The 72,089-nt window shown below is 34.7% G+C and overlaps 3 protein-coding genes and 2 long non-coding RNA genes across 6 annotated transcripts in view; 3 read left to right on the top strand and 2 right to left on the bottom strand.

The window, feature by feature from the left end:
• The window catches only part of LOC127151308 (uncharacterized), a 2,116-nt gene extending 1,586 nt beyond the window's left edge, over positions 1 to 530 (bottom strand). For both annotated transcript variants that reach the window (XR_007824179.1, XR_007824180.1), the window contains exons 1-3: positions 354 to 530; positions 163 to 247; positions 1 to 76 (exon numbers count right to left, since the gene is read on the bottom strand). The exon at positions 1 to 76 is cut by the window's left edge and continues 24 nt beyond it. This is a non-coding gene — a long non-coding RNA (uncharacterized LOC127151308). The remainder of the gene's footprint in view (positions 77 to 162; positions 248 to 353) is intronic.
• A 14,303-nt stretch (positions 531 to 14,833) lies between these two features.
• Positions 14,834 to 16,636, bottom strand: LOC103495162 (uncharacterized). Its single transcript, XM_051090594.1, has 3 exons — positions 16,203 to 16,636; positions 15,155 to 16,016; positions 14,834 to 14,995 (listed from the first exon to the last, which is right to left on the bottom strand). The coding sequence occupies exons 1-3, from the start codon at positions 16,634 to 16,636 to the stop codon at positions 14,834 to 14,836; spliced, it is 1,458 nt and encodes a 485-aa protein (XP_050946551.1).
• Positions 16,637 to 24,768: 8,132 nt separating this feature from the next.
• On the top strand, positions 24,769 to 45,930 carry LOC127151172 (formin-like protein 17). The gene is made up of 7 exons (XM_051090593.1): positions 24,769 to 24,865; positions 44,069 to 44,199; positions 44,356 to 44,397; positions 44,659 to 44,739; positions 44,832 to 44,882; positions 44,977 to 45,053; positions 45,738 to 45,930. Exons 1-6 carry the CDS (start codon positions 24,769 to 24,771, stop codon positions 45,025 to 45,027), a joined length of 453 nt encoding a protein of 150 aa, XP_050946550.1. The 3' UTR covers positions 45,028 to 45,053; positions 45,738 to 45,930.
• Positions 45,931 to 56,409: 10,479 nt separating this feature from the next.
• On the top strand, positions 56,410 to 58,059 carry LOC127151338 (uncharacterized). Its single transcript, XR_007824247.1, has 3 exons — positions 56,410 to 56,721; positions 56,948 to 57,013; positions 57,719 to 58,059. It is a non-coding gene; the product is annotated as an uncharacterized LOC127151338 (long non-coding RNA).
• Positions 58,060 to 59,867: 1,808 nt separating this feature from the next.
• Positions 59,868 to 60,632, top strand: LOC127151171 (uncharacterized). The gene has a single exon (XM_051090592.1). It carries the CDS (start codon positions 59,868 to 59,870, stop codon positions 60,630 to 60,632), a length of 765 nt encoding a protein of 254 aa, XP_050946549.1.
• The last annotated feature ends 11,457 nt before the right edge of the window (positions 60,633 to 72,089 follow it).

The raw sequence follows: 72,089 nt of genomic DNA, 5'->3' as shown, positions 1-72,089 counted from the left end.
CCGTGCATAAACACATATAACACTCAAAACAGAACCACTTCCAGAATCGCGCGCACACGACCTCTTTAACTTGTCCCTACCATTTAACTGATTTTTAGTCGTTTTTGGTTTACAATTTCATCATGAAAGTTGTATTAAATTGAATAATCTTTTCAACCATACCAAATAGAGATTCTAACTCCACCGATACACTCTGAAATACAAGAAAAACCAGAGACCTCCTGATTTCGAGTGAAAACCAACTGCCCTGTTTTCTTCATCAAACAACACCAAATGAATATCCGAATTTGCTCCAACGTTCTTCATAAAGTTTGTTTGAAAATGAGTTAACTTTCAGTAAATGTAAATCTCACCTCTTATTTCCTTTTGAAGAGTTCAAACCGAATTAAAAACCAGTGATGTGCAGAATGAACTAAAATTCAGCCATGGATACACTTTGCTTGAGTTCTCCTCCTCTTCTTCAACCTAAAAATTCTAGTAAAATTTCTATTCTTCTTCCAAACTCTCTATTAGAAGTTCTCTGCAAATTGAAGAAGGAAAAAAAAATGGAAGTTGGATGTCTTCAAAATTCTTGGTGGTGAAGGGAAGAGAAGAAGAAGAAGAAAAGAAAAAATGAAATTTTCTTCTCCTTTTCTTCTTTTTATCCTTTCTTTTCTTTCTTTTCTTTAATTTATTTAATAAAACTATTTAATATATATATATATATATATATATATATATATATATTTACACTTAATTTCCATTTTCTTTTTCTTTTTTTTCCACATTTAAAGAAATTAAACCAAGAAAATATCGGGTTTACACGTATTGAGTTAAGACTAAAACATGGTTAGAAAGAATATTAAGTTCACACTTGCAAAGCACTAAGTAGAAGCTAACAAGTATTGAAGAAACTAAGGAGTGACTAATCCGACTTAGGATTAGTATAAATAGGAGTGAAAGGTTTGAAGAAAGGAATGTTATTTTGAAATTATCAAGAGAAATACCAAGTGTTGATTTACTGAGGAAGCGTTGGGCGAAAAAAAGAAGACTTGGAATTAGGCGATTAGAGGAATAAATGAAACTAAGTATTTTATGAGTGATTTTCCTAAAAGAAAGATTAATGTTTTAAAGCATTCTTTCTAAGTCTCGTGTTGAAAATATTTAATGCATGTTTTAATGTTCTTGATGTTTCTTAAATAGCTTGTTTATTTGAAAAAGGAAGTTTCTAAGCTAAAGTTTCGATGTGATGATTGTATGTATGTGAGTAAACCATTAGCATTATTTCTATCATAAGCTAGCTATTATGTGCACATAACGAGTCAAGGCAACTATGGGTGAAAAGACCACATGATGGTAAGAAGTTGGCCAATGAGTTGAAAAGAGCGTATAGAGTTAACGGCTTGAGCAACAGGAAATGAATTGAGAAATTCTCCAAGGGATGCTGGTTATGATACGGTCGTCACAGTAATCTATGCATGGGTTGGGAAAGGAATAAGAAAAACTAATATGTATTTTATGTTTTTTAATGAGGCATTGTGAGCCTATTTACGAAAATGTATTTTATCCCGCCTTATACCAAATTACTTAACACAACTTAAATAAAACTTAACTAAAAACCATGCAACAAAAAATAAATCAGTAAACTTCTCCTATTTACTCAAACTCGAAAGTTTCCACAATAGTACAGGACATGATACAATTTCCCATAATAAGAATTAAATAAAGAAATGCCAAAAGTTTTCAAAGTCTTCAACCTTCAACGATCATTTAGGTTCCCTGTCTGATCGTGTAACTCCTTAACAGATCGCTTAGCCACGATCATTTATCCTTTCAAACATGATCGCTAAGCTACATGAACGATCACTTACCTCCGATCACTTATCTGTCTACCTAATCGCTTACCTTTCTAAATGATCACTTAGCTCATATAACATGGGGAGAGAAAACTTAAAACATAAGTTTATGACTTAGTGAGTAATATTTTTTTGAAAACATTTTGGGAATACAATTCATTAATCATTTTCTTTTCATAAAGACATGCCAAACACCTCATTTCAATAAACATAAATCATAAAAACACACATTAGTCTCATATATTTTTTTCTACCAAGTACATGAACCATTCCCTACACCAAGACTCATCATCTCGCATTTAAACTACCATGATGTCCTTTTCATCAACATCATCCTAGAATAACCTTGGTTCACTTCTCGTTGCTCAAGCTGCTAAGCTTAACACACTCATTTTATGTATTGGCCAGCTTCACTCCACCATGCAGTCCTTTTCTACCTGGTAGCCTTTACTCATTATGTGCACATAATAGCTAGCTTATTAATAGAAATATGACTAATGGTTTACTCTCAATTCAAGCATACATTACAATCAATAAAACATGAACTTTAGCTTTGAAACACAACACTAAAACTTTCTTCATAAATTATGCTTTTCATAAACATAAGTATACATAATAATACATGACACTTGAGACAAGAGATTAAGGAAAGAAAAGCTTTAGAAATATGGAATTTCTTATTAAGAAAATCACTCACTGTTTTAGGGTTCCATTTTCTTAAAGAGCTTTGCCTATCTCTTTCTTATTTATATTAGTCCTAAATTGAATTAATCATTCCTTAAACTCCTATAATTTTGCCAGCTCCTTCTTAATTAAGTCTTGAATCTTCCCATGCCCTGACACCTAAAAACTGCCCCACTGATTTAGTAATTAACACCGAGGACTTCTTCAATTTTCTACACAATTGTTTAACCCTTTACACGACCGTCTATCTTCTCATACCATCGTTCAACCTCTTATACAATCGTTCTATCTCTTTTACACAATCTTTTATCCTCGTTTCTATTTTCTTATATGATCGTCTAGCTTGTCTTGCACGATCATTTATGTTCTTATACGATTGTTTAACCAAATCACCTTTTATTGATGAAAGAGTTTCATATATTTACTTATTGACTGCTCAAAAGGATTTCTTAAATCTCACTCCCTAAGTATTTGACTTATGGTTTGAGTTCCCTTCCCAGGTTACAAGGCATTGAGGCCAAGTGAATAAGTGTAAGGCAAGCAGCCAGTCATTTAGTTTTGTATTTGAAGAAGGCAGTACCAGGCATTGGAGGCCTGATGTTTTTGTTTTAGTTTTGCTTGTGAAGAAGTTGTAATTTATATTGTTTGCATGATAAGTCAATAAAAGTGTTTTTTTTAAATTTCTTGTTTTGTGAAGTTTCCTACCTAGTAGTTAAGTATCAAGATCAAGTTAAGTGTTAAGATGGAAAGATTAAGATTTAAGTTTTATGTTGAGTGTTCTAGCATTTCGCTCAAAAGCCGTTAGGTTTGCTCAGGCCGTGTTTGTATCTCGCAACATGAGGATAAGGATGCGTTGCAGGACAGGGCGTAACACATTTATAGGAAGCCCAACAACCTTCCATCTAACCAAATGTGAACCTTTCCCCTCATCCATACTCTCCTAAAGAAAATCTCTCAAAAGCTTCTCAATAATTTGTTAGACCTCTAATCATTCACAAGTATAATTATAAGGGTAAGGCTGGTAGAGGTTGTGAAGAAGAAAACTAAGTATATTACGTGTTTTAAGGAAAAGGTAATTAAAATGACTAAGTATAAGACTGACGCATTCTAAAGAGAAAATATGTGTTTTGGCAAGGCGACGCGAGGAAGGAGGGTTATTTTAGAAATAACAAACTAAGTGCCTTGGAATGGGAATCTCGAGGCAAAGCTACTAAGACTCAGTCTTGTTCGACCGAGAGAAAAGGTAGATAAGAGACAAAAGTAAGAATCTTGGGCTAGTTTTGATCAATCTCGGGTGAGATGGAATATGCCTTCTATTTCAAGGGACAAGTGGATAACTAAGGACATAGGGTGCAAGATGGAATTCACTCCTGACCTCATTAGAGTTAGTAGATAGATTCCTTTATGTACTGAATCCGAGTCTTGAACAAGGGGCCCCACCTTCTCACTGGCCTGAGAAGGATTCAGTTTATAGGTTGGACCTTGAACTAGTTGTTCATTAGATGATTAATGGTACTTAAGGAACAAAAAAGTAATCACAAAAGTAAAATGGAAAATTGACTTAGTTGAAATTACGACCAACTTGTGATGGGTAAACTTACTAATCATGATTATATCAGGTGGACATAAATACATCTATAGTGAGAGACTTTAGTGGAATTACCCGTTAGTTAATAATTGTTGATTAGATTGGTCTAAAAGAGTTTAGTAAGTTAATATCAGATCGTTGAAGCCCATGACCTATAAGTCATTATGGTAATACAATTTAGAACATGGTGATCGAAATATTTGAAATAGTTTGAATTAATTTCGTTAAAAATATTTTATATTATTAATGAGTTTTTGAGAAATAAAAGATAGTTAAATTGAAGGGACAAGAGCCCTTGCAGCGGAATAAATTTTAAACAGAACCATTACTTATTTTAATTGGGATCTAAAAATATCAGTACATTGGCAAATTACAGAAACTAATTTCTAATTTCTATAAAGCTAAGCATGCTTTAAAAATAAAAACAAAAATTAAAGTGAAGAAAACTTACTCTCGTTGACGACTCTGTATTTGCCAAACACCAAATTAGGGCACCGCCACTCGAAAACCTTCATATTCTCTAAGCTAGAGATCGGTTTGTAGGAACCAAAAATTGAAAGGGAAAAATTGCAGAGAAAAATTGAGAGAAATCATTGAGTACGCAAATCACAAACCCTAGTAATTCCTATGTAGTATATCTATTGTAGGACCTTTACTGCGTTGGTGGTATGCGATCAGGGCCTTATAGTTTGGATAACAAAGTACTCTTGTCTCTTTTTGGGTACCAATATCTCCCTCTTCTTCAGTCATGGAGAATGTGGGAAAACCGCCTACATTCCCTATTAATTTAACAAATTTAATTAATATTAATATCAAAATTAATTAATTAATTAATAATTAATTAAATCATATTTAATTAATATTTCATTTAAATCATATTTAAATGAATATCTTTCACATAACCTATAGGTTAATTTAATTAATTTAATTAAATCAGATTTAATTAAATAAAATTAAACTAAACTATTAATTAATTCTTCAATTAATTAATTACTAAATTAAATATCTTATATTTAATTTCATCCAAATTTGAATCATATTCAAATATAAATTTCTCTCATTAAACTATAGTTTTAATGTGTATCATATACACATTAAAGTTTAATCTATAGTTTTAATATGAATCAAATTCATATTGAATTAATACTTGAACTCATTCAAATATTTTCCAAAAGGGTTATAGATTTAATATTATAAGCATTCAAGTCGGGTCATGTTTTTGGACAAAAAATTAACTATGGGTAATGTGTAGGTGTAGAGCATGACCAGACCTTCTAACATATTTTGGTGCATGTGGCAAGGTCATGGCACAGTCGACTGGTAAGGCGTCGCTCAGGCTGCGTGTATCACTACGAGAAAAAGGTTAGTGTGAGGCTTTGCTCGCAGCACAATGCACACAAGGCACTCGATGGGCACGCTAGGTGTGTAGCCATGATGCGCACGTTGCACCTCCTTGCTTGTCCCGGGATGCGGCATGCAGTCAGTTGAAACCATCCTCCTCTGAGATGATTCCAGCTGACCTTTGACCTGAAAACATGAAACATTTGATAGTGGAAGTCTGTGACCTTTGAAATAACTAAAAAGCTGTAGTGTAATCCATTCGAAATGCTTTTTATAAATATCAAGTAAGATATAGGTACAAAACATGTAAACATAACTTTCAAATAAAAACAGAAATACTTTTAACAAATCTATACCTTTCATGATTAAAAACTAAATTGTCCTGGCAGAAGCATGTTCAACACGCGAAGGTTCACAATCTGTATCGGGAAAGGGGAAAGACAGTTTGAAAGGGTAAGTCAAAAGACTTAGTGAGCAACAATTTTATAAAACAAGTTTTCATAGATAGTTTACATAAAACTGAATTTTAAATACATTTATCAGTAAACAGTCATTTCATAACATGAAACTTGAACATTTGTATAGCTTTTGTATGACAATGTTTCATAGCCACATACAATATTAAACCTCTTTGTTCGAAGACGGAACAATCAATAGGACACAGTCAATAGGAAACAATTTTCACTATAATCCTCCTCCTTTATGGCATAAACATATACCCTTCGTGATGGCCCATAAACTATATTCAAGAAGGCTAAATATCTTTTGCTGCCAAATCTTAAGCCTCTACTAACCTCTTTAGAGGTTATTTCTTTCTCTTCGGTCGCTCAATGAGTGTCATGTAGAGGTTTTCATGAGTCTTAGACCGTCATGCTAACCTCTAAATGCCTAGCTTAAGTTTTGTTGATACTTAGCAAAATTTTCCTCAATTCTTTTCCTTCTTTACATAGAAGCTAACTTTTTCCTTTGAAACTTATTTCCTTTAATTTTAGCAAATTCTAAAATGTCCCAATGACCTTGAAAAGTTTGGGGGTTTCACAATTCTTACCCCTTAAGAAATTTCATCCTCGAAATTTTAAACAATAACTCCTTATTCAACATCTTTACAAAATGTAAATTTTATTACTTACGTCCAACATAAAACATACTCACAACATAAATAAACTATGAACAATCAACAAAACAACACTTGGTTACTCCATTATTCTCTTATATTTACTATCACTAGGCTTGTCTTCTCTTGATTGAGGATTCTTTTATTCATGACTTATTTGTGACTCAATTCGTGAATCCAACCCTTCAAACTTCATTTGAGGACAATTTCTTCTAAAATGTCCATACTGTTTGCATTGATAGCAGACATCTATTCCTACCAAACATTGACCTTGGTGAAACCTTCCACATTGGCAACGTAAAGATCTTCTAACTGTACCAGTTACTGTTTTCTTTTATAACTTCTTAGTAATCACAACATGCTAAACTGAGTGAACAAGATTTCTTCAATGTTGACCTGAGTAAATATTTCCTATATTCACTTTCCGTGTCTACTGTCTTTTAGAAGAACTTACTTATCTTTGTTTTTGATCTTTCATCCTAAAGTAGTGTTTTGAGAAAATTTCTTCCACAAACATTTCCTAAAATTTTCTTTAACTTTATTTCTCTGTCTTAGTTAAACTTCTTCTAATTTTTTCCCACCAAACTCTTACTTCTTCTTCTAACATGGTTTCTACTAGTTCGACTTCTTGATCTTTAGGGCATCTGATAATCCTGAAGCAATCAATCAATCTATTGATCCATTCATCCACATTGATCGAACTATTGATCATCTGAACACACCAACTTCTAAGGCTTCTAATTCCCTGTTACTACACTTGTTTCTATAATCCATTTAATCTGCGAGTGACAAACTTTCTTTTTCTTAATAATTTATAAAAATAAAATTTTTACTTACATAGCTTTTGGCAAGATTGTACCCCGGTTGCTGCTTACATACTTTGCATGCCAATCACATTTTGTAGATTTGTTTTAAAATCTAATTTTCATTTCCCTAGGAAATAACTTATGCTTTAATACCACTTGTCACAACGCCCTCCCAAATCACCTGCTCTTGACCTGAGAGCTGGCGTGATAATAGCTGAAGTCATTCACCTTTGAAACAACTTTAGCCGACCCTTGACTTGAAAACATTTAACATTTGGAACCGGAAGTCTTCAAACTTAGAAATCAATGTAAAACCTAGTGTAGCCCATTTTAGAAATGCCTTTTATTAATTCTTGGAGAAATGTATGAAACATGAATATATAAACTATTCAGTAAACATGACGATATTTTTAACAATTGATTTCCTTTCATGACTGAAAAACTGATTAGCCTAGAAGTAGTATGTTCAACACGTGAGAGATTTACAATTTATATCTGGAAACAAGGAAAACAATTGGAAAGAGTGAGCTATATAGCCCAATGAGTATTTTGTAAAACATACTTTATATAAAGTAACTTTAATCTCGTTCATAACTTATTCATAAAGAATATCATAAGGTAATAAATATTAAAACTTCTTTATACTAAACTTTTTTCGTCTTTCAAATACTCTTTTATCTCTGTATATTCTATACCCAAGAAACTCGATCATGATAGTAACTAGCTCGACCTATCGTGCTTGATCATTATCTTGGTCAGGATGGTAGAGCGCCTTTGGTCTTACTATGTTGCCAAATCTCAGTAGTAGCTGGCTAGGTGGTAAGCAAAGTTCCATACCCCTGACTATGCACATTGACAGTCGAGAACTCGGTATATTATATACCATAGTTTTCTCTTTCTCAAAACCATTTTTATCAAATTCATACTTTTCAAACATTTTTCTAAAATGGTGAAAATTCCATTTAAGAAATTCAAGCATACTCATAAATCATGCCAAATACTTTTAAACACATGCTTTGGAACATTTTCAAAATCATCATACTAAATACTTTTCATTAACATGCTTGTAAATCAAGATATCATAATCAGTATGGCTCAGTAATCATTCAAAGCATATTTAATATAGTAGATTGTAAATTATATTTAAAAATTGTCATTTAGAAATCATGTTGTCACTCACAATACTTGAATTGGTCTTTAGTCGGATGTCTCCTTCAAAGTCTCCTTGTCCTAAAAAATCCACAATTATTTCTTTTGGTCATGCAAATATCGAAAACGTTTCGTAAACTTCCCAAAAATATCAAAACTACCCAAAAGAACCTAAAAATGTATTGGAATTTATGTCTTAAAACTAGCAGTTTACAGTTAAAATTATATTCTATTCAATAAAGTGGTTATTGAGGACTTATTAGTAAAAATAAAATACTATAATCTTGAATCCAATTAACTAAGGTTCCGAGGCTATCTAGTGTAGACTTGAACTTTATGTAGAGACATAAACGTGGATCAAATTCGAGTTTATAGCCCAAATGGTGTATGATGTATGAATAAGGTAGGATGCCTTATTTCAAGAACACTATAGATGCAGCCCGCTCTATAGTCAGTACAAACGATATAATCCTGAATCGTTCATGTAGAGACATGAGAGTGGGGGCATCCTATGTAAAGAGTTTGCATAAGAATGGAATCATGAAATCGTCGCTTTTAAGTTATAACACCGTTAACTTTATAAACTGACTATTTTGATTATGATAACCTAGGTAACTTAATCTTAATCCTTACCGTTTATAGACCGAGCCCAAACGATCTATAATATAATCTGACTATCCTAAGCTAACTATGAACTTCTGTTTAAACGATATTATCCTTAGATTTGCATAGGAGAGGGCAGCTCAATAGTGCTGGCTCAATAAGCCTCCCATTTCAGAGGTAAGATTGAGTGAATGACTAGGGGCACAGGGTGGAAGATGGAATCCGCTCCTACCCGTTTTAGAGTTAGTAGATAGGTTGTTCCTTTAAGGACTAAATCAAAGTCTTGAACAAGGGATCCTGCCCTTTCATTGACTTGAGAGGGATTTGATTTATAGGTTGGACCTTAAACCAAATGTTCAATAGTGGATCAGTGGGACATAAGGGACAAGATGTAGTCTCGGGGGTAAAATGATATTTTGACTAAGCTGAGGTTATGAACAACCTATGAAGGATTAACTTACTGATCATGGACATAGATATATCTATAGTGAGTCAAGTACAACTACTGGACTATAGTGGAATGACCCGTTAGTTAACGAATGTTGATTAACTAGGTCTAAAAGGGTTTAGCGAGTTAATCTTGGATCGTTAGAGCCCATGATCTATAGGTCCATTAGGTTCCCCCTACTAGCTTATCTGGAATTAACTTAGAACAATATGTTGGAATAATTTGAATTAGGTATAGAGAGAGAAACCGACGAATATATGTGATTAGTTAAGATGGAAAAAATGGTAAAAAGTCAAAATATTGACTTTTGACATGAAAAAAGTCAAAGTTCGACTTTGACTTGAATTGTGAAAAAGACCATATTGCCCTTGGACTAGTTAATCGAAAAATCCAACATTTTGTTGGATAATCCCACTAACACTTAGTGGGATAAGTGTTAGTGGGATAGGTGACTACATAAGATGTAAACACCTAGTCCACTAAGTTTCACTAAGTGTTAGTGGATTATTAGGCGTTGAGATTTAAGAAAGTAATTATATGCAATTTTGCATGTAATTTGTCTATTTAAAGGTTGTTTTTCAAATCGAAGAAAATTTTGCCATTTTTGTAATTTTGAATTACAAAATAAACCTAAGATTCTCTCAAATCTCAACCTATTTTTCCACCTCCAAATTCCATCTCTTTAATTTTTTTTCATTTAACGGGTCGCACAACCCGGTTCTAAGTTAGGAGAATAGCGAGTCAACACTAGTAGTGGTCCCGAGTTCATGATCATAAGAGATTTGGAGGATCGGGAGCTTCAAAGATAAGTATTTATCTTAACCTTAATTTAGTTTAAATTAGGTCTTTTTAAGCATGTTAATCACTAAAGTATTTAGTTGCATATCGAGTAAAGTTTTATCTTTGTTTCCGTTGTGCATGTTTCGTTTTCCATCAAAATGAGCCATTGATGCTCACTGACATGTGGCTGGGGTCCTGGCACGCGCGCATGGCCTAGGGGCCTCACGTGTTAACCTCACAGTGAGGGGCACATGCTGCATGCTAACCTCATGGTGAGGGCAACGCGTGCACATGGTCGCTCACCAGCGCCCATCACATGCTGACCTCTTTTTGCAAGTCATGTGCGCTGTCTGCATGCCTTGCCACTTGACTGTGCTAAGGCCTTACTGCACGCCCAAAACATGCCAAGTAAACTCTATGAACAAAATGCCACGCCCATCTCACCCACACATGCTTGTCACTCGACGACTACCTAGAGCACTATTTTTCGTCTAGAAACAAGGCTCAACTTTGAAAACCCATAACTTTAAAACCACAACTCTTTGGGAAAAACTTCTACAAAATTTCTATAAAATGACTTAACTTTCTTAACTCAAAATGTCAGAACCACATGCCAATGGACGTGCTCTATAGCCCACTGGAATTTGCACCTTGCTCAGATTTTCTTCTAAAATGACCTTCTCACCTTCTTTGAACCAAAACGCCAAGATTCTTGCCTCTAATTCTAAGAGTAGCTCTCCTCAAAGAACTAGACACAATTTAAGGACGTTTAAGACTGATTTGAGGGAAATGGCACAAGTGAGTTGAGTGAAATCCTTATGTGAAGTTGCATATTTATAGGAGAACTTTTCATGAAAATGAACTGACACCTAAACTTTTCCTAATCCACCCTTAACTCTCCTTAAGAAACCTTCTACTTCCACTCCAGCTCCTCCTTGGCCGTAAAAATGCATGTGACAAGCTTAAGACACTTGGATTAGCCTTAAATAGAATGCCTTTTAACTTGCCACATTACTTGCTTAAAACGCCTAGCATTGTCAAAGATAACCTTTAAAGCCTTCTTCCAAATCCCTTCTTACGCCTAGCCTTTTTCTTGCCTTCCCTCTCACCCGCTACCCGTAAACCTCCATGACTCTTCTCACGTGGCCTTACTGTTTGAATTTATGTCCTAAAACTTGTAGTTTGTGGTTTAAAACTATAGTCTACTCAATAAAGTGGTTATTGAGGACTTATTAGTGAAAATATGATATTATAATCTTGAAACCAATAAACTAAGGTCTAGAGGCTATCTAGTGTAGACTTGAACTTTATGTAGAGACATAAACATGGATCAAGTTTGGGTATATAACCCAAACGGTCTATAGTGAATGAAGAAGGTTGGGCGCCTTATTCTGGAATTACTATGGATGCAGCTCGCTTTGTAGTTAGTACGAATGATATGATCCTAAATTGTTCATGTAATGACATAGAAGTGGGGGCATCCTATGTAAAGAGTTTGCATAAGACTGGAACCATGAAATAGTCACTTTTAAGTTATAACACCGTTGACTATATAAACTGACTATTTCGATTATGATGACCTAGGTAACTTAATCTTAATCCTGAGCTAACTATGAACTTCTGTTCAACTGGTATTATCCTTAGATCTGCATAGGTGAGGGCAGCTTAATGGTGCTGGCCCAATAAACCTTCCATTTCAGGGGTAAGATCGGGTGGATGGCTAGGAACATAAGGTGCAAGATGAAATTCACACCTACCCACTTTAGGGTTAGTAGATGAGTTGTTCTTTTAAGGACTGAATCCAAGTCTTGAACAATGGATCCCGCCCTCTCATTGGCTCGAGAGGTACTCAGTTTACAGGTTGGACCTTAAACCAAATGTTCAATAATGGATCAGTGGGACTTAAGAAATAAGATGTAGTCTCGAGGGTAAAACAATATTTTGACCCAGCCGAGGTTACGAACAACCTATGAAGGATTAACTTACTAATCATTGTTATATCAAATTGATAGAAATATATCTATAGTGAGGGGAGAGCTACGAGACTTTAGTGAAATGACTTGTTAGTTAACGAATGATGATTAGCTTGGTCTAAAAAGTATTTAACCAGTTAATCTTAGATCGTTGGAGCTCATGATCTAGGTCCATTAGGTTCCTCTGCTAGCTCATATGGAATTAACTAAGAACAACTTGTTGGAATAATTCGCATTGTTAGAATTAGGTAGAGAGAGAAATCAACGAATATATATGTGATATAGTCGTCGGTTATAGAGCTTTATAGTTTAAATGTGATTTAAATATTAAAAATATGAATATGAATTCATATTTGGAAGCTTGGAATTGATGGAAAAGGTCAAAGTTGCAAAAAGTCAAAGTGTTGACTTTTGACTTTGAAAGTCAAACTTTGACCAGCTTTATATTCAAATATGATTTCAATTTTCTAAAAAATGAATGCGGATTCATGCTCGGAAGGTCGAATTTAGTCAAGACGGATAAAATGGTAAAAAGTTAAAAGTTGACTTTTGACTTGAAAAGTTAAAGTTTGACTTTGACAATTAATGGTCAAATGACCATTTTGCCCATGAACCAAAGATTATTGGATAATCCCACCATCTATTAGTGGCTATGTGGAAGCATATGGTGATGACACCAAGTTCACTAAGAGATAATGAAATGGTGATTAATTCCACTAAATGTTAGTGGAATGCTAGTTGTTGAATTTTAGTAAACTAAATTACATGCAATTTTGCATTTAATTAGTCTATTTAAGGGGCTGTTTTTCAACTTGAAAAAAGGTTTTTGCAATTTTGTAATTCTGAATTACAAAAACAAACCTTTGCTTTTAAATTCTCAAATTGGATTCATCCTTCAGCTCCAATTTCCATCTCTTTCTCTAATTCCTTCAATTAACGGGTCCCACAACCCGATTCTTAGTTCGGAGTATAGCGGGTCAACTCTAGTGGTGGTCTCGGGTCCGTGATTGTGAAAAGATTTAGAGCATCGGGAGATTCAAAAGTAAAGATTCTCTTTTAACCCTAATTAGTGTAATTAGGGTAGTTCAAAGCATGTTAATCCTTAAAATGTTTAGTTGCATATAGAGTAATTTTTGATCCTATTTCCGCTACGTTTGTATGCTTTGCAACACTTGCCGCCTAACACATAACCTCAAAATGCCTTCTCACCAAGCACTCATCCAAGCCAAATTAACCTCTTATGCCTTCTCACCTAGTAAAATAACCATCAAGACCAACCCTTTCTAACCTCTCTATCCTTCATCTCGCCTAGCATGTCACTCAAAACACCTTGCACATGCCTTGAACGCCTCATGACACTCCTTTAGAGGTTCTTAATGTCTAATGCACCAGCCTTGGCCGCGAAATTTTAAACCTCTACCAACCTCTTTAGAGGTTATTTCTTTCTCTTTGGCTGGCCAGTGAGTGTCATTTAGAGGATTTCATGTGTCTTTGATCTCCATGCTAACCTCTAAATGCCTATCTTAAGCTTCTTTGATACTTAGTAAATTTTTCCTCAATTCTTTTCCTTCTTTACATAGAATCTAAACTTTTCCTTTGAAACTTGTTTCCTCTAACTTTAGAAAATCCTAAAATGTTCCAATGGACTCGAAAAGTTTGGGGGTTTCAAAATTCGGTTAACTTCACGCCACCTCTCAGGTCTAGAGTAGGTGATTGGGGGTGGGGTGTGACAGTTTGGTATCAGAGCAAAAGTTATTTCCTAGGGAAATGAAAAATAGATTTTTAAAACGAATTTACAAAATGAGATTGGTAGGCAAAGTATGTAAGCAGCGATCGGGGCACAATCTTGCCAAAAGCTATGTAAGTAAAAAGTTTGTCTTTGAAAAAGCAGTGAGATAATCAATTAGGACTCCAGTTAATACTAAAGCTAATAACAGTTGTAATAGCTAGAGGGACAGTAGAGGAGAATAACACATGAAACTTTGTTAACCCAGTTTGGCTAATATTGCCTACGTCTGGAGAGCTGCGTACAGCCTTGATGAGTAATCTTTATTAATATTCACTTGAGTTAATATATATCGATACAACATATGGTACTCCGTTCAATAATATAACTTAATAACATGCGTCTTGACATCAGACTCCAGGCTTCCCATGAATTACTTATCTTCACAATGTCTAGCTTCAGGCTCCCCCTGAACACATGAGTGAATATCTTTGACGACGTCTTTAGATCCCTCTAAAGATCCTCATGATCATACCAATCACTTGTTTTGTCTGTTACTCATCAATATTTGTTACTACGATCAACATGACGACCTCATTGACATAATATCATCGTAGCTTTTTAACTCCATAGCTTCTGCGAACGACCTTGATGCAAAAGATCGTCTTTAACCTGTATTTTTTGCTTTTTCGCCGCAAAACCTCACCGCTGCGTAATGTCACATATATAATATCTGCTTGCACCAAGCACCACCAACACTCCCCCTTTGAACTAGAAAAAAGTACATCAATCAGTATTGGGGTTCCCTTGGCTTGAAGAAGGAGCAAAAGTCTTCAGATGCCGAATAAGAGAGTCAATTTTCAAACGCCGTTCAGACATCAGACTAATGGCAGTAGCTAGTGAACGAGACTCAGCTGTAAGAGAATTTAGAAATCTTGAAGCCAATTCCTTATCAACAAAGAACCCATCAGTAACTTCATCCCAGTCTGTCGTATCAAACAGTCAAGGCGCGCGAGTCGGATGCATGTCATGATCTATGTCAGGCACATGACTGGCCTAAAATAGTTTGTAGCTCAGTGACAAAGTCTTAGGATCAGGGCCAGGTACGTCCAAAGTGGTCAATATAGCAGCATTTAAATGTAGCAGTAACCCCGAAAAGAACCTTGGTAGAGCAATCAGAAGCTTGACTCCAAAGTATCCTACATGCCTTAATAGCTGATTGTAGATAAATGCACCAGCGTCTACCCTGTCATCATTGCAGATGCGATACAAGAAGGTGCCCAACGCAGCAGAAACACTAGAGGCATGAGATAAAGAAAACCAATTGGCAATACCAATTTTATGCAGTATTGCATACTTAACACTTAACACAGCAACAGGTATACCATTCAAAGGCCACGAGGATAATGTCCCTCCAGACAATTCAGAAGCCAAAACATCGGTTGACGGGGATGATGGAGCAAAGTTAATGGAGACAGCATTACCCAGAAAACCATTTATAACAGCCGGAGTAATTGAAAATTTAAAGCCCCTAATATGGACCGTTTGATAATCCGGGCTACTTGAGTCATTGAAATCAGTTGGCAAATTAACTACAAATTCTCTAATAAGTTGAGGATAGAACGGGCCCACATCAGAAATAGTTTTAGATAGTCCAGCCTTGGCAATAAGATTTATAATGCTCACACATGAATGATATTTATCTGAAACATTTACCTCGTCTGCTATCCGCCGTTGCATAATAAACTTCCAACACTGTACATTTTCTTCAAGATGAAAAAATATACCATCAATTAGGACAGATGGAATATTGAGAGGAATTTTCTTTCGACCAGCTTTAGTGGTAATGTTTCGTTGAAGTTGTTGACCTTTCTTCCTAGATGGCTTTGGTTCTGTAGGAACTAAAGTAGTTTCTTGTTGAGCACTTGAATCGACAGAATCAGCAACATGAACTTCTTCATTATGATCCCTAGGGGCAATAGGTTCAACATCGTCAACATTATCAAGAGGGGTGTCATTTTATTCATTTGGAGCTTTAGTTCCTCCTTCAAAAGCAGCAGGCAGAACATCCTATGAATCAGTCAGAGCAGTAATGTCTGGAACAAGAGGCTGAATTGGAGAAGTGTAAAGCAATGGGCCTGGTTCTACAGAAGACATTTGACGAAGACCAGGGGTAGGGACGAACACACCCTCAGACGATGAGCTCTCTTGGGATTGATCAGACAAGACATTATCATTAACATTTTTAGGAACAACATTAGGTGCAGTAACCTTCTTCACTAATCGGGCCAGAGGTACATCATCTAGGTCATCAGAGTCCACGTCAGAGAGACGAGCCTCAGATGCAGCTGGTGCAGTTTCGACATCCTTCATAACATTCCCATAAACTATTTCTTCGTGTATCAATTCAGACAAACCACTAGAAATGTCTGCATGTGCTTTTTCAGACGGAAGTTTATACGGTCTCCGTGGCAGAGTGCTTTTGAATCGCTGCCCATGAACTCGTATGCCATGCACAACTGCTCTTGGACTCGGAGGTTCAGGCACTTCCTTAGTGGACTTGTAGGTTCCCTTTCGAGTGTTCACCATTGTTGAATCTTCTTAAGAGTAGTGAACTTCGACTAGGATCATAGTTGAATATACGAAGGTGAAGAAATTTGTCGATTCGAGAATGAAACGCGTAGTTTAAAAAGCCCTGAAGCCTTCGTAATTACTCTCTCTTACCAAGGAGGTTCTCCACAGATGCCGAAGAGATAGGCTTTAATCTCTATTTCGACGCAGACAAGTCTATCATTACGGAGCGTGCAATAGTGCTCCGTTATTTTAGCTAATTAAGGAGCTATATTTTAAAAACTCCTAAACACGTACGTAAATGCTCAAACGTGGTTGCATCAAGGGCTCACTACAAGAAAATGGAGCATTCCCGACGTCGAAAAAGACGTCGGCATAACGGACGTCGGGAAAAAGGATATTCCGAACGTAGTCGAGACAGCGCCGGGAGAAGCGTCGGGGAAAACCTTTTTCCCGACGCATACAGCAGGCGTCGGCCACGAGACGTCGGGAAAAGGTCCAATTAATTTTAAAAAACACATTATTCCCGATGTCGTACACAGTGCGTCAGGAACGACATCGGGAATAGGGGGTTTTCCCCGACGCACTTTGAGGCGTCGGGAAAACCATTTAATGAGCATCGGGAATGACCTTTTTCTCGACGCGTCGACATGGCGTCGGGAAATCCCTTTTTTATTCGAATCAGTATGTAATTTACAGAACTGAAAGACGAGAGGAAAAAAAGAGAGGAAGAGAGGGAAAAAGAGAGGTCGAAGCCGAGAGGAAGAAACCGTTCCGTCGCCGTCCCTCGCCGCCGTTCCACTGCCGTCTACCATTTTAGGTAAGTGGAAAATTAAAATTTGTTTAATTTAAAGTTATGTTTTAGGGTTTTTTTAGGAAAATTGTTTTAGAATGTGTGTATCTTTGTACCTATTGAATACATTTTGAAATGATGTACCTATTAAATACATTTTGAAAGTAATTAAACTTTATGCACAAATGGTGAAAGTCATGTAAATTGTAAGGATTGTATAAGATTGTTTAGAGGGAGAGAGTACTTAATATGCTTTTCACTTTTGGGGTGTGTGTTGAGGGAGGGAATTGTAAGGATTGTAAGGATTGTAAGGGTGAAAGTCATGTAAATTGTAAGGATTGCCTTCCACTTTTGTGGAATGATGAAGAAAGCATCAAGATATTGAAGAAATGTAAAGAAGCAATTCCAAGTAGAGGTGAGGGAGGGAAAAGTAATAATAATAGAGATGGTGTTGTAAAAAGAGTTGGAACAAATGAAGAAATCATCAATTGAAACTCAACTTTCTTGTGATGTGTTAATGATGACAACTTTCAGTGGTAGAGAAAGGAATGAGAAAGAATGGAGCACTCTTTTCTTATCCAATATGTATAATGTCAAATCTCTATATTGTAACAAAAGATTGTGAAACAATGAGACAACTTTTTGTTTTGTTTTGTTGTTTTTTAATACTCTTTCCCCACTCCTTCAACAATCATGTGAAATTAATATAACAATAGTTGTGGATATGTGTGTTGTTGTTAAAGAAGAAAGAGAATAACCCTTTTTTTATATATAGATATAATAAGTGACTTCACCATCATCTAATCTAAAACTATAACATGCCTTTATTCATTTGAAACTAATTTTAATCGTATAAAAATTGTACTATCCTATATATAAAACATAATGTAACACTCAAATTGTACTAGTCATTATGTCATATCGATGATCAAATTTTATGGAGACGGACGATATGTTCCTCTAGTTTGAGGACGATTTAGATAACATCGCGGGAGGGTCGTCATCTGTGGGTGAATATACGGGTGAGTCTTCTTCTCAACAAGCGACTTCGACTCCTAGGAGACGTGCGCAGTCTCGATTCTTAGAGTTAGAGCGTCACGTTGCAATAAATGGGCACATTCCGATGACAATCGCCCATGGAGCGGAGAAGCCTATTTCTCCACACGCCGTTCGCTTTAGTCAGACGATAGGCGTGTGCGTGCGAAAGACATTTCTCGTCCGCTGTCTTAAGTGGGCGGACGTTGGGAGAGAATATATTGAGGTCGTCAAGGGCGATCTCCAGGTAATTAAATGCACTACACATTTATATATGATTTCATTTGAAACATATCTAACTTTAACCAATCTAATGTGTTATGTTTGTAATGTGTAGCGATTCTTTGTGCTTGATTTCAATGATCAAGCAATGAACAGGTTTGTTGAGCATTAGATGGTCACGACCTTTAAAGAGTTCCGGGCCGACTGTCATAGACATTTCAAAAAGTACAGCGACCCGGAATAGGCTCGTGCCAACCCACCAAACGCATTGGTTGGACGTAATGAGGATTGACACTTCCTCTACGACCATTATATCAGTCGTGCATTCCAGGTATTTGTCATGATTAATTATGATAAAAAGTTTTAATATAAGAAATAAATAATATAAATAAACAATATAATTGTTTTAATGCAGGAGCAATCACGGACGAACAAGGCTGCTAGACAGAAGCAGCCTTACAATCATAGTAGCGGGTCCAAGTCGTTTCTACAACGACAGTATGAACTCGCTAAGAGAAAAAAGGAGCTGGCCGATCGTGTGGAATTGTTTCGGGAAACACACGTTCGAGCTGGGACATTCATGTCGCAGGCCGCCGAGGATGCGCATGTAAATTTAGCCCTCATTAATTATCCACTTTCAATATATATTTTGCGCGTTACCTAACATAGTTTTTAAATTTGTTGCAGAATCAAATGTTGGAACTCCAATCCCAGCCTACCCTAGAGGGTAGTCAGCCACTCTCTGAGGATGAGATATGCGATCAGCTGTTGGGTAGACGACCAGGCTACTCAAAAGGCCTTGGTTGGGGACCCAAGCCTAAGGCCTGCAGAACGGCGAGTGCAAGCAGTTCATCGACATCTTGTTCGCAGTCTACAGAAAAAGAGATTGAATTATAAGCTAAACTTCAAGAAGCTTTGGAACGGATTGAAGTACAAGATAGAAATCACCAAGCATTAGCTTCACAAGTGGAAAGTATGAAAAAGATGATAGAAGAATTTACTCGTGAACAACAGGGACTACCACATGATCCCTAGCTCTGCGGTACATATATGTCTCTATTATTCTTAAGTTTTTGCAAATATATGATTATATACTAAATTTAGTTATTTTTATATCATTTTTAGGACCGAAGGTGTAGAATGACGCGCATACGCACCTCGTTGGAAGACTTTTTCTTATGTTTATGTTTTTTTATTTTGAGAACTATATTTATTGTAGTGAACTTATTCGTATTATTAATTTTAATTCTATTTTTTAATTTGTGTTTGTATATTTCTTAATTTATTTTAATTTATATTCAATTTGTTTTAATTTAATCCAAAACGTCAGAAATGTTTTTTGAGCAATCTGAACATCATTGTGAATGTTTGAGCAAAATATTATAAGGAAAAAAGTAGAAATAAAATATTAAAAAAATATATAAAAAGGAATTCCCGACGTAACGAAACGTCGAGAAAAAACATCGAGAAAGAGGATTTCCCCACGCCGGAAAGTGCGCCGGCATAGTCTGCGTCGGGAAAGAGGCATTCCCGACGCATTTCTCCCGACGTTCTTCCCGATGCTGTTTTGTACGTCGGGAAAGGTTATCCCGACGTACTTTTCATTTTCACCGACATTTTGTGGCGTCGGGTGTACCCCCGTCTCTTGTAGTGGCTTTAGTGAAAATGTCAGTCAATTATGAGTTCGAGCGAATGTGTTGTAATGTGATGACTTTATTTTCAATGAGATCCTTAATAAAATGATGCCTTATATCAATAGGTTTAGTGCGACTTTGCTGGACTGGATTTTTGGAAATATCCATGGCACTCATATTATCACAATACAGGGTCATAACTCCTTGTATAATCCCATATTCATTTAATATATTTTTCATCCATATCATTTGAGTACACCTACTCCCTGCATCTATATATTTCGTTTTAGCTGTTGACAGAGATACAAAATTTTGTTTCTTACTGAACCATGAGACAAGATTATTCCCTAGAAAGAAACATCCACCAGAAGTGATTTTCCAATCATCAACAGAACCTGCTCGTCGGCATCACAATATGCCACCAGTTCAGAGGATGTATCGTAGGAGTACAGAATCCAGAAATTAGTTGTTCCATGAACATACTTTATTATTCGTTTAACTGCATTTAATTGAGAGGTACGTGGATTTGTTTGATACTGAACACATATTCCCATAACATAGGCAATATCAGGTCTGCTTGCTGTCAAATATAAAAGGCTTCAAATCATGCTTCTGTATAATTTCTGATCGACAGCAGTACCTACTGTATCCTTCATAATTTTAGCATGAGTCGCAGCAGGAGTCCTTTTGTGTTGTGACTGATCCAGACCAAACTTCTTGACTAAGTTCTTGGCATACTTCTCATGTGATATAAACATTCCCTCACTTCTCTGTTTGATCTGCAACACCAGAAAGCAGGAAAGTTCACCTACTAGGCTCATTTTGAATTCTGATTTCATTATGTTAATGAAATTATTAACAAAGTGTTTTAGGAAATCCACCAAAGATGATGTCAACAACATAAATTTGAGCTACAATGAGATCAGTGCTGGTTCTATTTATGAATAGTGTCTTGTCAGTCTCACCCCTGAAATATCCTCTTTCACCAAGATACATTGTTAGTCGTTCATACCAAGCCCAAAGAGCTTGCTTTAACCCATCTAGAGCTTTATTCATCTTGTAGACATACTGAGGAAATTTAGAATCAACAAACCCTTTAGGTTGTGCTACATAAACTTCCTCATTTAAGTATCCATTCCGGAAGGCACTTTTAACATCCATTTCAAACAATTTAAATTTTCAGAAACATGATATACTAAGCAAGAGGGAATAGCTTCAAGTCTAGCCACAGGTGCAAAAGTTTCATCAAAATCAACACCTTCTACCCGTGCATAACCTTGAGCTATCAAACGGGCCTTGTTCCTTAGTACACTTCCAAATTCATCAATTTTATTTTTAAAGATCCACTTAGTTCCTACAACGTTCCCCCCATCAGGTTTAGGAACCAAAGTCCAAACATTGTTACGCTTGAACTGTAATAACTCTTCTTGCATGACATTTATCCAGTATTCATCCTTGAGAGCATTCTCAACAGATGTAGGTTGCATTGTTGATACATAGCATAAATCAGCAATCATTTTCGTGTAATCTACCTTTTCTTTTCTTCTGGTAGTAATTCCAGCTGACGGATCGCCTATTATGGAACTTGATGGATGATTCTTTTTCACATGTGTAGAAGGGACAAGCACAGTTTCATTGTTTATGACCTCATCAGTTATGTTTGAATCGGTCTTAGCACTGTCTAGCTGCGAATCACCTTTAGGGATTTCATCAAGGGGAGTAGAAGTAACTTCGGGTGTCACATGGGTCTCATCATCCTCAATATTCAACTGATTGACATTAGATTCAAAATCATTAACCACAGCATTGATTGTATCAATGACTGTTTCGGATTTAATATTGAAGACTCTGTACGCTCGATTATTCTGAGAATAACCAAGAAAGATCCCTTGATCAGATTTCACATCCCACTTACGATGATACTTTCTATCGGCCAAAATGTAACAAGTACTTCCAAAAATATGAAAATACTTAACATTTGGTTTCCTTCCCTTCCATAATTCATATAAAGTAACTGTCGTACCAGATCGTGTAGTGACCGTGTTGTGAATATGACATGTTGTGTTTACAGCTTCTGCCTAAAAATTCAAAGGCAAATTTTTGGCATGTATCATAACTCGAGCCATTTCTTGTAACGTTTTGTTCTTCCGTTAAACTACTCCATTTTGCTGAGGAGTTATGGAAGCTGCAAATTCATGATGAATTCCTTCAGTCTGACAGAAGTTATTCAGATCTTCATTATCAAATTCCTTCCCATGATCACTACGAATCCTGATTATCTTTTGCCCCTTCTCACGTTGTAAGTTCAAACATAGACTGATACATAGTTTAACAGTATCTAATTTTCCTTTTAAGAACTAAACCCAGGTGAATTTGAAGTAGTCATCCACAACAACTAACACATACTTCTTTCCTCCCAAACTTCTAATTTGCATGGGACCCATGAGGTCAAGATGTAGAAGTTCAAGTACTCTGATTGTATAACATTCCTTTAGCCTTCTGTAGGAGGTTTTGGTTTGCTTTCCAACTTGACAGTAACCACAAAAGAATTTGCCATTTATGTCTAACGAAGGAATGCCTACAACCGCCTCGTTTTTTATAATTTTATCTAAACTTCTCAAGCTGATGTGCCCCAATTTCGTATGCCACAACCAGGTTTGATCAACTTTAGTTAAGTGACATATGTTTGAACCATTGGAACTCCAATGATAATAGTTATCTGCTTCCCGTCTGCGACTCATGAACACTTGATTATTCTTGTCTGTAACTACACAACCAGTATTGTTAAAGTTTACACTATATCCTTGGTCACATAGTTGACTTACACTAATCAAGTTTGCCTTCAGTCCATCCACATATCTAACTTTATTAAGACAGGGTAGATTACTTTTGTTAATGTTTCCTTTTGCAATAATTTTTCCTTTGGCCCCATCTCCAAAAGTGACATGATCTGAGGCACATTCTTCTAACTCAGTAAAGAAAGATCGATTGCCAGTCATATGTCTTGAGCTTCCACTGTCAAAGTACCAAGCATCAACATGGGTTTGAACTGTTGTAAATGCTACATTGCACTTCTCAGAAGTCTTCACCCTCCAGATCAAGTGAAGTTCCCCTTACATCATTGTTCCTTTTGATGATCCTATACTGATTTTACTGGTTTACAAGTTTTGGTCTCTGCTGATGTCTCCCATCTGGAGAATTTGGCACTTGTATTGGTACTTAGCTTTTTACAACTAGGGTCTGTTGTTTCTTTTACTGAAGCTGGAACAAATTTTACTTCTAGAATAATCTTGACACCCCTAGTTGAAGTATCAAATCCGAGGCCATATTTACTTGAACCATTTTGTCTTGAACTCAGGATTGAGTCTAAGCTGTCAGTTCCAGAATTCAACATTTTCACAGACTTAATTGTTTGATCATATACATTCTGAACTTCTTTCAACTTTACTTTTAGAGATGATATAATCTCCATCAATCGTTCATTTTCATCCATTAAATCTTAAATTCTTTCTTTTTGAATAGTTGTGGCTTCTGAATCTTCCTTCCTCAGCATTTTGAGTTCTTCAAGCGTTAGCTGTTCATCCTCATCAATATCGAAACACTCACTATCAGCTTCTGAATTGATTTTTGTCATACACGTGGTGAAAGCATTCATACCATGATCATCGTCATCATCATCTGAATCCTTATCAGACAAGGTAGCACAATAATTTTTTTTTTGTCTTCTGAGATAAGTGTGTAATTCGGCCTGATAATGACCAAACCCCTTACATTCTCTACATCTAAACGACATCCCTACATCCTCCATTTTCTTACCATGGTCGTTATTTCTTCTGTTAGAGAAGTCATTAACCTTTCTTATAGAGTTCTCACTATCATGTCTTCTAGTTTTATTAGTTTTTCCAGCAGAATCCAAACTTTTGAACTTTCTGGCCATCTTAGAGAATTGCTTCGTTAAGAGAGCTATTGACTCATCTTGATTAGCTTCATTACCAAACGGATTTACAGTGTTCTCCTGATCATAAACTGATTTGAATTCTATCCCCTTACCTTTCTTACTTTCTCTATCTGACATAGCCATTTCAAATGTAAGTAGCGACCCAAATAGCCCGTCAAGTTTTAACGTCGTTATATCTTGGGCTTCTTCTATGGCAGTGACCTTCATGTTAAACTTTTTGGGTAAGGAGCGCAACACTTTGCGAACAATTTTAGACTCATACATCTTTTCACCAAGTAGTAACGAATTATTAGCTATCTTCAGGACCCTCTCATTGTATTCAGAGACTGTCTTATCTTCAGTCATTTTCAAGGCTTTGAATTTTGAAGTTATCAATTGCAGTTTGGATATCTTCACTTTAAAAGTTCCTTCATATGCAACTTCCAGTACTTTCCATGCCTCTTTAGTAGTAATGCAGGAATAAATAAGTTTGAACATGTTTAAATCGACACCATTGAAGATAGCATTTATGGCTCTTGCATTTCCAACTGAAGCTTATTCTTCAGCATCTATCCAGTCAATTTCTGGTTTTGGCACTGATACTCCATTCACAGTAATCATTGGAGGTTCATAACCACCAACAAGTGCTCTCCATGCTTTTCCATCCAAGGTTTTAATGAAAAATATCATGCGAGGCTTCCAATAAGAGTAATTTTTATCGTCCAATACATGAGGACGTGAAGCTAATGGTCCTTCTCTGATTATCTCCATTATCTAATAACCCGCTCTGACACCAATTGAAAAAACAGTGAGATAATCAATTAGGACTCCAGTTAATATTAAAGCTAATAACAGTTGTAATAGCTAGACGGACAACAAAGGAGAATAACATATGAAACTTTGTTAACCTAGTTCAGCTAATATTGCCTACGTCTGGGGAGCTGCATACAACCCTGATGAGTAATCTTTATTAATATTCACTTGAGTTAATATATATCGATACAACATATGGTACTCTGTTACTTATCTTCACGATGTCTAGCTTCAGGCTCCCCCTAAACACATGAGTGAATATCTTTGGTGACGTCTTTAGATCCCTCTAAAGATCCTCGTGATCATACCAATCACTTGTTTTGTTTGTTACTCATTAATAATTGTTACTACGATCAACATGACGACCTCATTGACGTAAGATCATCGTACCTTTTTAACTCCATAGCTTCTGCGGACGACCTTGATGCAAAAGACCAACCTGTACTTTTTGCTTTTTCACCGCAAAACCTCACCGCTGTGTAACATCACATACTTAATATATGTATAGATCTTCCTATCTTAACAAGATTCCTAGAATAGTGGGAAATCTTTTTATCTCTTAAATATATCATCTTTTAATTCATTAATCAAAGATAATTAGTCAAAGATATTCCATAAAATATTTTAGACAAAAACTTCAACAGTCTTTATAAATTGATGAAGAAAAGAAATCTCGCCACTCGCAAATCAAATGGATTATAGAAACAAGTGTACTGGCAGGAAATTAGAAGCTTTAGGAGTTGGTGTGTTTAAGGAATTAACTAGTTCGATCAATGTAGATGAATGGATCAATAGATTGATTGATTGCTTTAGGATTATCAGATGCCTTGAAGATCAAGAAGTCGAACTAGCAAAAACTATGTTAGGAGAAGAAGCAAGAGTTTGGTGGGAAGAAATCAGAAGAAGTTTGACTAGGATAGAGAAATCAAATTGGAGAAAATTTTAGGAAATGTTTGAAGAAGAATATTTCTCAAAACACTATTTTAGGATGAAAGAACAAAAACAAAGTCAAATAAGTTCTAAAAGATAGCATACAAGGAATGTGAATATAAGAAATATTTACTCAAATCAACAACAAAGAAGTTTTGTTCGATTAGTTAAGTCAGCTGCAATTACTAAGAAGTCAAGAAAAAACTCAGTAGCTGGCAATATTACAAGATCTCATGAAAGAGTATATGAAACTGCAACCGAAAGAGCTAATTTATGTCACAACTGTGTGAAATTTCACCGAGGTCAATATTTGGTTGGAGTAGAAGTTTGTTATCAATGCAAACAGTAGGGCATTTTAAAAGAGAATGTCTTCAATTGAGATTGGAAAAACAAAGGGAATCGCGAGTCGAGTCACAGATAATTCACGAATCAAGAAATTTTCTAACAAGGGAAGAAGAGTCTAGTGATAGTAAGTAAAATCGAATAATGGATTAACCAAGTGTTGTTTAGATAGTTGTTCATAGGTTTGTTTACGTTGTAAGTATGTATTATGTTGGACCTAAATAATAAAAAGTGTTTTTGTAAAATTGATGGTTGATGTTTAAAATTTGAAGGATGAAATTTTCTTAAGGAGGTAAGAAATGTGAAACCCCAAGCTTTTCTAAGACCATTGGAAAACTTAAGTTCTTTGAAGTAATTGGAATTTTAAGTGCTAAAGGAAGTTAAAAGTGTTATAAAAAAAGTGTGTCATGGTTTTTGGAAAAGAGGAAAATTTTGGCTAAGTATAAAAGAAGTGAGTTCTAGGCGTTTAGAGTTTAGAATAGGGGTAAAAAATATATAAATAACCTCTAAATGATACCTATTAGGTGGCAAAAGAAGGTTGAGAACCTCTAAACCTAGGTGTTTTAGTGTAGGTAGTACGCGACTAAAACCATGGAAAATTACCTCTAAGGACATGTCTAGGCATTTTGGGACAGCTTGGCAAGCTTGGACATGCAAGGCGAGAAGAAGGATTAAGAGGTTCGCTTGACAAGTGTAAGTGCTAGGCGAGATGATGGATTAAGAGGTTAGCATGACATGTATAAGTGTAGGCGAGAAGGTATTGTGAGGTTAGCAAGCTCATGTGTTAGATGACAAGGCTATGTAAGAAGAGTTGTGGAGGTTAGTTAGTAAGAAGCAAGGCAAAAGGAAGGCTAGGCTTTTAGGAAAGGCTATGCAAGAAGGACCATGGAGGTTATCTAGTTGTTTTGGACAAGCAACGTGGTAAGTTAAGCGCATTCAATTTAAGGCTAATTCAGGTGTCTTAAGCATGTTACATGCATTTTTACAGCCAAGTTGGAGCCGGATTGGAAGTAGGAGATGTCTTATGGAAAATTAAGGGTGAATTAAGCAAGGTTTATGTGTCAAATAATTTTCATGCAAAGATTCCTATAAATAGGCAACTTCACATAAGGATTTCTCAAACGTCACTTGTGAAATTTCTCTTAACCCACTTTTAAAAGTGCAGTAATTAAGTCTAGTTTATAGAAGAGAGCTACTGTGAAAATTAGAGGCGAGAAGATAGGCGGTTTGATCAAGAAAAGGCGAAAATGTCATTTTAGAAGAGAATATGAGCAAGATGCACTTCTAGAGAGCTACAGAAAACGTCCCTTGGAATTTGGTTCTAAACGTTTGAGGTAAGAACGTTAAGACATGTTAAAGTAAATTTGTAGACGGAAGTTTTATCAAAAGGGTTTATATATTTAAAGTTATAAACGCTCAAAGTCAGGTTATGTTTCTGGACAAAAAAGTAACTATGACAGTGGGTAAGTGTCAAGCATGACTAGGCATTATGGCATTGATTTTATTGTATAGAGTTTATATTGACATGTTTTGGCGCATTCGACAAGGTCATGGCACAGTCGAGCGACAAGGCATGTGCTTAGGTTGCGTACATGACTTGCGAGAAAAAGTTAGCGTGAAGCTGTGTGCACAACACAACTTGGACGTGATGGGTACACAGGGTATGCGGCCATGGTGTGCGCGTTGGCCCTCATTGTGACGTTAGTAGGCAGCACGTGGCCTACCTTAGCCAGGTTAGCATGCGGTAAGGCCCGCAGGCCATGTGCATGCGGCCAGCCCCACACACCATTTCATTAGCACCGAAGAGCTGTTTTGGGTTAATTTAATAATTTGGAAATTTTTCAAGGGAGTTTTGGATATTATCATGATCAAGGGATTAATTGAAGATTATATATGGATATTTTTTTTATCAAGAAGGCTATAAAGAAATTTTCCGACGAAGGATTCGTTCAAGTATTGTGAGTAACACATTGATTTCAAAATTAAACAAGGTTTCAAGCTACATAAACAATAGCTTGTGAGAAGATTTATAAAGCATGATTTCCATGTTATTGTTCGAAGATATGATTTATGATAAATTTTACTGAACTAATGTTTCAAGCTATACTATGTTTAAATGATGTATTGATGAAAGCAAAGGAAATATTTCCATGATTTCAATTGTTTTCTCTTAGCCTGAATATTCCATGAGACCTATTGTATACATATGGTTAAGTCCATACTGATGGTAAGGTTGGCAAGCCTATAGTTTATGGGCATCAGAAAGGGTATACTTTTTATGTCTTAAATGAGGAGGATTACAGCGAAAGCTGTTTCCTATCGACTATTCCGTCGTTGGACGAAGAGGCTTAATACTGTCTATGGAACATTGTCTTACAAAAACTATGCAGATGTTCAAGTATCATGTTATGAAATGACTGTTTATTGATAAATGTATTTAAGCTTCAGTTTTATGTAAACTGTTTATGAAAACTTGTTTTATAAAACCATTGCTCACTAAGTCTTTCGACTTACCTTTTTAAAATGTTTTCCATCTTTAGAGGTACATATTGTGAACCTCCGCGTACTGATCATACTACTGCCAAGCCAATTTAGTTTTTAACCATGAAAGGAATAGATTTGTTAAAAGTCTTTCTGTATTTGTTTGAAAGTTTATATTTTCATGTTTTGTACCTATATTTTACGTGGTATTTGTAAAAGGCATTTCAAATGGGCTATACTACGGTTTTTAAGTGATTTCAAGGATTAAAGTCTTCCGCTAGCAAATGTTTTATGTTTCACATGTTAAGGGTCAACTAGAATCATCTCAATGGTGGATGGTTTTGGTTGAATTCATGCTACCTCTCGGATCCACGACAGGTGATCTGAGGTAAGGTGTGACAGAAGGAAGCCCAAAACCACTAATCTCCCTTCACCTGATAAATCCAAAGCCACCAGCTCTCAAACTCCCTCCAAGTCCAAAACGACTCCTCCACCTTTCGAAAAATCCAAATCACCAACCATATCCTAAGAAATCCAAAATACCTTTTTCTCTATCGAGCAAGAATCTAATAAAAACCTTGCCATTGTTGTATAGGCCAAGGAAGGAACCTTAACCCTACGACAAGAGAAAAATCTTCTATCCCTTGTCGTCGACCCAACCAGCCAAAATAAACCCCTGAGTTTTAAACAATCCAATCAGGATATTTTTCAAGATTTCCTTTCAAACCCTGTTGTGTTTATTGATGACGTGTTTAAAGAGCAAGAAGAAGGGACAAGAAGCTCAGTTTTGTCCCAAAAAAGAAAAGAAGTTTCAAAGGAGGAAGTTAATGACCCACTCTAAGGGAAAAAAAAAAAGAAATAAACCCTAAGGTAGATGAAAAGACACCTTCCTTCACCACCCAAATCAACTTCATAAGGCCTCAACGCGAATAGATAAGTTTTAAGAGGTGGTGAGAGAAAAAGAAGAGGAAGAAGTTGATGAGGATTATATCTTCAAGTTCATGGATCACTACATCTGTAAACCGATGGAGAAAGGAATTAACGATGTAATCTAGTGTTAGAGCAACTTGCAAGAACGTATCTGCGGAGTCAAAGACAAATGAGTGATTTAGAACTGAAAATGGACAACAAATGCAAACAGTAAGGCAGAATAAAGTCAACTCAAGGGGAAATGACAGAGCATAAAACGTAGAATCAAGAGTTCCAAACACAACTTCTTGTAGTGAGGGAACAAAATGAGGTGGTGAGGAAACAAAATGAAACACTAACTGGTTTGGTAGAAGAGTTGGCCAGGCGGTGCGACACACAATTCTCCACATTATTAAGATATCAACATTTGTTAGTGTGTAGCACTATTCTAGTGCCTTAGGTTCCACATAACATAGTAAGACCCCTGATGCATTTTGATTCGGTGGTTAGAGCTAAGGAAGAATCAACAACCTCCACCATCGCCACAACATCCACCACCACCGCCACAACATCCACAACCACTACCTCTAGCGCCGCTACTTTAAAAGAGGATTGTTCTGTATTTTTGTATATGTCTTCTTTTTGTAAATCTTTAATTTTTACTTATGTAAAGTATATTCCTTGTATTTATGCTATTTTCAATACAAGTACATACTTTGATAATGCATTTAGTTTAAACTGTCGTAAGCTTGACTCCTCGCATTTTAGTACTCTTAATTTTTTCTTGCATCTCAATGATAACTTCAGTGAAATAAACCATGTGAAATAAAGTTTCATTTGTTGTTTAGGCATTTAACTTGTTAAGAAAACTTACTTTGGAAACAATTCTAAAGTTTATTAGGCGAGCAAGCTTTACCTCAAACCTCTTTGTAAGATTTTTCTCCGAATAATCTTGTCATTCATTTTTACCAACGAGGACATTGTTATCCTCTAAATTTGGAGGTGTGTGAGGTCCGAGCTAAAACTTTTGAAACTTTTTGAAGATCCTATCAAGGCATTTAAAAATAATGCCAAAAAGTGTAAAAAAAATTAAATTTTTTTGCATTCTTTTATGCAATTAAAAATAACAAGTCCAATGTTGCCTCTCGCCAAAAATAAGAAGCAAAGCTTCACAAATAAAAAGTAGAGAGTTGAATAGTAAGAGGAAATAAGTGTTATAGTTGAGGTGTAAACTTGAGATTCTCTTTGAATTCTTTGCTATTGTCATATAATATAGGAAGTTGAATTTAAGTTGTTGAAGAAAATGACAATGTTTTGTGTTAACCATTTTGGATTTTTTTAAAAAAAAAAAAGAAGGAAAGGAAAGAAAAAAATGGAAACAAAAATTATTGATATTATTTTTTATATATTTTTTGTTTTTCTTAAAAGATAATTAAACAAAAGAAAGTGGAAAGGAAGGAAATTAAATAAAAGGGTCATTTGGTTATTTTTTTCTCAATCATCTTCTCCACCATCAAGCCTTTCTTCTCCCATTTCTCATCTTTTTTGGGTTCTTCATCTTCAGAGCTGTGTTTAGGGAGGATTTGAGAAGATTGGAAGCAAATATTTTGTAGTTTGGAGGTTGAAGAAGATAAGAAACAACAAGCTTAAGTCATTTCTTGACTGATTGAATTGACACAAACATCCTCTTGTTTTTTAGTTGGTTTGAACTGCTTAAGAGAAATTAAAAGGTGAGGTTTATTTTTTTGGAATGTTTATTCAATTTATAACAAGTTTTGTGAAGGATGTTTGAGCAAATTCTGATGTTCGATTGGTGTTTTTCGAAGAGGCATTCAGGCCACAAGTTTGGTGTGCGAATTCATCAAGCCTCTGATTTTTAACATTTTCCAGATTGTACAGAGGAAGTTGGAAGCTTTATTAGTTATGGTTGAAAATTTTATGAAATTTCCTACAACTTTTATGAAGAAATCATAAGCCAAAAATGACTGGAAGTAAGCTTATATTTAGGAGCAATTCAGGGGTTAGTAGAAGACTCGATTTTGGACTCTCTGTTTTGGGCCATTTCTGTAGTAATCTGTTGAGAATCTTGTTTTCTTTCATTGAATTAATTTGTAGAGGAGTTCAAAACAAACAATTTGATATAAAGTACACTAATTTTGGTGAAGTACTGAGAAAATTATCAATGTTTGAAGTTAAGTTATTGAATCTAGAAAATTTTGGGAAATAGGTGAAATATTATTTTGTGTCTAAGTTTGGAATTGTTGAATGTCATCTTTTGTACGTCATCTTAAGTTAGTATAAAGATACAAGACTATTAAGGTTTTAACGCTCGATTTTGGTTTGTTTGACAAGCTAAGAGAAAATAAGTCGAGTCTACACACCAGTAAACTAGCCTAAGATTGTGAATGACAAACGAATTTGAAAAATGATTTCTAAACTGTTATTGATGATTGTGTTTTCATGTCTGAAATATGTTTTTATGAATAACACATGATTTTTATGAATGGTTTCAAGCAAAAATTTCAAACGTAGATTTTATGATGAAATTTATATATGAGCACGTTATCGTTTTTTGGAACAGTAGTTAAAACAATATCATTTTCAGCAAGTATTATTTTTAGATTTTTCAGTTTTCCATGAACAAACATGTTTTAATGTCTGAGGCCCGCTCTGTAGTTAGTACAAATGATGTAATCCTAAATCATTCATGTAGAGACATGAGAGTGGAGGGCATCCTATGTAAAGAGTTTGCATAAGGCTGGAACCATGAAATAGTCACTTTTAAGTTATAACATCGTTAACTCGATTATGATGGCCTGGGTAACTTAATATTAATCCTGAGATAACTTTGAACTTCTGTTCAAACGGTATTATCCTTAGATCTGCATAGGTGAGGGCAGCTCAACGGTGTTGGCCCAATAAGCCTCCAATTTCAGGGGTAAGACCGAGTGGATGGCTAGGGACATAGGGTACAAGATGGAATTCACTCTTACCCGCTTTAGGTTGTTGGAATTTGTGTCCTAAAACTCATACTTTGTTATTTGATTAAATATAATTTATTACCCGTTGAATCATATTCAAATATAAATTTCTCTCGTAATTGTTATGTTGAAGTTATTCGAATTATTCGAATTAAGAAAAAAGAGAGAAACCAACAAATATATATTAGATATAAGTAGGAAGATATAAACTTTAAGCTTTGTGTTTAAATATGATTTAAATAAATACGAATATAGATTCATATTTAGAAGCTTAGAAAGTTTTGAACCGGTCAAAGTTATAAAAGTCAACACGTTGACTTTTGATTTTGAAAAGAAAACTTTGACCGGATTTATGTTCAAATATGATTTGAATTTTAGAAAAATGAATGCGGATTCATACTCAGGATGTTAGAATTAGTCAAGACGAGTCAAAGTTTGACTTTGACTTAAGATTGGTCAAATGACCAAAATACCCCTTTAACTAATTTCTTAAATACTAAATGTTAGTGGGCGATATGGCAGCCTATTATGAATTAAAAGGCCACTAATTTCATTAAGAGTTAATTATTTGATTAAGTGTTGATTATATATGAAATAATTTACATGCAATTTGCATGTAAATTTCATATAAAAACTTCTCATTACCGAATGAGAAAGGGATGATGTTTTATCTAAAAATGAACACCTAAACGATACGCTCCCATCTCTCTCTAAATATCTCTTCACATAACCGAGTCCCACAGCTCCATTCTTGGTCCTGAGTATAGTAGGCTAGCTTGGTGGTTGTCCTTGTTCGTTATATTCAGGCAAAGAAGCGTTGGATTAAAGAAGAAGTTCAGAACTACAAAGGTAAGAACATCGTTTACCTTTTGGCTTTTCGTTTAAGTCCATCGCATAGTAGATGCATGTTAACTTCTAAATCATTTAGATGCATATAGAGTAAAGCATGATCCTTTAAATTCCGCTGCTGCATGTCTCTAGTGTTTTTTCCATCATAGGGTTAATAAATAGGTTGTTCCCTTAAGGACTAAATCCAAGTCTTGAACAAGGGGCCCCACCCTCTCATTGGCCCGAGAGGGATTCGGTTTGTAGGTTGGACCTTATACCAATTGTTCAATAGTGGATCAGTGGGACTTAAGGAACAAGAAGTAGTCTCGAATATAAAACGGTATTTTAACCCAGTCGAGGTTACGAACAACCTATGAAGAATTAACTTACTAATCATGGTTATATCAAATGGATACAAATATATCTATAGTGAGGGGAATGCAATTATGGGACTTTAGTGGAATGACCCATTAGTTAACGAATGTTGATTAACTAGGTCTAAAAGAGTTTAGCTAGTTAATCTCAGATCGTTGAAGCCCATGATCTATAAGTCCATTAGATTCCCCTTCTAGCTTATATGGAATTAACTTAGAACAATATGTTGGAATAAATCAAATTGTTCGAATTAAGTAGAGAGAGAAACCGACGAATATATGTGATATAGCCGTCGGTTATGGAGCTTTATAGTTTAAATCTGATTTAAATATTAAAATATAAATATGGATTCATATTTGGAAGCTCGAAATTGATGGAAAAGGTCAAAGTTATAAAAAAGTCAAAGCGTTGACTTTTGACTTTAAAAAGTCAAACTCTGATCGACTTTATATTCCAATGTGATTTGAATTTCAGAAAAATGAATGTGGATTCATGCTCGGGAGGTCAAAATTAGTCAAGACGAACAAAATGATAAAAAGTCAAAATGTTGACTTTTGACTTGAAAAAGTCAAAGTTTAACTTTTCTTTTTAATGATCAAATGACCAAAATGCCTTCGGACTATGTCAGTTAGATTTTCCCACTAGCACTTAGTGAGATAGGTGGCTACATGAGATGTAAACACCTAGCCCACTAAGTTTCACTAATTATTAGTGGATTATTAGGTGTTAAGATTTAATAAACTAATTACATGCAATTTTGCATGTTGCATGTAATTAATCTATAAATAGGGTATTTTTCATATTGAAGAAATTTTTTACCAATTTTGTAATTTTGAATTACACAATAAACCATTTTTCTCTAAAATCTCAACCTAATCTCCCCCCAATTTCCATCTCTTTCTCAAATTCCTTCACTTAACAAGTCCCACAACCTGGTTCTAAGTTTGGAGAATAGCGGGTCAACACTAGTGGCGGTCTCGGTTCGTTATCATGAGAAGTTTTGGAGAAGTTAGGAAAAACTTCAAAGGTAAGAATTTATTTTAACCCTAATTAGTGTAAGTAGGTTACTCTTAATCATGTTAATCACTAAAGTGTTTAATTACAAATAGAGTAATTTTTCGATACTGTTTTCCACTACGTTCGTATGCTTTCGATCATGACCACGTCGGGAAAAACATTAACTTTAAATAATTATTTTAACTTTTACTCGATGTTGTCAGAGAAACATTGGGATTGGTCCACCTTTGATCGACGTAAAGTTGACCACGTCAAGATAACTGTAACGTTTGATTTTTTTTTTTTGAAATTTTCCTTACTCCATAAGTGAAACGTTGGGATTGATCACAAGTAAAAGTTGACATTTTCACTTATGGTGTCGGGATTAGGTGGTTCTCACGATGTTCTTAGGCTGCCTCACAAGAACCCATGTTATTAAGAATTCTGTGTTCACACCCAAATTTGAAAGAGAAAGAGAAAAGAGAAAGATAGAACAAGAGAGATAGAGAAAGTCTGCTTGCTACAGTCAGTCGTCGACGTTGTCGTCTGTCTCCTTGCTCATTGCGATCGTGTGCTCTGCCGACCACCTTCCTCCTTTCATCGTCGTCCTACGCCACCGTCCCTACATTTCGATAAACATAAGTTTTTGTTTTTATCTTTTTGCTTCTAAATAGATGTATGATTATTCTATGTATATATTATTGTATATTATATATTGATTATTGAATATAGCTTGTATATTGATTATTGTATGTATAGATTGATATTGAATTTGTATGATTGATATTAAATTGTATGTATAGATTTTTGAAAGTTTATGAATTAAAATGTATATGAAATTGTTGGAAGGTTATGAATTAAAATGTATATGAATCGCTTATGAATTAAATTGTATGTATAAATGGAATAATGAAATTTGTAATAGGTTAGAGTTTAAATTATTGAAATTGTGATTGTTATAGAGGGGGCCCAGTTGAAATTATATTTAAATGTATTGAAATTGAAGATTTTTAAATTGTTGAATTATATTTAAACTAAAAGCTCTCCTTGACAAAGTGACAGGGCTGCATGAGCAAGCAATGAAAGAAAGTAACCAAAAACACGAAGAAAATGTTTGTCAGATGGAAGAAATAAGGAAGATGATTCAAGAGCTAACTTGGGCACATAGAGAACTTGATTCTATTACAGTATGTATTTTTCAACTTTTTAAGTTCTTTAATTTGTACTTGTGATATATATCGAAATTTCATTTCTTGTCATAGTAGGTTGGGAGACATGGGAAAACCGACATCTGCGGCCATTAGTAGATTTAGTTTTTAGTTTTTAGTTTTTATTTATTCTGTAATTATCGAACCTACTGTACCTTTTTAACATTTGAATTAATCTTAATATAAATTCGATTTGATATTTTAATTATTTTTTAGTAACTTTACTTTAATCATTTTTAGAATTTGATTGAATATAAATTGAATTAGAATCCAATAGAAAAAATTAAATAATAAAAAATAAAAAATATTTTACAAAAGTTTTCCCGACGCACAACGGGGATTGACTTTGGTGCCTATACCGACCAGCGTCAGTCCAAGTTCCCTCAACGCAGTGTCAAAGATCACTTTTGCCGAAGCCATCTTGTACGTCAGCAATACTCTATTACCGACGCGTTGATCGAACGTCGGGTTAAATGTTTTTGTCAATGTGTCACTCTAGTCGACGAAGCTAACGTCAGGAAAAACTAATGGCCGATGTTGTCTGGTTCCAAAATAAACTTTGCCTATCACGACGTACTACTGTTGACATTTCCCTCGACACGGCTATTTGAGTCGGAGTAGCCATTATTGACACTTTTTGTGGGCTCTACCGACGCCTGTTTGCGTCGGCATAACTACTACTTCTTGTAGTGACAACCAGATAATGGCTACGTTTGGATTAAATGACAAACAATAGCCAAGAATGGGAAGATCAAGCTTTGGCTCTCGCAAAGGACGAAGAATCGACGGTGGAATGGATGGAAATTCAATGTTGGCATTGGAAGGACAATTTACCGAGATGGACAAGTTTCTCTAATATATGGAATTACGCAAGTAAATGCCACAGGCATCTCTTGAGTGGTAAATCAAGTAAATGGGATGGGATGTGTGGGATACGGTGGTCCCCAAACCATCGATGCATGCCAACTTAATATAGAAAATGTTGCATACGTAAAGAATGACCTATACCCCAATACCTACAATCCTAGTTGGAGAGATCATGTCACACCCCCTCCAGGATCACCTGCTCTGGATCCAAAAGGTGGCATGATGTCAACTGAAACTTTTCTCCTTTGAAATAATTCTAGCTGACCCTTGACATGAAAACATAACAAATTTGCCAGCAAAAGTTTTTAACTTGATAAAAACTTTAAAACGGTAGTGTAACCCATATGAAAATAAATTTTATAAATAAAATGTTCAGTAAGAATAATTTTGACAAAACATGACAACACTTCCAACAAAACATTTCCTTTAACAATAAAAAATCATTTCACAATATGATACTTGAAATATTGAACTTTTGCATAGTTTTTGGAAGACAATGATCCATAGCCACATATAGTATTAAACCTTTTCATCCTAAGACGGAACAGTCGATAGGAAACAACTTTCATTGTAATCCTCCTCCTTTAAGGCATAAAGATATACCCTTCTTGATGGACCATAAACTATAGGCTTATCGGTCCTACCATCGGTATGGAGTTAACCACATGTATATAATACGTCTCATGGAATATTATAGCCAAGATAAAACATATTGGAAACATTTATCATGAAACATGGCTTTAAATTAATGTGTTACTCACAACACTGGAACTGATACTTAGCCTGAAAATCCTTTGAAGTCTTCTCATCCTTAAAAGAATTCACATTTAATCCTTAACTAATCATTTGGTCATGAAAATATCTAAACCTTTCCTTAAAATTCCAAAAGATATCAAAACAACCCAAAAATGGACCTTCGGTGCTCACTGACATGGTGCATGGGGTTTGGCGCACGCTCATGGCTTGGGGCCTTGTTGCATGCTAACATCGCTAAGATGGGCTGCGCACCATGTGTTAACTTCACAATGAGGTGTCGCGTGCGTTCTAGCCACCTACCCAGAGCGCCCATCGTGTGCCTTGCGTGCGTTGTGCTGTGCACACATCCCTGTTTGATAACCTCTTCATGCAAAGTCATACGTGCAGCCTGAGCGCATTCCCTACCGCTCGGCTGTTCCATGGCCTTGTCATGTGCCTCAAAAGAAGCCCAAAAATATCCTTTATGAAATAAAATCACACCCATGTCGCCTAGTCATGCTTGACACTTACCCACTACCCATAATTTCTTTTTCTTTCAGAAACATGACTCGACTTTGAAAAATCATAACTTTAAATCTATAACACTTTTGGTAAACCTTCCTTCCTCAAAGTTTCTCTAAAATATCTTAACTTTCTTAACTCAAAATGTTAGAACCAAATTCCAAAATACTGCTGTTGATCCTTCTGGAAGTACACCTTTCTCAAATTCTCTTCTAAAATGACCTTCTCACCTTCTTTTAATGAAAGCACCAATCTTCTCACCTCCAATTTTAATAGAAGCCCTCCCAATGAACTAGACACAATCTATGAATTTTTTAGACTTATTAGAGAGAAATGACATTGGTGGGTTGTGAGAATTCCTTAAGTGAAGTTGCATATTTATAGTGGAGCCTTGCATGAAAAGTTTATGAATCTCCTTAATCCACCTCTTACTTCTAATCCACCTCCTACTTGGCTGCAAAAAATGCATGTGATTAGCTTAAGACACCTGAATTAACTTTTAATCCATTGCCATAAATTTTCCATGTAGCTTGCCCAAAACGCCTACATAACCTTTATGGTCCTTCTCGCATAGCCTTGGCTGCCAACCAAAAGCCGAATGTCCCTTGACAAGCCCAAATGCCTAGAGTCAACGTATTGTTAACCTTCAAGCCTTTCTTACGTGACATGCTTCTCGCCTAACACCAAGCCACCACGCCTTCTCACCTAACCTCCCAAGACCCAAAATAACCTCTAAATGATAGCCTTTTTCGCTCAATGACACTCATTTAGAGGTTCTTCAAGCCTAATGCACAAGCAACGGGCCTTGGCTACTTACCAAGCATAAATGCTTACTAACCTCTTTAGAGGTTTTCTTCCTTCTTTTGGTCACTCAATACATAAGCAAGATAACCTCCAAAACGCCTAATGACACTTATTTAAAGGTTATTCCAATTCTTTTATCCACCTACACACCACCAAAATAACCTTTAAACGCCTTCCTCTTGAGCCTCAAAACTTAGCAAAATTTTCCTCTTCTTCCAACAACCATGACACACTTTCTATGACACTTTTATCCTTAATTTCCTTTAACACTTAAACTTCCAACCACTTCAAAGATAAGTTTTCCAATGGTCTTAGAAAATTTTAGGGTTTTACGGATCATCCTAACTTCAGTTGCGGAGGAAATAGTCAGACAATCAAAGGCGACAGGGTAGTCAAGGAAACCACAGTGAAGCATCTAGCTATCGCCAAAGACATCACAATGGCAGACCACACCACTCAACACCTGAACATCAACAAGCCACCACCGCTACTCCATTATCCTCATCATCTATAGAGGCCCTTCTATGCGAGTACATGTTGAGGAATGATACCTTTTTGCAAAGTCAAGCCACTTCAATTAGAAATCTAGAGTTATAATTACGACAACTAGCCAGCGATTTCTCTGGAAGACAGTAGGGATCCCTCCCAAGCAACACAGAAACATCAAATCAGGTAGGGGGATTCTTCTAAAAAGAAAAGTGTCAATCTGTGACACTCAGAATAAAAAAGAATCTGACCATCCATGACGCAAAATCTAAACATAAAGACCCCACTTTTAATTAGAATGCTAAGAATGGCACTTCAAGTAATGATTTTAACCCTTTCGATATCTCTTTAACTAATAAAACTTCATCCTTGCAGAATAATGACGTCTAGAAAAACAAGGAAGTGGATAGAACTAGGCGAGATGAACAATATAATGAAGCATCTAACCAGGCAATAAGCTTTCATCTGGTATTGCCTCCTCCATTTCTTGGTCACCTTTAGAAGAAAGGCGATGAACAACAATTCCAAAAGTTTCTAGACATCCTAAAGCAGCTTCACATCAAAATTTTGTTTGTTGCTGCATTAGAGCAAATGCCTTCTTACGTAAAATTCCTGAAAGATATCTTGGTAAAGAGGAGAAGGTTGAATGACTTTAAAACAGTAGCTTTAAAGCAGGTAATAAGTGACCTCTTCAAGAATGGGGTATTGGAGAAGATGACAGACCCTAAAAGCTTCACAGTACCATGCTCTATAGAGAGGATGGAGCTTGGTCGCGCACTATGCGACGTAGGGGTAAGCATAAATCTAATGCCTCTCTCTATCTTCAAAAACATAAGGATAGGGGAGGTTCAATCTACTCAAATGGTGCTCCAGTTCGCTGATAGATCCATCGTGTGACCTGAGGGCAGGATTGAAGATGTTTTATTTAAAGGGTGTCAAGTTCTTATTTCCTGAAGACTTCGTCATCCCAGACTACAAAGCTGATCAAGATATACCTATCATTAAGGGGAATTTACTATGCGGCTTAATGGTGAAGAAATCAAGTTCGACGTTGTTACTACGATGAAGTTCTCTTCCAATGCTGAAAATTGCAACGCGATAGAATCCCTCGGGTGGGTTATTTTGAAGAAGAAGTATTTACCGACTTATTTAGCCCTGAAGAATTCTTTGAAGAAGAGGACCCTGATTACGCCCTAGAAAAAGTAAACGCCGTGTCTAGCATAAGTATGTTTGAACCTTTGGATATGCAAACCAAAGATTAAAGAAAGAATAAGAAATCAATTGAAGAGCCACCAAAATTAAAGCTCAAGCCATTGCCCAACCACCTGAAATATGCATATTGGGGAAAAATGACACTGCCCGTCATCATCTCCGCCCAACTTAATGCCGCTGAAGAAAATGGGTTATTAAATATGCTAAAGCACTGCAAAAAGGTGACAGGATGGACCTTGATGAACATTCAAGGAATAAGCTCATCCTATTGCATGCATAAGATCAGGCATGAAGAAAGGCAAGAGGCACCATTCAGTTTTAGAGATGATTGAACCTCATGATGAAAAAAGTGGTAAAGAAAGAAATCATCAAATGGCTTAACTCGAGGATCATATATCCAATCACAAATAGTGAATGGATCAGCCCATTTCAATGTGTCCCAAAGAAGGGGAGATGATTGTCATGAATAATGAAAATAATGAGTTGATCTCAATGTGAATAGTCATCGGGTGAAGGATTTGTATAGATTACCGCAAGATGAGTGCGGCAACGAAGAAGGACCACTTTTCCCTACCTTTCATTGATCAATGTTGGACAAGCTAGCAGAAAAGAAATTCTACTGCTTTCTATATTGCTACTCTGATTACAACCAGATTACAATTGTTGAAAAGGGGTTCTTACCTTGTTTCACTTTGACAAAAAAAAAATATTTATAGTTTACCCTTAGTCTTACTGTCAATAGGTTCATGGATTACGTTAGGAAACTAAAATTGTTGAAAAGGGGTGCTTACCTTGATTTGATTTGACAAAAAAAATTTTTATAGTTTACCCTTAGTCTTACTATCGATAGGTTCACAGATGTCGAACCCAAGAGAGTAAGGCTAAGTAAAAATTTCTTGAATAAAAGATTTATAGAGATGAGATTAGTAACAAAAAGAAAAGAAAAGCATTGAAAACAATTTGGGGGAAATCAATAAGGACCAAGAATTAAAGGAAACTTTAAATTGCAAGTCAATTCACAAGAAAAAGAAATTAAAGATTGAAACTGAATAAGAAAAGTGAGGAATGAGCTTAGGCTATTAATCTATTCTTATCATTGAATCAAAGATGATTAAGAATTGAATCATGCTTAATTAAGAGGGGTTCTTGATTCAAGATTCTTCATAAGATCAACTTCCTTGATCTTGGAAGAATTTTGATCCAGACAAGAAAAAAAGATGATTTTCATAAGAATTAGTTTAATTCTAGCAATATTAACTAAAGCCCTTAACTTGTTCTTTCAAAGAAAGTGAAATTTTCCTCACAATTTTGGTAAATCAAGAATTAATTGGGAATTAATTGTGCACTAAAAAATGCAATTAATTTCAAAGAAAAATGCCAAGAACAAACGAAATTCATCAAGCATCATTCAATTTCAAGAATTGCTGAGAAACAATCAAGAATCAAGTAAACTTTTGTGTAGAGAAAAGTAATCTAATTAGTCTTACATTAATTATCATACCTAATTATCTTGCATACAAAGATTAAATCAAAATTGAAATCAAGAATGAATTTGACAATGATTATTGAAATTGAGGATTCCAACAAAAAAAAAGGATTTCAACAAAAATTTACGTTAAGATCAGGATTGAATCAAACCCTAATTACATGAAAAATTAAAGAAGAGAAATCCTCAAAGAAATGATTAAACCTAAGCCCACTTACCTCAAGAATTTACCTCTCCATCATCAAGAAATCTAGAATTTAATTTGAGGAGAGAGAAAAAATAAGGGCTTCCAACAAAAATTTACGTCAAGATCAAGATTGAATCAAACCCTAATTACTTGAAAAATTAAAGAAGAGAAATCCTCAAAGAAATGATTAAATCTAAGCTCATTTACCTCAAGAATTCTCCTTTCCATCATCAAGAAATCTAGAATTTAATTTAAGGAGACGAAAAAATGGTAGAATGATGGATAGGATTTTGGAAATTACACTAGAAGAAATATGACCTTTGGTGTCGGTTGAAAAAAATGAAAATGAATGTTTAATGTCGGTTTTTAAAATGCGGATGTTTAATGTCGGTTTAAAACCGACATCAAAGAGAAAGGATTAATGTCGGTTTAAAACCGACATTAAAGCTACTTTTTATTATTATTATTTTTATTTAATTAATATTTCCCTTTTACACTAGGGTTTTAATGCTTTTTCCTTTCACCCATTAGCAGCCGCCTTCATCCCTTCCCTCTATCCCTCTCGTCTCCCCTTCTTGCATCTAATCCTCGTCCATCTTTCATCTCCTCTTCTTCCCTTTCTTCAATCTCCACCGTCGCAAAGTTCCAACTCCCTTCTCTCCGCCTTTGATACCTCTCTCACATAATTCCATCAGACGATGACGGCTATAACCTCAGGTGCAACTTGTTTGTTCGTCCAATTCCTAAGCTTACATAGAAAAATTGGATGGGATTGAACAGTGCGAAAGATGGGATTGAACATTCCAGATTCCACAGTTGCGTTGAGTGAGAGAAGACGAAACAGAGAGAGAATCTGAGGAGAGAAGAATTTCAGAACCAAAAAACCCAAATGAAATTGGATTAAGAATTAAGAAGGGAAGATTAGATAGAGAGAGAAAAAGGATGAAGTGATGAAGTAGGATCTGCTCACGCGGCGAAGATTATGTCCTTTTGCTTTGATCTCTATCTCTCGCATCTTAGAACAGGGGGCTTGCTGGAAAACGCGTTTTTAACCTTTTTGGGGGGTTTAGGTGTAAATGTCGTAAATCTAGAATGTCTTTTCATTACAAAATTTACAAATTCTTGTTTGGATTAGAGAATGTAATTAGGGTTTGGGTTAGGGTTAAAAAGGAAGGGAGCGTTACGAAGAAGATGGAGTTGACCATTAAATAATAGCTTTTGACTATACGCTTCACTTCTTCTTCTTACCTTGCAAGTTTCCTTTTAGCTCTTCCTTCCATGTTCTCATCGCCCCGTTTTTCTTTTTTCTTTTTTTTACTTTTACTTCTTTATTACATTCTTTATGGCTTGCAATATCCCGATCGGTTCTACGCCGCGACTTCTTATGCCGGTTTTGATGGATCAACGAAATTGTCTTCAAAGGCCCTCAGGTCTAAGTTCTCTGATGAGGCCGCTTTGTTACTCTATGGCTTGTATCAGCAGGTACTACCACGTGCTCTTACACCTGTGACTTACCGGTGCTGTTTCAGTTTGGTTGAGGTTTGAGATTGGTGCATTTTTTGTGTGACTTTGGTCGCGTTTTCCCTTTCGATTTGTGTAATGGTGGAGGCATAATGTGTTTTCTGAGGGTGTTATTTGCTTCAAGCGTATTTTCATTTTTGATTTAGTCTTTTGTACGAATTGCGGTGACCATTCTCAGTGTTCGGTCCTTGCACTGGATGAATCGGCATTAGATGTGGATCAGGTTGACAACCTAATCAAGTTTTGTCCAACAAAGGAAGAAATGGAATTACTAAAGGTGCTTCTTTCCTTCTGTGCAACTGCTTACATTCAGTGGCCTGAATCATATTGCATTTCCTTTAGTTTGCACTACTTCTTTGTGGTCGGCTTTAACGTCTGCCTTAATTTTGTTTGAAACCTTCTCTGACATTGAATTTTTTGCTTTTACATTCAGGGTTACAATGGGGATAAGGACAACTTGGGAAAATGTGAACAAGTGTGTTAATACATTTCTCTTTCATTCAATCTCCTTCCAGCTTGCTCCTTTCTTATTTATTTTGTATGAAGATTATAGGCCAACTTATCATGCAATTCAATCCTCAATCCCATGTTCTCGTTTGAACCATGGCTTGGGAAAAATCCTATTTTAGCATCTGAGTCCCTTCTTTTATATAATTATATGCTTTGGTTTTCTTGTTATTTAGAGAATCTGTTTGCTACAAAAAATTTAACCTGCTTCTGTCTTCTTCCCCAACAGTTCTTTTTAGAATTAATGAAAGTCCCACGAGTAGAGTCCAAGCTAAGGGTATTTTCTTTCAAGATACAATTCCGATTGCAGGTGAGGGGACAACCTATTTAATTCTTCCATTCCTTTTTCCTCTTTCCTTTTTTATACTACCTGTCACCAATTTCACTATTTTCACTTTCTAGGCCTCTGACCTTAGAAATAGTCTGAATACTATTAATGCGGCATCTGAAGAGGTAAATGATATTCTTTTAAATTCCCTTAATTTAGGTGCACTGTTTGAACATTTTCACATTTTAAACCCTTTTCTCCATGTGCTAGTCAAATCAGAAGTTCGGTAAAGTTGAAAAGGGTAATGCAAACTATCCTTTCATTGGGTAATGCTTTGAACCATGGAACGGCTAGAGGTGAAAGTCTTTTCCCTTAACGCGTTTATGTCTGTACATTATTTTCATAGCTCTAGTTTAATTGCAACTTTTGAATCCTAAGTCATTTAACTTGTACTAATCTTTATATCATCATCATCATCATTATTAGTTTCATTTGCATACCCAAAAAAAGAAAAAAAAAAACCCAGAAGGGAGTCCTTCTAAAGAAAGGAGCTTCAACTATACGAATTAGAATCTATAAAATAGTTACAAAAGGTCTACGAAATCAAAGCCCATAGGGAAATGTAATATTGAACAAGCAACCAAGCATCATTAGCATCCTTCTTCAGCCCTCTAAACACACAATCATTCCGCTCCCTCCAAAGAATCCAAAGAATAATTCACATCCCGAGAAGCCCAATAAAAGCATTATTGATTATACACACACATATATACATACAAATGGTTCTAGATCCAGATAGAACTCTACTTATAAACCAACTTTTTTAGTGATGCCATGCATAAGGCACTAGATACGTTAAATTGAAAAACTTATAACTTTAAAGTAGTACAAGTGTTTACTGGTTCTTACTCTTTTCTCCTTTATAATTGTCCACTGACAATTTTTATTCATGCTATGACATGTGTTTTGTTTCTGTTTTACTATTAGAACTTCTGAATGGTGTCACCAAGACTTATGAGTTCTTTCTATTGTTCATATAGGTTCCGCTATTGGATTTCGGCTTGATAGTCTCCTTAAACTCACTGATACGCGAGCCAGAAACAATAAGATGACCCTCATGCACTATCTATGTAAGGTAGACTTCTCTTATTTTGCTTGTCAAATAATTTTACTGGCTTGCACTCGGTGTATTTCGGTATTTTTTGTATTATATTTGAGTAAAAACATCCTTCTATTGAAGTAAACTCTCGTCCCACCTGCATTTAGTAAGGATGATTTTATTCATAATTACAAGAATCTTAGAATGGATTCTTGGTTGTTGATTGTGTATTTTGTGTTGATATATTTGTTATGAAATGCAATTGTAGGAAAGGGGAAGGCCTTTAATAACACTAGAGTGAAGCATAGAGTGAAGCGGTCGATTAAGGTGCCCACGATTAGTAACAAGCTAGCAGATATGATGATTATTCATGGAGGAAATATGGCCAAAAGCCAATCAAAGGTTCTCCACACCCAAGGTATAAAAATATGATTGCTTTACTTTTCAACTTATTGTGTTGATGTTGCTTATTTCTTTATAGATTGATATTGGTTTTCATAATAATGTTATGTAAAAAAATGTTGATTATTCATTTGGCGGGCAATATTATGAGCTAATCAATTACAAGAGTTCATAGGTTGCCACATAAAATGTTTTTTTTTTATTTGGGAAAAGGATTGTATATGATTGCATCTATGGAATATTTCTAATAATAGATTGAAGACATTTAGGAAAGCCTAATGGCTGAGGTAGACTAAAGAGAGTTATGTGTATTGGGGTGTGGATATAAAATCTTAAAAACTTTTCATCCTTCTCTGCAATTTTAGTACTTCAAACAGCTTTGTTATTCTATATAAATGGTTTATTTGGATATTGTTTATAGATAATTGAAGTCATATCGGGTTGAAAGCTAAGCGATTGTGCAGAGATTGCCAAGCGACCGTTGAAAATTGAAGACTGAGGAGGCATTTAGGATTTTTAATTATTTAATTCTTGTATTAGAATTTTTTTTCATATACTATTGTAGAATGTATATAATATTAAGATTTTATTTTGTGTATTCAAATGTAAAAGACAAATATTATAGTTTCTAACATAATATGAATTTCATTGATTTGTTGGCGTGTGAAAAACATATTTATCTACATTGATCCAATGTCGGTCTATAGGACAATAATGTGACAATTAAATAAAAATAAATTTGTAAAAATGAATCCAAAAACTAGGCTTTAATGTCGGTTTTAAACCGACATCAAAGTTCAACCGACATTAAAGGGCTTCAATAACACTATCAAAGATGTCGGTTGAAAACTGACAAACCGACATTAAAGAGGCCTTTAATGTCGTTTTTAAACCGACATTAAAGCCCAACCGACATTAAAGGGCATCAATAACACCATCAAAGATGTCGGTTGAAAACTGACATTAAAGGCCTTTAATGTCGTTTTTAACCCGACATTAAAGAGGCCTTTAATGTCGTTTTTAAACCGACATTAAAGCCCAACCGACATTAAAGGCCTTTAATAACGCTCACAAAGATGTCGGTTGCCAAGTGACATTAAAGGCCTTTAATGTCGCTTTTAAACCGACATTAAAGGCCAAAATTCTTCTAGTGTTAGGAGAATTTTGAGAGAATTTGGGAGAAAAATGGTGGATAATGGAATTATGAGAAATTAGGGGTTAATAGAGCCTTATATAGAAAATAATAGAAGTAACCGTCAAGTGGGCTTGGACTCATCACCTCTAGGCCCAGGCGTGCATAATGTTTATGGAAAAATGGCAAAATTTCAAAAAGTTGGCAAATAATTACAATAATGCCACTCAAAAATGCGAAAAAAATTGTTTATGTCGGTTGGATTTTGAACTGCGGATGAGGGAGAGGCGTGTGCAACCGAAAGGCTACACATGGTGTAAGGGGAGATTTGGAGGTAGATAGAGAACACACGTGAAGGAATTTGAATCATTTCAAATTAAATTTTGCATCTGGTGAGTTTCGAACCGATGATGTCTAAGGCGTGTAAGAGGATCAAAACAACGACGTTTTGGCTTGAAAAATCCAGAAAATAATGCAGCACTCGAGATTCAAACTCGTGATGTTTGGGTTGTTCGCGCGTGTGGATGGTTGACGTGTGTCATGACTTTTGAATATTTACCAATTTGCCTCTAAATTCCAAATTGACGTTCTCTTTCGTTTGAACTCCGTTTTAAGTGTTTTTGTTGCATTGGGTTTATATCGGAGTCTTCTTTCATGTTCATGATAAAAATATCAAAATAATGAACATATGCATGATCTGGATTGAGAATAAGCTATCTTTAAACGAGTCAATATTTGCCCCACCACAATCACATCTGAAGATCAGCGTAAGACAATGTTCACATGTCCTTATGGAACGTTTGCATTTCGTCAAATACCATTCAACTTGTACAATGCACAAGGGACATGCCAGAGGTGCATGATAGCTATATTTTCAAACTTCCTTGAGAGATTGGTTGATATTTTTATGGATGACTTCTTTGTTTTTTAGGAATCATTCAAAGAATGTCTTGGCAGTTTGGAAAATCTATTAAAGAGATGCGAAGCATGACTTATAATAAATTGGGAGAAGTGTCACTTCATGGTAACAGAGAAAATTATGCTTAGGCATAAGATCACCCACGCGGGATTAGAAGTGGATCTCGCAAAGATTGATATGGTAAGTAAGTTGTCATCGCCTTCAGACTTAAATCCACTGAGAAGCTTTTTCGGGCATGCCAAATTTTATAAAAGATTCATCACAAGATTCTCCTGAATTGCTAAATCCTTGAGTAAACTTTTATGCGCCGATCAACCCTTCATTTTTTATAAAAAATGTCAACATACATTCCAGACTTAATTTAAAAGACGCGCTGACCTTAGCATTCATTCTCATCACTCCTGATTGGTCGCAACCATTTGAACTCATGTACGACGAAAGTGATGTAGCGGTAGGAGCTATGCTAGGTCAAAAGGAGGATAAAATGATTCATCTTAGATCCTACACAAGCAAGACTCTGAATGAAGGTCAAGAGAACTACACAACCACAAAAAAGGAATTGCTCTCGGTAGTATTCGAGATAGAGAAACATAGGAGCTACATTATTGGTTCCAAAGTCACGATACACTCTAAATCATTCTGTGATCAGATATTTGATGGCAAAGGACACCAAGCTGCGAATCAAATGGATATTATTGCTCCAAGAATTTGATTGGAAAGAAATTGTGGACCACAAGGATACTGAAAACTAGGTGGCAGATCACTTATCGCGTCTAAATAATGAACCATTCCAACGTGAAAAGAAATAGATTGAAGATTGTTTTCCCGATGAGCAACTCTTCCGTGTTGAGGAAAAGGAACCTTGGTACACCAACATAGCCAACTGCTTAGTATGCAAGACATCATCGCAAGACTTTAACAGCGAGCAAAGAAATAAGTTGTTTCATGAATGCAGATTGTATAAATGGGATGAGCTCTTCCCTTACAAATTGGGGTCGGACTAGATATTAAGAAGATGTGTTTCAGAGAATAAAGCAAAAGATATAATCGCCAAATGTCATGAAGCACCCTATGGAAGGAACTTTGGTGGATAGACAATTGTAAAGGTCTTGTAGAGTGGATATTTCTAGTCCACTCTATTTCAAGATTCAAGGAATTATGTGGTCCATTATGAACGGTGCCAAAGGATAGGAAATATGTCTTATCATGATGAATTGCCTCAACATCCAATCTTGGAAATTGAGCTTTTTGACATCTGGGGAATTGATTTCATGCAGCCATTTCTTCAATCTAGTGCCATTTATACATCTTTTGGCCATGGATTATGTCTTAAAGTGGGTTTAGCCATCTCTTGCACAAAGAACGATGCGATGACAATTAGCAAATTTCTGAAAAAAAACATCTTCTTGATATTTGGGACATATAAAGCGCTTCTTAGCGATGGAGGTTCTCAATTTGTCAATCGCATCGTTGCCAAACTGCTTTCGAAGTACAACATCAACCATAAAGTTGTCACTGCCTACCATCCTCAAACTAATGGTCAGGCAAAAGTCTCCAATAGGAAAATCAAGAAAATTTTGGAAAAAGAGGTAAATTCATCCCGAAAGGAATGGGCTGATTACCTAGACTCGGCATTCTAGGCTTATTGTACCGCGTTTAAGACACCTATTGGAATATCCTCCTACGCATTAGTCTTTTGGAAGACTTGCCATTTGCTACTGAAGTTGCACAATAAGGCTTTATGGGGGTGCAAAAAATTAAACTTCGATAATCACGCCATAGGAGAGGCTAGGTTACTTCAGCTGCATGAGCTTCAAGAATGGCATTCTCAAGCCTATGAGAATGCCAAAATTTATAAAGAGAAGACAAGAGCATGGCACAACTAGCGAATCTGTAAATGCGAGTTGTACGTTGGACAAAAAGTACTACTCTTTAACTCGCGTTTACATCTATTTTCGATAAAGCTTCATTTGCGATGGTCTGGGCCATTTGTGGTCAAAGAGATCTTCCCATATCTATCAAGATCGCATCGCTAGACAAGAAGAATGTGTTCCAGGTAAACAGGCAAAGACTCAAGGCTTATTATGAAGACGAAGATCGCATCAAAGTCTCCATGGACTTAATGTAAGGAAGCCTTCTTGTAGACTGCCTTAAAACGCATTGATATGTTGTACACTTTAGCGTGTAAACATCTATAATACAAATGTATCCCTTTTTGTGCATCACCTTTTACTGCTTTATATTTTTTTCTTTCTTTTCACTTTATTATTTCTTGTACTTCTTTTGCTTTTCTTTATTTTACATCTTTCTTGATCGCTTTCCTTATCGCTTTTTAGTTAGAATTAGTTAGCTATTTTTGTGCCTGTGAGGAAAACAAAGGAAGTTCTATGTGATCGGTTAAAACGTACATGGCACATAATTAGGCGATAATTTAAATAATTTCGTATCACCTATGGAGTTGTGCACCACATGGCGAAATTCGAAGCGTTGCATTTAATGCAACAATCTCCCTTCGAATGCAGTGTCAGATCTCAATTAATGCCTTAAATCCTAATGATGACACGACTGTCACCCTTTGCTTATAAGTAGCGAAGGGTAGCCCTACCCAAACATTCATTTGATCTCTCTATAACCTTTCAAGCCTCGCTTGAAAACTCATACCCTCTCAGTAACTTCATCAGAAACCTCAAACCTTCAACAAAATCCAATGGCGAATAAACAAAAGAAAGAGACCGAAACCTCTCTTGTGTCCCAATTCCTCAAAAGGAAGGGGCACCTTGACATGTGTAAGAGAATATGTATGACGAAAATGTATTGATAAGGTCGTTTATGCAATAATATGCTTCAAATGATCAAGAAAATGAATGAAAGTTGCTACTGGAAAACAATTTGTATTAGTTTCCAATTCAAAGTCATGAATGTATAAAGATCCACTCAAATGATTAAATAGAAGTAAGAGAGATTGAGAATTTAGGGATTTCTTTATCATAAGGAAAAATAAATGAAAATTGCAAAGCAAAGATTGATCAATATTCAAGCAAGGATCAAGAAAATTTAAATGTTCTTGATCTATTTAATTTTGAGGTTTAAATTGCTTAATCAACAAAATTAAATTGATCAAGATGCATGGCTTTTTACAAATCTAAGAATATAAAAAAAAATACATGGGAGAAATTACTTCAATTATGCATTAATTGTTCATCAAAAAGGGATTTGGGCATCAACTTCTATCCAAGAATTTTGACAAAATAATAGATTGACTAATTATAATGCCAATGAATTAATGCTTAGAATTGGAATGAAGGATCAATTAGCAAGATTTCTTTAATTTTACAAAAGAAAGACATATTGCATGCTTAAGTATGAGATTACAAATTGCATTTAAAAGAATTAATTTGGTCAAAGAAGAAAATGTAATCGAATACAAATGGTAGAGAAATCAAAGTGGATCAAGCAATCTCAATCAAGACTTGAATCAAGAATTAAAATAGTTCAAGAGTTATGAAGAAAAACTCAATTCTTTATTTCTTAAGATTTGTATATTGCATAGAGATCAAGTTACAAATTCTGGAAAAAAAAAACAAGATTACATGTAATTGTTGTAAAAAAAATTCATCCCTCAACAGAAATTTCCATCCAAAAACTCTTGCCTCAATTAGTGATTACTCACCCATGAAATTTCAAAAACAATTCTGAATTAATCTGGGAGAAAATATGACAGAAAAAAGAGGAAAATTTGTGAAAAAAAAACGATTTGGAGAGAGTTTTCAAAATTGAGTTGAATTGGAGAATTGATGAATAGAGGAAAAATGGGTATATATAGAGAAAAATAATAGAAATCGCCCATGGGATTCCAATGCCGACTTCTTGAAGGCGCGGGCGCTCCGTTCGACAGACGAAAAAAGATTTTTCGGATTTTTTGCTATTTAATTACAAGTTTGCCACTAAAAATATCTTCAAAAAATAAATTGCAGAGGTCGAGGTTCGTACACGGGATGTGTGAGGCGTGCGTATCATTGGAAGGGGACACGTGGCAAGACGGGAATGGGGCAGACGGGCTCATGCGGATTGTAGACCAAAACTTTTGAATTATTTCTACGTCTGGTGAGTTTTGAACCGTTGACGTGGGGCTAAAAAATGCTGAAAAATAATACGTAGCCGGGATTCAATGTTGTGACATGGGAGTGGATTACGTGGAAAGATTAATTTGAATCTTTTCCAATATTCACCAAATTGTCCTTAAATTTCATATTGCTCATTCTTCTTCGTTCCGACTCCATTTCAGGTAATTTTCGTTACGTTGGGTTTGTAACAGAGTATACTTTCATATTCTGATAAATTATCAAAATAATGAATATATGTATGCTATAGGTTGAAAATACGATTATTATAAAGGGGTAAGAATTACCCCAACATACCTTCAAACCCCCAATCATCTAAACAACCTATCATTGGAAAATCCACCAAACATCAAAAAGCTTCTTCGCAGAAACCCAGGTCTGATGGCTCGATAAGGAAGATCGCCATCCAATCTAGAACTACCAAAAACCCCTCAAAAGTTCACTTTGATAGACATGATTTAGAGCAACCCCAAAGACCATGGGGGAAAGCCATGGATTCCATCGCATCTGCAAGCAAATGGATGAGGAAAGAGGAGGATATTTTCAAAGGATTGACTGATCTGAACCTGATGATAGAAAACATGGATGTCCTAGAAGACACCCAATTGCATTATAAGCATATGCAGCATAGTATGGGAAAAGTAATAGTGAGAGTTCGAGATCAAGAGCAAACACTTGAAATTGTTGTAGGCGTGGAGGATACTGAGAAAATTATTAAGTTCACCCGAGGGTTAGAGATAGAATGCCTAGAGAAGGAGAAGAAGCTAGAAGAAGAAGAAAGGATGGAAAGGGTAAGGACAAACAAATAAAGAAGGAGGAGAGAATGTGCAAACAAAGCACATATGATAGAAAAAAGAAGGAAGAGGGGAGAGCTTGAGGCACGAAAGGCCTTAGAGAATGATGAAGCTAAGCGTCTTTGCCAAACTTTTAAGAAAAATAGGAAAGAATGTAAAGTCTCTGGGGGGGGGGGGGACAAAAGAGAAATTAGCAAAAATCCAAGCCGTCAAATAGAAGAAAGAGGAGAAGAAACATGAGGCGCTCGTGAAGTTAGGCGAGCAAGTGGAGAACTTGGCTGCAAGGTGTTAGATTTATTCTTAAATATAATATTATCATTAATGTGGCCCAATTGCATTATTTATTATTTATTCTTTTTGGGCTTATTATTTTATTAGGCCCATTAGCTTAAAAGATAATGCCCTAATTTAACACCATGGGTGGTGTCTATAAATAGAACCTTAGAGATTGAACCTCTCACTGCCTCATTAACTAGTCTATTCTTCCCATCAAGAAACTTAAATTAAGTCTAAAGGAAGGCAAGCGAGAGAAACACAATTCCTCAAGAAGATTATTCATGGATCAAGGTATGTTGTTCTTTAACTAATTTTAATTTGTAAAATTATCTAGTTCAAAGATTTTGGCATTTATCGTTATATACAATGTTAGGGTTTATTGTATAATCATGAAACTAAAGTTTATATGTGGTATCAGAGCCTTGATTGAGAACTTGTAATTTTACATGGATGATTAATGATTTGTTTTAATATTTTCGCTGCATGTTTTTCTTTTAAATTTAAATCAAGATTCTTCTATCATTGATTATCATTTGAATTAAAGATTCTTTGATTAAAGATTATGAATTTGAAAATTTGTTTTTATGGAAAGCCGGAAGAAGAAAAGAAAATTATAAAAGTTTTTTAAATTCACTGTTTTTTCTTCAAGGGATTAATTCATCCACCGCCGGCAACCTTCTTTTCCTTTGATAAAATTCATTGAGCCACTTATTAATGATTAAAGTGTTACGAAGATTTGATATTTTTAAAGAATTAAGATATTGATTTTGATATAAATTTCAATTATCTATTTGAAAGGCCACAAATTAAGTTAATATTCTAATCCTTGATTAAAGGAATTAAAATCTAATAAAGATTACGATATTGTCCAAAATCTAATTCATCATAAATCTAATTAAATTTTAGATTTTAATGATTTTCGAAATATTGCATATATTTAGTTTATGTTGAAATTGATCATCATGTGTTAATTATATTTTATGTGTTATGTTTAAAGTATCCATTTATCTCTAAAATTTAAATTACACAATTAAATTTTTGGAGGATAATGTATAAATGTATGAATTTTTGATGAAATTCTTGTATCCAACCGTCAATTATGAGGTAAATCACTTGGAATTATGTTGTTCAATATCTATATATTAGGAATAATTTGTTAGTCACCAAAATGACCAAATTAGTAAGTTTTATAGATATTCTATTAATAGTGTTTTGCAAATTAAGAAAATAATTATTTGTGATTATTTTAATATGATATCTATATTATGAATAATTTGTTAGTCATCAAAGTGACCAAATTAGTAAGTTCAATAGATATCAAATTGAGGTTAAACTCAATTACTCATATTTATGTGATGATGATGAATTATTTTATAATATGAAAAATAAAGATTTTATTATGAGTATATTGATTTTCATTATTATAAAACTTTTAAATTGCCCAAAGGTAATTAGTAGTTTTATAATTTGGAATCTTATTATGGTTAATTGGAATTGTTTTATCATGATGCCTATGTTATGAACAATTTGTTAGTCACCAAAGTGGCCAAATTGGTAGAACTTTAGACATCAAATTAAGATTGATTCAATTACTCATATCTATTTGATGCTAATGAATGAGATAATATTATGAAACATTAATGATTTGTCATGAGTATATTCATTTTCATTATTATAGAACATTTAATTTGCCCAAAGATAATTAGCAGTTTTATAATTTTGAATCTTATTATGGTTAATTGAGGTGTTTTGTAACGCCCCAAAAATTAAGATAAGTTTGGAGTTAATTATCTTAATTTTATTTAATTAGATTTAATTTATTGGGCGTTATTTTTTATTCATTTAATGTGAATTATTGGATTTATGTGAGAATTGAAACTAATTAAATATTTGTTGGATGAATATTTAATTAATTAGAAGTTTTGGCATGTCGTGTTTGTTGAGTTTTTTGATTAAATGGTAGGTTAAGAGGATTAAGTAAAGTTGTAGATTTTTAGTGTTGTTGAAGTTGAATTTAATTAAATAATTATAGATGTTATTTAATTAAATTGTGGGGTGGAAAGTTTGTTGGAGATTTAATAGTTATATGTATATGGGGAATATATATATATATATATATATATATATATATATATATATATATATATATATATAATTATTATGTTAAAGGAAAAGATAATTATATTTGTTGAAGTATAATTATTTAAGGAAAAGATAATTGTATTTTGGAGAAAATATATTTAGCAAGGGAGAAAAAGTAAAATAATTATATTTTGGGAAAATATAATTATTTGTAAGGATAATTACTTCGGAGAAAGATAAACAATAATTAATAATTGTGGAAGATAATTAATTATTTTGGAGACAGATAAACAATAATTAATTATTGTGGAAGATAATTAATTATTTTAGAAAAAGATAAATAATAATTAATTATTGTAGAAGATAATTAATTATTTTGGAGAAAGATAAATAATAATTAATTATTGTAAAAAATAATTAATTATTCTGTAGAAAGATAAATATTGATTATGGAGTGAAGTTGTTATGGTTGGGTTAAAATAATTCATGTTAAAAGTTATAAGTGATTTATTGGAAAAGATTTGATTGATTAAATTAATTGAGGATTTAAGTTAATTTGAGTTTTTGGAGGGAAAAATTAGTTTCGATGGAATTGGAATTATTTGAGTATATATATGGATAATTAAATATATATATATATATATATATATATATTTAATTAATAATTTGAAAAAGTGAAGTTAATTATATGATGGAATATAATTATATTTGTTTGGAAAAGAAGATAATCCATGAGAAAAGAGATGGTTGATTTGATTGGACAATAAAAAATCTATATTTATGATGGTTTAAATAAATATATATGTTTATTGTAGATTTTGGTGAAAGAAAAATAATAATAATAAAGAAGTATTATTATTATTATTAATGGTTATAAATGTCTAAGATTTTGTGCATTTAAGGAATTTATTTAAGAAAGATAATGGGAATACGGATATATGTATATTTTTTGGTATTATTTATATATCTGAAAAGGAAAAGGAAATAATAATAATAAATATTATTGTTATTATTTGGGTCTATAAATAGCATTGAAATGCTTAAGTTAGAAAGAAAAGAAAAAAAAAAAGTTCCTCATCTTCTTCTCTAAGATAACCCCTCTGTTGTTGCCGTCTCATCAGTTGAAGTTAAGAAGATTTAAAGTGATGAATTTTTCCATCAAGGATTAGGGGATTTTTCAGTAACCTTGGTAAGCTAAGGTAATTAAATTAATAATTTATTAATTTAATTTTATACCTTTTTGAAGTTTCTTTAAACGTTCAATTGGCTAATTCTTGAAGATTTAAAACTTGAATTTTTCCCAATCAAGGTTGAATTGGTTTCAACCACAATTTTTAGAAAGTTAATTAATTTGGGAGGATTTTTTGATGTTAGCCAATTGCTAATTTCATTAATTAAGATACTGAGATTTTCTTTTATGATTAGGATCAAGTTAATTGGAGAATTTTTACTGTCAGCTAGGGAGTACCTTTGTTTGGCTAAAATCTACAGGTAAGAGATTCTCCGACTAGACCTTCGAACTGAATTTAAGAGATCGCGTGTAATTATGATTATGCATTGATGGTAGCTAAAATGCATAATTTGATATTGTTTTGATAATGATTGTCATTATACTGATATTATGTTGATGACTGATGTCATGTTATGACTGGTAGTATGTTGATGATGATGACTGAGATTATTATGTTGATGATTGTTGATGCTGATGTTGATGCATGATATATTAATCACATGATTAAGGACGTTAAGATTAATATTCATGCCATGTTATGATGTTATGTTATGCTACATGCTATGGATAGGGTGTTCTATTAACTTTGTCTATTAGAGTCGTACCTGCATAGGTGTCCTTTGGGACCACCACCTTTTTAGGACTGCGTAGTCCGATGGGACCGCCAGTCTGGCATTGACATAGACATGATTCGAGTGATTCGACGGGATCACTCGCAGCCCGATTGTCTTAGTTTTCCTTCGGGTACACTAAATACCAGATTGTCTTAGGTGTTCGTTTGTGTTCACCGAAGACCAGATATGTTCCTATGGGATCACAGATTGCACGTGTTCGAGAACGTGCCAGTTCTTGGGTACCACTTTTCAGGACTCTAATGGGAAGTTAACAGACACCAAGCGGGACTAGTAGTAGGTCGCTTACTGAGTATATGTTTATACTCACTCTTTCTATGTTTAATATTTCAGGCGAAGGTAAAGGTAGAGGAAAACTGGCGAGCGACAGAGAAGGATTCTTGGCACGCCATATGGGGACTCAGTTTTGCTTCCGCGTCTATGTTTTAGTGTTTCAGCATTATGTTTTTAATGAAAATTTAGTCTTCCCTCGTTTCAAAAAGTGTCTACTGTTATTGTTTCTTTTTAGTAATGTCCTCAGCTTAGTATAAAGAGTTGGGTCGTTACAGTTGATTTCAGAGCGTCAGCTTTTAGGTTATGTAGACTAACTTACGATGTGAGTTTTTGATTTTGTCCCTTTGGCTATTACGGTCCTTCGTTACTCGCCGGGTATGTATTTTATGATACATGATTATGAATATGCATGTGACCTTGCCTGTATTAAACTAGAATCGCATGAATGTTATGATTTAATGTTGATGGTTTTTGTGGTGAAATTTAAGGAAAAATGTGGCCATGTAGAGGTGCTCAACGGGGCAGTTGAGTAGGCAAAAGAGTAGGACGTGTTCAGCCTGATGAACTGTTTTGTGACTGAAAATCTAAGAAATAAGTTATGTTAGTGGTTTTAAAGGGAACTAAAGGCATGGTTAAGTTCAAGTATATCAAGCACATTTGATAGTGTTTAGAATTGAGATACTGGAGAAGGAACAAAGCAAACTTTAGTGCATAGTTATTTTGATGAGACTTCGAGAAATTGTTTTGAGTTTACCATGGAGGATAAGTTATCGCTAGTTTAAAGTACAAGTGATGAAATAACGAACTTTTTTAGAATAACTAGCTAAGTTGATGTCATTAAAGAAAGCCAATAGTTGGACATGAGTTTGAACTTTATCAAATAAGAAAAGAGAAATTAGTGAGTTCTAAAGATTGCTAAATGGTGGAGAATGCCTTATTAAGGGTGGAAGTTTGGAGTTGGAAAATAAAACGTAGTTTTGAAGGTTTTTGAATTAAGTTTCACTTGGTTAAGTGTAAAGGAAAGAAAAGTATTTGAAAAAAGTAATATTTTGTCAAGTGAAGTGAAGCGTTACGCAACATGAGAGTTGCACTTAGGAAAATTTTATGGCAGAGTTACCAAGTTGAGAAGGCTACTTAGGAACAAAAGTATGACAAGAGAGCTCGATACTCGAATTTGTCCAAGGACAAACTTTCGAGGACGAAAGTTTCTTAGCGAGGGAAGATTGCAACAGCCCATAAATTTAGGGAACTTATTATCGGTATTACATTAAGTGGACTTCAAAGTTAAGGAATGTATTTGGTGTTTTGGATTGGATTAATTAAATATATATACATGGGTGTGTATATTTAATTAAAGATTATGGAGTTTGATAGAAATTGTTATTAATTAAGACATGAGAGCCAAGTATCCCAAGTTGTTCAAAGATTAGAACTTTCGAGGACGAAAGTTTCATAAAGGAGGGAAGATTGTAACGCCCCAAAAATTAAGATAAGTTTGGAGTTAATTATCTTAATTTTATTTAATTAGATTTAGTTTATTGGGCGTTATTTTTGAATTCATTTAATGTATTGGATTTATGTGGGAATTGAAATTAATTAAATATTTGTTGGATGAATATTTCATTAATTAGAAGCTTTGACATGTGGTGTTTGTTGAGTTTTTTGATTAAATGGTAGGTTAAGAGGATTAAGTAAAGTTGTAGATTTTTAGTGTTGTTGAAGTTGAATTTAATTAAATAATTATGGATGTTATTTAATTAAATTGTGGGATGGAAAGTTTGTTGGAGATTTAATAATTATATGTATATGTGGAAATATATATATATATATAATTATTATCTTAAAGGAAAAGATAATTATATTTGTTGAAGTATAATTATTTAAGGAAAAGATAATTGTATTTTGGAGAAAGGATATTTAGTAAGGGAGAAAAAGTAAAAAGAAATAATAACAGTAGACACTTTTTGAAACAAGATTTATGGGGTGTTACATGTTTGGTTAGATATTGTTAGTATATCCAAAGATAACTAATGTATCTAATTTGAACATTTAAATTACCAATTATATGAAACTAAATCTAGCATCAGTTAAGTGTAAATGTTGTACATTGTTGTGCCTTCCAAAGAAGAACTTCAATGTATAAATTAATGGTTATTTAATATTATCTGAACATATGTCAATATCTTTAAGTTTATTTCTCAAAGCAATAATGTATAAGCATATTTATTTTGTAATTGCAGCATCTGCTCCTGTTTCTCTTTATTCGCATGCTACATCTATAATAAAATTTAATGAACTCAATTTCTCTGATTGGTGCGAACAAATCCGATTCCATCTTGGAGTTTTGGATCTTGATTTAGCACTTTTAAATGAGAAACCTGCTGCAATTACTCCTGCTAGCAGTAATAAGGATAGATCTTTCTATAAAGCTTGGGAAAGATCAAATAGATTGAGCTTAATGTTTATGCGAATGACTGTAGCAAACAATATTAAGTCCACAATTAAGAACACTGAAGATGCTAAGGAATTTATGAAATTTGTGGAAAAATGTTCTCAGTCAGAGTCGGCTGACAAGTCACTTGCTGGAACACTTATGAGTACTTTAACCAACATCAAGTTTGATGGTTCTCGTACTATACATGAGCATATCCTTGAAATGACGAACTTGGCAGCAAGGTTAAAGACTATGGGAATGGAAGTTAATGAGAATTTTTTGGTAACGTTTATCCTTAATTCCTTACCTTCAGAGTATGGTCCATTTCACATGAACTATAACACTCTGAAAGATAAATGGAATGTGCATGAATTACAAAGTATGCTCATTCAAGAGGAAGCGAGACTTAAGAAACCAATAATTCACTTTGCCAATCTTATGGGTCATAAAGGAGCTGGAAAAAAACCTGGAAAAAAGAATGGCAAGGGCAATCATGGACAATTAAAGGTAAAACAGTCATCTACCCCAATCCACAAATAGGGACAAATTAAGGATAAGTGTCGTTTTTGCAACAAACCTGGACACTATCAGAAAGATTGTCTAAAATGTAAGGCATGGTTCGAGAATAAAGGTAAGCATAATGCTTTAGTATGTTTCGAATCAAACTTAACTGAAGTTCCTTATAATACATGGTGGATTGATTCTAGTTGTACCATTCATGTTTCGAATACGATGCAGGGATTCCTTACGACCCGAACCACAAACCCAAATGAGAGATTCAATTTTATGGGAAACAGAGTCAAAGTTTCAGTTGAAGCTGTGGGAACCTATCGTTTAACTTTAGATACTGGACATCATTTAGACCTTTTTGATACCTTTTATATTCCTTCTATTTCTCGTAATTTGATTTCCTTGTCAAAACTTGATACTTCAGGTTACTACTTTAAATTTGGGAATGAGTGTTTTAGTTTATTCAAACAAAACATTTTTATTGGTTCTGGTATTCTTTGTGATGGCTTATATAAATTAAAGCTTGATAATGTTTTTGCTGAGAGTTTGTTAACCTTGCATCATAATGTTGGTACTAAACGTGGTCAAACTAATGAATCGTCAGCTTGCTTGTGGCATAAAAGTTTAGATCACATATCCAAAGAAAGAATTAAAAGATTGATAAAGAATGAAATTCTTCCATATTTGGATTTTACTGACCTTGGAATTTGTGTGGATTGTATTAAAGGAAAACAAACAAAACACACAGTTAATAAAGAAGCCACAAGAAGCTCACAGCTCCTTGAAATTATACACACTGATATTTGTGGGCCTTTTGATGTTCAATCTTTTGTGGAGAAAAGTATTTTATCACCTTTTTTGATGATTTCTCACGTTATGGTTATATCTATTTATTGCATGAGAAATCTCAAGCAATAGATGCCTTAAAAGTATTTATAAATGAAGTTGAAAGGCAATTAGATAGAAAGGTGAAAATCTTAAGATCTGATAGAGGTGGTGAGTATTATGGAAAATATGACGAGAATGGACAATGGCCCGGTCCATTCGCTAAATTCCTAAAAGGTCATGGCATATGTTCTCAATACACAATGCCAGGAACACCACAACAAAATGGTGTTGCAGAAAGGCGAAATCGTACATTAATGAATATGGTTAGAAGCATGTTAATTAATTCATCTTTACCTGTGTCCTTATGGATGTATGCATTAAGAACCGCTCAATATTTATTAAACAGGATTCCTAGTAAGTGAGTTCCAAAGACACCTTTTGAACTGTGGATAGGAAGGGAACCTAGTTTAAGACACCTACATGTTTGGGGTTGTCAAGCGGAAGTAAGAATTTATAATCCACATGAAAAGAAACTGGATTCAAGAACAACCAGTGGTTTCTTCATTGATTATCCAGAAAAAACAAAAGAGTATAGATTTTATTGTCCTAACCACAGTACGAGAATAGTTGAAACTGGAAATGTAAGGTTCATTGAGAATGGCATAATTAGTGGGAGTTTGGAACCGCGAAAAGTGGAAATTCAAGAAGTTAGGGTGGAAATTCCTTCATCTATAACTTCTTCTCAAGTAGTTGTTCCTGTAATTATTAACTTTGTTAACAATCCACAAGAACAACAAATTAATGGTCAAACACCATATCATGATATTGTAACAAATGAACCTGTAACTGAGGGACCACAAGAAATAGAATTAAGAAGATCTGTAAGATCAAGAAGATCAGATATTTTTTATGACTATTTGGTTTATTTGCATGAGTCAGAATTTGACTTAAGCATTGATAATGATCCGATTTCGTTTTCACAAGCCATTAAAGGAGATAATTCTACCAAATGGTTAGATGCCATGAAAGAAGAGTTAAAATCTATGAATGATAATGAAGTCTGGGATCTTGTAGAATTGCCTAAAGAAAGTAAAAGAGTTGGGTGTAAATGGGTCTTTAAGACCAAACATGACTCAAATGGCAATATTGAATAATACAAGGCTAGACTTGTTGCCAAAGGTTATACTCAGAATGATGACATTGACTACAAAGAGACATTTTCTCCTGTCTCGAAAAAGGACTCATTAAGAATTATTATGGCTTTGGTAACTCGTTATGATTTAGAGCTTCATCAAATAGATGTGAAAACTGCCTTTCTAAATGGAAATTTAGATGAAGAAGTGTTCATGGATCAACCAGAAGGTTTTATGGTTGAAGGAAAGGAACATATGGTGTGTAAATTAAAGAGGTCAATATATGGACTCAAACAAGCTTCTAGACAGTGGTATCTTAAGTTTAATGATACCATCACATCTTTTGGTTTTAAAGAAAACATCGTTGATCGATGTATATACCTAAAGATCAGTGGGAGTAAGTTTATAATTCTTGTTCTATATGTTGATGACATCTTGCTTGCTACAAATGACTTTGGTTTATTATGTCAAACCAAAGAATTTCTTTCTAAAAACTTTGAAATGAAAGATATGGGTGAGGCATCCTATGTGATTGGAATTGAAATATTCCGTGACCGAACACATGGATTGTTAGGATTGTCTCAAAAGGCCTATATTAATAAAGTTTTAGAGAAATTTAAGATGGACAAATGCTCTTCAAGTGTAGTTCCAATTCAGAAGGGAGATAAATTTAGTCTCATGCAATGTCCAAAAAATGAATTGGAACGAAATAAGATGGAAACTATTCCTTATGCATCTATTGTTGGAAGCTTATTGTATGCACAAACTTGCACTAGATCAGACATCAGTTTTGCTGTGGGTATGCTAAGCAGGTATCAAAGTAATCCAGGAATGGATCATTGGAGAACTGCAAAGAAAGTTTTAAGGTATCTACAGGGAACAAAAGATTATATGCTTACTTACAAGAGATCTGATCATCTTGAGGTGATTGGATATTCAGATTCAGATTTTACCGAATGTGTGGATACAAGAAAATCCACTTTTGACTATTTGTTTCTGTTAGCTGAAGGAGCAATTTCATGAAAAAGTGCAAAGCAGTCTATTATCGTTGCATCCACTATGGAAGCTGAATTTGTAGCATGCTTTGAGGCTACAGTTCACGATTTATGGCTGCGGAACTTTATCTCAAGACTTGGAATTGTCGACAGTATTGCCAAGCCGCTGAGAATTTATTATGATAATTCTGCAACAGTTTTCTTCTCAGAAAACGACAAGTATTCTAAAGGTGCTAAACATATGGAATTAATACTTTGCCGTTAAAGAAGAAGTTCAGAAACAGAGGGTGTCAATTGAACACATTAACACTAAACTTATGATTGCGAATCGACTGACTAAAGGATTGCCACCAAAGACGTTCAATGATCACGTTGAACGTATGAGCATCAGTAGATATCATCATTGAGATCAAGATTATGTTATTTGACACTTTGAGCTCATTTATTTATTGTTTCTAATTTTATCTTATGGTTCTATTCTTATGATTAGTATATACATAAAAGAATTATGTAAACCAAACAGGACATCGTCTTTGATAAAGACACTTATTGTTGGACCATTATTGATTATCTTTATTATAGATCATGTTAATAGAAGAACTATTTCAGTGATACATGGAAGGGAGTATGTTAATACAATGATGTATGACTGCCATGATCCTTTAGTAGTTTCTTTGACTTGACACGATATGTTATGAAGTTTAATTTTTTGCATTATGTCTATGAATGTATATGGTAAATAATGTCAATGGGCCAAGTGGGAGAATGTTAGATTTATTCTTAAATATAATATTATCATTAATGTGGCCAAATTGCATTATTTATTATTTATTCTTTTTGGGCTTATTATTTTATTAGGCCCATTAGGTTAAAAGATAATGCCCTAATTTAACACCATGATGGGTGGTGTCTATAAATAGAACCTTAGGGATTGGTCCTCTCACTGCCTCATTAACTAGTTTATTCTTCCCATCAAGAAACTTAAATTAAGTCTAAAGGAAGGCAAGTGAGAGAAACAAAATTCCTCAAGAAGATTATTCATGGATCAAGGTATGTTGTTCTTTAACTAATTTTAATTTGTAAAGTTATCTAGTTCAAAGATCTTGGCATTTATCGTTATATACAATGTTAGGGTTTATTGTATAATCATGAAACTAAAGTTTACACAAGGAACAAGGTCGTAGAGGACCAGAAGGTGGATCACCTAGAGGTAGTCGTAGCTAAGTTTGAAGAACAAATGGAAAATATGAGCCCATGGGAACTCAGACTCTCGCCTGAAAACCTTGGGCATTAAGTTGCTGCAACCAAAAAGGCAAGAGAAAATAAAGGCTGGGACATCTAGACCTAAGGATGCCCAACAAGGCAGGGAGATAAGCACCTAAGACTTAGAGAAAATATTGAAAATTGAGAAAGGATTATTACCATTCAAGGACGCCTTACCATACTTTCTCCATAGACCTATTAAAGCATTTGAGTGGAGAAAGCTTTTCGAGGGAGACACAAAAGTCAGATTGTATGTGGTGGATATGTTCTATAGGACCAAATTTCATCCAACTGACCTCTACGCGATGGTGGATGGGGAGAGGATTTCCTTCAGAGCGGAGGTTATTAATGAGTTATATGGATTCCTTAACGAGGCAGAGTTGTACCTTGGATGTAAGTTGATAAACCATCCAACAAAGGGTATCGTTAAGGAAGTCTTGAAAACCATCGCATAGTCAGGCGTAGATTAGAAAGAGATGCCAACAAGGAGGCTTCAGTTATACCCACACAGTTAACCACTGAAACTAATGCGTAACTATTTTTTGTGAAAAAGAAGATCCTGCCTACACAACATGATAGCACTATGCCTTTCAAATATGCCATGCTCCTCCATTACATCCTCACTAAGCAGTTATTTGACTTAGGGACAATCATCCAACGGACCCTACTCGCCTGGATGGAGAACCCCAAGGATGCCAAATCATTTCTATTTACAATGGAGAAGTTGTGTAGTTTTGTCCCTTCCCTCGCTCGATTTCTACAAACTAACATATCGGGTGGCAAAGTAGCCAAGTGGCGCTCAACAAAGTCATAACTTTCCATCTAAATAAGGAAGAACTATAAGACCCATACCTAAGTTAAGAGGTTAAACTTTGGTTAAGTATGAAAAGTAGATGTTTTGAGTGAAAGGTTTGATAAAAGTTAAGGATAGTTGATGAAGCAAGACTTTGCAATAAGAAGCTGACGATTGAGTTAGTCCACGAGAAGGGTTAAACGACAAGACTTTTGAAGGTTAAGTTTTAGTATGTGATTAAGGTTCTTCATGAGTTGAAAGACTATGTGGAAGGAGTAAGGAAATTTCCCAGATGTTTAATGGAACACGTGTAGAATATTAAGCTAAGCATGATTAAGTTAAACATGAAGTTTACACGTGTACCACTGTGTATGGGAGCTAGCATGATAACAAGAATTTAAGGGTGACTAATCTATTTTAAGGCTAGTATAAACAGGGGTTGAAGTCTGATGGTTCATAAGTTTGTTGCTGAAATTCTGAAAGAATTTAGCCAAGAACTGAAGCTGTTGTGGAAGAGCTACGCAAGAAGAAAAAGAATATTTAAAGCAAGAGGAGTCTAAGGCAACTAAGTTTCTAAGTTTCTAAGTGTTTTTGTTCAAAGTATTTAATATGTTAGGTTTTTCTTAAAAATCTACTGATTGGAAAGAATGATTTCTTAAGAGTATTTATATGAAAAGATTATACTGTGTATCAAAGTATGTTTATGAGATTTCAAATGAGTGTGAAATATTGTTCAAACCATTAGTCTTCTTTCTATTGAGCTAACTGTTATTTGTTGGAATTTATGTCCTAAGACTCGTAGTTTGTAGTTTAAATTATATTCTATTCAATACATGGTTATTGAGGACGTGTTAATTAAAATAGACCCTATAATCTTGAATCTGATAAACTAAGGTCTCGAGGCAATCTAGTGTAGACTTGAACTTTATGTAGAGACATAAACGTGGATCAAGTTTGAGTATATAGCCCAAACGGTCTATAGTGTATGAATAAGGTTGGGTGCTCACTCTGTAGTTAGTACAAACTATAACATCCTAAATCATCCATGTAGAGACATGAGAGTGAAGGCATCCTATGTAAAGAGTTTACATAAGATTGGAACTACGAAATAGTCACTTTTAAGTTATAACACCGTTTATTGTTTAAAACTGACTATTTCGATTATTGATGACTTAGGTAACTTAATCTTAATCTTGAGCTAACTATGAACTTTTGTTCACACGAAATTATCCTTAGATCTGCATAGGTGAGGGTAGCTCAATAAGGATGACCCAATAAGCCTCCCATTTCAAGGGTAAGATCGGGTGGATGGCTAAGAACATAGAATGCAAAATGAAATTCACTCCTACCTGTTTTAGGGTTATAGTAGATAGGTTGTTCCCTTAAGGACAGAATCCAAGTCTTGAACAAGGGGTCACACCCTCTCATTGTCCCAAGTGGGATTTAATTTATAGGTTGGACCTTAAACCAATAGTTGAATAGTGGATCAGTGGTGCTTAAGGAACAAGATGTAGTCTTGAGGGTAAAACAGTATTTTGACCCAATCAAGGTTACGAACAATCTGTGAACGATTAACTTACTGATCATGGTTATATCATATGGACAGAAATATATCTATAGTGAGAGGAGTGCAACTATAGGACTATAGTGGAATAATCTAGTAGTTAATGAATGTTGATTAGCTTAGTCTAAAAGAGTTTAGCCAGTTAATTCGAATTGTCCATTAGGTTTTTCGGCTAGATCATATGGAATTAACTTAGAACAACATGATGGAAAATTTTGAATTGTTCGAATTAGGTAAAGAGAGAGAAACTGATATAGCTATTGGTTATTAGTTTTAGATAGAGCTTTATGTTTAAATGTGATTTAGATATTAAAAATATGAATACAGATTCATATTTGGAAGCTCGAAATTGATGGAAATGGTCAAAGTTTAAAAAATCAAAATGTTGACTTTTGACTTTGAGAAATCAAACTTTGATCAGCTTTATATTAAAAAAATGACTTGAATGTTAGAAAAATGAATGCGGATTCATGCTCAGAAGGTCAAAATTAGTCAAGATGGACAAAATGGTAAAAAATCAAAAGGTTTACTTTTGAATTTAACTTAAATGGTCATATTTCCCTTGGACTAAAGTTAGTGGGAAAATCTAACATTTTTGTTGGATAACCCCACTTACACTTAGTGAGACAAATGACTACATAAGATGTAAACACATAGCCCATTAAGATTAAGTGGAGAATGAGGTGTTGATCTTTGGTGAAGTATTTCTATGCATTTTGCATGTAATGGTCTTATAAAAGTAGTTAAAAAATTCATTTTAAAAAAGTTTTTTTTTTAAATTGAATAATCTTTGAAATAATTCACTTTTTCCACGAATTGTTTCATCTCTCTCTCTTAACCAAAAGTTAGTTTCTTTCTCCAAATTTCATCTCCTTTTTCATCACCTCCTCTCTTATTTCCTCCCCCTTATAGATCCCACAACCCAGTTATGAGTCTAGAGAATAGCCGATAAACTTTAGTGTTGGTCACTGGTTCATGTTAGTGAGGAGATATCGAGGATCAGAAGGCTTTGAAGGTACGTTTTTCTATAAACCTTAATATTTTTTAATTAGGGTAGTTTATACATATTAATCTCTCAAGAGTTTGATGCAATTTAGAGTAAGATTTGATCTGTAATGTTGTTGTGCATGTATCGTATTCCATTATTATGTGCACGTAAAGAGTAAAGGCAGTCATGTATAGAAGTATTTTATGGTGGAATGAGGTAAGACAATGCATAAAGGATGTGTATTGCGCTTCAACTTGAGCAACGAGGAATGAATCAGAATATTCTCGAATGTTGTTAATGAAAAAGGACATCTCAGTAATCTAAACACGAGATGGTGAGTCTTTGTGTAGAGATTGATTCAGGTTCTTGATGAAAGGAGTGTATTTATGACTAATCTGTGCTTATGTGAAATGTGTGTTTATGCAAAATAATATGTTTAGGTTAAAAGATGTGTTTAAGCGATTTGAATTGAACAATGATGTTTACGAAAGGTATTTTATGAAAAGAATTTTTTAAAACCTCACTAAGTCTTTTGACTTATGTTTTTATGTTTTACCTTCCACGTGTCAGGCGTTAAGGCCAAAGTAAGAAAATGATGAAAAGTTTGCTAGGCAAGAAGAGGCTGCCAAGGCGTCTAGCTTAAGTTTAAATGATTTATGTAATTTTGTAAAGTGTTGTAATTGTATGACCTAAGTAATGAAAGTTTAAGAATTGGTTACTTCCTTGTGTTAAGTTGTTTATCGCCTTAAGTTTGTGTTTTAAGTTTAAGTGCAAAATGCTAGGCGATTAAGCAAAGCTTAAGGACCTAAAGCTGAGTGTTTTGGCATTTAACACGTCAAGATACTAAAAGTCATATCGTGTCTCGCATGATGAGTTAAATGTATGTGGGACGGGGTGTGATAAGAAGAGCATCGCCTCAAGACTTTGGGGAAGGACAAGTTAGAAGAAGATGAAGAAAAGCATTCTCCACCACCGTCGCCATTAAAGAGCTAAGCCAAATCAACCCATACCCCACCTGCCTAGAAAATGAAAGTCGTTGATGCGGGCGTAGACAAGGCCTATGCAAGCGATCCTCCTTGCCATTGAAAAATCACTTCCAATATTATCCCACTTGAGAAGTCCCTCTCCCATCCCAAGAATCCAAAGACAATTCTCCTCTCGAGCCTAACAATGAGGATCAATCGCCTCCAGAAAATCAAAGCTTCCACCCCTACCACCTCAAGATGAAATACCACCCCCACCTCCACACATATCCCCCATTTCCTCTAATCAGCGAAGCCTGAGGTTGACTGTGACCACAAAAATCATCTTCCCCCACCCACCACCCATTGCATCCCCCTTACATTCCCATTCTCCATCCCCTTGCTTTCTCATTCCCCATCATTACCCAAAACTGACCTCCCTTCCAATCTTGAAAACCAAATTCCTCTGCCACACCATAACTCTCCTATCCGACATAGTTTGTCACCTATCCAGTCCTTGGTCATAAGGAGCAAATAGCTAAGTAGTTTACGAACTTGGTCATCACACAATTCGAGTTAATAAGGCAAATGGGGGAATAACGTGAAAGGCAATTTTACGCTTTAATGAAATACACACTTGTGGTCTTTGTTCAACGCATGCCTCAACCTGTTATTCCACCATAATTAGAAACACCTTTCCTGACCATTCATCTAGCCTCTGGAAACCTTGACCTCTACCAAAAAAACTAAATTTAGGGGTCTTTTCTTTCTTACGTACTTTTATTATTTTTGCCTTATAGTCATTTTTTGTTCTTTTGTAGTATGTCGATACATTTACTTAACCAAAGTCAATACCTGTCCACTTTTGTTGCACTCGTGCATTATGTTCTTCTTGTCACCTGCCTTTATTTTTTAATTTTTCGCATTATATCTTTTGTTGTTCGTAAATTCAACTTTCATAATTATAATTATACTAACTCTAAGTCAATTTGGCTCAGGCAATGAAACTTTCCTTAATGAAATAAACTCAGTACATATTTCTGGTATTCTTTAAGCGAGCAAGCTTTACCTTAAACCTCTTTTGTAAAATTTTTCTATGTCCATCTTATCATTCACTTTTTTCTAATGAGGATCTTGTTGCGTGCTAAATTTGGAGGTGTACGAGGTTCGAGCTAAAACGTTTGAAAAATTAAAGACTTTTCATTTTCAAGTAATCAAAACTTAAATTTCTTCTAAAAAAATTTAAAATTCAATTGAAATAAGAACTCCTCTGTTGCCGCCTCTCACCAAAAAAAAAAAAAAAAAGAAAGAAAAAAAAAACAAAGCTTCAACTATGTCTAAGAATAAGTAAATAACTGGCAATATACATTATAGTTGAGAAGAGGAACCGACTCATAGAGTGCCTATGATTTCCCACTTAATGACAACTTGTAGAAATACAAGTTATTGTAGCCTCCTTTATAGAATAATGAGGTTAAAATGTAGAAAAAGTGTATCAAAATGCTATGATTATGTTGAAAAAGCATAAGTATTTAGAAATACACTTTACATAAGCATCCATGTCTATTTTACCGTGTTTCAGTGTCTTAATGCAGGAATAAAAGCAAAAGAAAAGATTAGTGAATTGCAAAGGATATCACGTAAAATCTACGCAAGAAAAGCCCGTCTGGCGAGAACAAATGCTAGGCAAGAATCTTCATCACTATGCGAAGACGGTTCACTAGAAGAAAAAAATGGTACTTAGGGATGATTGACTTGACAATGGCGGCCTTCGATGTTCAAATGATGAAAATAATAAAAGTTTTTCGTTGAAAGTTCCCTATAAAAAGTCTCCTTTTACCTTAAGAGAGAGGTCTGAATGGACCCAAAAAAGGTGGTGGGCTATGTGAAAGGTCATATGCTTATGTTCGACAAAACCCCAGAGAAGGGCGGAAAAGTATCCCTTCCACCGTCTGTAAAAGTAATCTTTTTCTTCTCTAGTTAACCTGCGAGTGAAAGCTTGGAGTATGAAAGGAGGGAAACCCATTTCCCATTTTCCCTAACTTGTAAACATTTTCCATTCTCTTTTCTTCCCATTTTTATATTCTTTGTAATATATGTTGTTCATATTTTACAATGGACGAAGGCCTACATTCTTTAATATATTGCATGTTTATACCTTTTTCAATCTACCATTTCTGCACTATTCACCTATCAATATATTATTCGTAGTTTAGTCTTGTGAAAAGTTATTGATAAGACGTTCAACTTATAATTCTAATCACGTTAGTTGAGCTATAATTACCACTTGGCCAGTGCTTGTTGCCAACTACCTGAGCAGGCAAGTAGCAAGAATATGGCTAACGCACGCAGGAAGAAGTTTGAAAACAGACTCCACTTTAACGAGATAACTTCTAGTTCTACCATTTGTGTAAACCCGATATTTTCTTGGTTTAATTTCTTTAAATGTAGAAAAAAAATGGAAATTAAGTGTAAGTATATATATATTTATATATTAAATAGTTTTATTAAATAAATTAAAGAAAAGAAAGAAAAGAAAGGATAAAAAGAAGAAAAAAAGAAGAAAATTTCATTTTTCTTTTCTTCTTCTTCTTCTCTTCCCTTCACCTCCAAACATTTTGAAGACCTCCAACTTCCTTTTTTTTTTCCTTCTTCAATTTGCAGAGAACTTCTAAGAGAGAGTTTGGAAGAAGAAGAGGAATTTTACTAGAATTTTGAGGTTGAAGAAGAGGAGGAAAACTCAAGCAAAGTGTATCCATGGCTAAATCTTGGTTCATTCTGCACATCACTGGTTCTTAATTCGGTTTGAACTCTTCAAAAGTAATTAAGAGGTGAGGTTTACATTTACTGAAAGTTTACTCATTTCCAAACAAATTTTATGAAGAAAGTTGGAGCAAATTCGGATATTCATTGGGTGCTTTTTGATGAAGAAACTGGAAAGTTTGCTCTATGGGAATTAAG

Source organism: Cucumis melo, chromosome 10 (genome assembly GCF_025177605.1).
Source record: "Cucumis melo cultivar AY chromosome 10, USDA_Cmelo_AY_1.0, whole genome shotgun sequence".
NCBI classification, from domain to species: Eukaryota; Viridiplantae; Streptophyta; class Magnoliopsida; order Cucurbitales; family Cucurbitaceae; genus Cucumis; species Cucumis melo.
This window is presented reverse-complemented; position numbering and strand designations above follow the sequence as displayed.

Excerpts from the sequence above, each read along its gene's own strand:
- LOC127151171 (XM_051090592.1), top strand. The coding sequence starts at position 59,868 with ATGTATAAGCATATTTATTTTGTAATTGCAGCATCTGCTCCTGTTTCT.
- LOC103495162 (XM_051090594.1), bottom strand. The coding sequence starts at position 16,636 with ATGGTGAACACTCGAAAGGGAACCTACAAGTCCACTAAGGAAGTGCCT. Across the intron at positions 16,017-16,202 it reads ACCCCTGGTCTTCGTCAAAT|GGATCATAATGAAGAAGTTC; the intron begins GTCTTCTGTAGA and ends TATTGCCCCTAG. Across the intron at positions 14,996-15,154 it reads CTATATTGACCACTTTGGAC|GAATTGGCTTCAAGATTTCT; the intron begins GTACCTGGCCCT and ends TTTGTTGATAAG.
- LOC127151172 (XM_051090593.1), top strand. The coding sequence starts at position 24,769 with ATGGCTCTTGCATTTCCAACTGAAGCTTATTCTTCAGCATCTATCCAG. Across the intron at positions 44,200-44,355 it reads AAGAAATGGAATTACTAAAG|GGTTACAATGGGGATAAGGA; the intron begins GTGCTTCTTTCC and ends TTTTACATTCAG. Across the intron at positions 44,740-44,831 it reads AGATACAATTCCGATTGCAG|GCCTCTGACCTTAGAAATAG; the intron begins GTGAGGGGACAA and ends TTCACTTTCTAG.